This window comes from Silene latifolia, chromosome 6 (genome assembly GCF_048544455.1).
Source record: "Silene latifolia isolate original U9 population chromosome 6, ASM4854445v1, whole genome shotgun sequence".
Classification (NCBI taxonomy): Eukaryota; Viridiplantae; Streptophyta; class Magnoliopsida; order Caryophyllales; family Caryophyllaceae; genus Silene; species Silene latifolia.
In genome coordinates, this window is record NC_133531.1 from 60,419,356 (window position 1) to 60,491,444 (window position 72,089).

Consider the following 72,089-nt stretch of genomic DNA (forward strand, 5'->3'; position numbering starts at 1 on the left):
ATCTTCGCCAAGTAGATGTGAGTTTCAGGCCATTGGATGAAACTTCCAAGCGCATCTCCCAGAATGGTAATGTCGTCACGATGAACTGGGACAGCGGTTGAAAGTTTTCATGGCCTGGAAAAGGCGTAGTTATCTCTACTATTCTATGATTCGGCAAAAGTTTTTCGCCATGAACTACGTTTCGGCTCTGCAGATTTGGTTTCTACGAGACCCGGCCAACACGCACATGTGGCTTTTCGGTTTAGGGTCAGCAAGAATAAGCGGCCTCTTGTTTACGGCTTTGAAGAATATACACATACATTATTATATCTTTGCAAAAACGATTCAGCAATCAAAAGATTTTGCAAAAACGCTTTTGTCTCGGGACGATTTTTGCAAAAACTTCAGCATTCATATAAATTTAACTAATTAAACACTTCATGCATACCTTCGAAAACAGGAACCTGACTTGAAGGGGATGTATCTTTGTTTTCCATCGATCGTCTTCTCAAGTTGCATCTCCTTTTCGGACCCATTATTTACCTAATAAAATTAACCAATTCAATGACACCATGTCAGAAGTTATAGCATTAGAGCTGGCAGTGAACACACCCCCTGATCTTACCCAAAAAAAAACAAAAGAAAAATAAGGAAGTATTAGGTACCTGATCGGCTTTAGTTGTTACAACCAGGAAGCATTATTAGGTACCTGATCTTTCGAATCTCGTTGACCGATACTTCCTTCTCATGTATTGCCAAGGTAGTAGCGGCCTCTTGACCAATCTGTTGTACCTTATTATTACCCCCTTTAGAAATGACATCCTCCATCATCTTCACTTCTTCTTCGGAAAGCTTACCTCCAGCATTCAGCTTTAGTAGTACGGATGCCATTAATCAAGTGCTTGCCAAGAATGTAATGTGTCGGCAATTTTTATCCCAACAATAACATGTGAATTGAACTTAAATGAAAATAATAGAATAAATGTTACCATGTCAGCCTTCTCAGACTTAGTCTTCCTTTTCTTCTTTATCTGGGCAGTTTTCCAATAATATTTCGTTACTCCAACCTGTAACGGGACGCCCCTCAAACGACCTGGATGTTCGGGTCGGCCGATCGCTCTAGCAAGAACGTCATTACGACCACTGGGAGTGAATTTCCCTTCTTCTACCTCTTTCAATACGTTGTCCTATAATATATTAAATAAACTTCAAATTATATTTGTGACTAAAATAATAAAGTTAGTAATAAACTTGTCTTAATAAAATAATGCTTACTATGTTGGCCAAAACTTCCTCATCATATTTGTCACGCGCCAAGGGATCCTTTAGGCGTGTGCCCTTGTTTATAAGTTACATGCCGATCCACCTCTTTCACTCCCTTTGCCACCTACACATTAACATGGTAACATTTATACACGTAAATGTGTATCAATGCAAGTCCAAGTGTGATTAAAAAAATAAAGTCTCACAGGGGAATAATGCATGCTACTTACGAGGTCATCTTCTATCTTTCTGTAACCGCCTCGAGAACCATAGAATTTCTCCTTCTTGCATGAAATGTTAGCACGATTTCTTCTGCTAACGGCCTTCAAATAATTATATAAAAGCGCAAGTAGATGAGATAATAAAAAGATTATATAAAGGACTCATTAATTAAAAAAATGATAGGTAAATCGTTAAAAGGCGAGGATATTTAACTGAAACTTCTCGTAGTTCTCATCTTTTTGAAAAGATCCCATTCTTCCTGCTTGATGGTGGGACACTTGTTTTCCGGTGGGCTCTTACGCATCTCCCTCGTTGCCTTGTCCACATACAACCAATCCCTAGCAACGCCACACCTCCACTGCCTGTGGACATCCGCTGCCTTATGCATTAAATACTCATCATGGCTTTTATCGGGTATAATAAAGCCTTCCTTTACACGAGCCAAGTATAACTCCGCCAATTTTGGATTCAAAGTTCTAACATCATCTAAATGGATAGGCACAAACTGTCTTGTGCAAGCACCAATCCAACTGGAGAAAAGACCCGCATTTGGACCAGTAGGGAAACCCATCTCACTCCATGTTATTTGGGCGGCTGTTTAGCGGCTATAGTGCAAGGACTTTCTTGCACTTCGTAGCACCCCTCTCACCAGGCTTATTATCACCAGGCTCATTATTCTTTTGACTTCTTTTACGTTTTTCACCCATGTTAATCCTAAAACCCAAATATGAATGATATAGTTGGAAATGAACAACTTAACAACGTACATGCAGAGTATTATCTAAAACCCTAAACCCTAATAGGAATGAAAATTTAAAACAACAGATTGAGCTTCTAAAATCCTAAACCCTGATAAGAGGAGTAAAGTAGATGATGCGGGATGATAAGGATAACAAAGAAGACGAAAAACAAACAGATGCATGAAAAAGAAACAAGATGATCGTCTTAAAACCCTAATGACGAAACACAAAATTAAAGTGAACATACCTGTTGATGATGATGATAAAGAGAACGAGCAGGATGATAAGGGAAGGCAACGGAATCGGTCTCGGAAAGCGGGCGACGCCGGCGACGAGAATGTAAAAAGCGAGGAAGAGAGAAGAATTAACTCAGGATACCAACGGTTGAACTAATAATGTTGTGTGTGTTTGTGTATGGCATCTTTGTATGGGTTTCTATATTAGTTTTTTATTAAGACAAACTATTGACAACGGGTGCTCAAAGAAGAACCGTTGTTATATGTTAATAACAACGGGTCAATAAAAGTAAACCGTTGTCAAAAGTTTATTACAACGGTTAAAATATACCCGTTGTAATATATTTTCACCAAATTTGCGCCAAAATGAAATATGTCAAAAAAATAATTGACAACGGGTAGAGGTACTACACCCGTTGTTGAAAGTATTAACAACGGGTAATTTCAATATAACCGTTGTTATTGTTGAACCTCTTTTTTTAAAAATTCGTAATTCTATTACGGTCAAACTGTAACAATAATACATACTGTAACAGCAGAAGCACCATATCTTTGCAACATTATTCAGCAATTTCAACACCAAAGACATCCACATCTAATAATAAGATCAAGAAAATAAGACAACACCAAAGATGCATGCATACATCGTGTCTTGATGAACTATCTCGGGATCGGGGACGTTTCTTGGATGTCGTAGTTTCTTCGTTAACCCAAATACCTTCACCATGGTCATCACGCATATAGATGCTTTCGGTGTCCTCATGATCAGTGTCAACATCGTCGAAATAAGATACAGTGGTAGACTGATCCATTCCCTCAAAAACGACATCCTGATCATCATCACCATTATCGGATGGACTACTCCTTATTTTCCTTATAGACAGTACAACAGACCACTTCTTATCCATAGGATCGGTGACATAGAACACTTGTTTAGCTTGGGATGCCATTATGAAAGGATCATCCTTATTATTGCCAACCTTACCCAGATTGACCAACGTAAATCCCATCTTATCCTTTCGGACACAATGGATGTTGTTATCAACCCGGTTACATCGAAACAAAGGCAGTGTGAAATCAATGTAATCTAGTACCAATATTTCTTGAATAACACCATAATAAAGGCATTTTCCCCAAATAGGCTTATTATCTTTTGAAGTAGCAAAGTGCATTGCCTCAAATTCAGAACTCACACCACTATTTTGCATTGTGCTCACCTCATCTTGCTCGCGGGTGTAAAAAGTATATCCATTAATGGCAAAACTGTTGTAAAAGGTGACCCGGGCATTTGGACCTAAACCAAGACGTAGTAACCTAGGAGAGATGTCATCACCAGTTTGATCAAGTACTGCTTTGTAAGACAATATTCCTAAACCACTCGGAAACGTCTTCGTATGCTCGTTCGCAATCCACTTCTCGGTCTTGTTTTGGTGATCGTATTTGAGCTCATCTTTGTGTTGTTGAATATAAGGTTGCACCTCATCTTCGTTGTTTAGCACATACATGTGTGCTAAATGCAACATTTCACGTGTCATAATTTTTTCAACCCGGCCCCTAATACCTTTTCCGGTCATCCAGTCACTATGACGATTCTTAGGAACGCCAATCAACTCCTCAGGGGAGAGATGAGCGTAACAATATGAAAGAGCTTCGTCTAAAATAGCGCGTTCGATAATACAACCTTCGGACGATACCGATTAGATGTATAGTCCTTGTAGACTTTCATCAATCTTTCGAAAGGATCCTGGTATCTCAAGTACACGGGCCCAAGGTACAAAATCTCCCTAACCAAGTGAATGGTCAGATGAATCATGATAGTGAAGAAAGAGGGTGGAAAATACATTTCCAACTGACAAAGAGAGGTTACAACGAGGTCCTGCAATGAATCCGCGTCATCGGGATCGATGACTTTCTCGCATATGGACTGGAAGAAGAGACAGAATCTAGTTATAGCATATCTTACCTTTTCGGGTAAAATGGAACGAATAGCCACAGGTAGTAATTGTTGCATCAAAGTGTGACAATCATGTGACTTTAACCGGGTGAGTTTTAGGTCTTGCATCGACACTAGGCTTTTGATGTTCGACGAATAACCATGTGGCACTTTAATTCCATTCAAGCATGCACGAGAACTCTTTTCTCTCATTCCGTGAAAGGGTAAAAGCTGTTGGCGGTAAAAATGTACGATTACCTCTCTTCTGTGGTGCCAACTCTAGCCTAATACCCATCATTTTCATATCTTCCCTAGCTGCGGCGTTATCCTTTGTTTTACCAGAAACATTCAGAAGGGTATTGATAATATTATCACAGACATTTTTCTCAATGTGCATGAAATCGAGGCAATGCGACCTCCGGTCGGCCAATATGGAAGTTTATCAAAAAATATGGATCTTTTCTTATACCCACGAGTAGACAATTTAGAGCCGCTCTTCTTCCCATAATCTATCTCAATATGCTTTACTTTCTGATAAACTTCATGCCCACTCAAAATTCTAGGAGGTTGACGAAGTTCTTGTCTTCCATTGAATGCTTTCTGCATCTTGCGATAACAATGGTCATGAGACAAGAACCTCCTATTTCCCATACACACATACTTACGAGAAGACTTCAAGTATTCGGACTCGATATCCTCCCCACACAATGGACAAGCCTCTTTCCCATGAACTGTGTGCCCAGAAAGGTCGCCATAAGCCGGATAGTCGGATATTGTACACAATAACATCGCTCTCAAATTGAAAGTTTCGTTCTTATATGCATCAAATACTTCTATCCCACTATCCCACAACAATCGCAAATCAGCTAGAAGAGGTTCCAAATATACATCTATATCATTTCCAGGTTGTTTAGGGCAGGAAATTAACAACGACAACATCAAATACTTTCTTTTCATGCACACATATGGAGGTAAGTTATAAATAGTCAACACTACTGGCCAAGTACTATGTTGGCTACTCATGTTTCCGTGTGGGTTCATTCCATCGGTGGACAGCGCTAGACGTAAGTTTCTAGGTTCATTGACGAACTCGGGATACTTAGCGTCGAACGATTTCCATTGCTTACCATCTGCCGGGTGTCTTAGCTTTCCATCATTTATTCTTCTGGTTTCATGCCAAGTTAACATTTTTGCATCATCGGGATTCGCATAAATCCTTATGACTCTTGGTATCAATGGAAAATACCACAACACCTTAGCCGGGATCCCTTCCTTATCCTTATAACGCCACTCCAAACATTTAGGGCAATTGGTTAAGTTTTGATATAATTTCCGATACAATATGCAATCATTTGGACATGCATGTATTTTCTCATATTTCATACCCACTCCTCTTATTAGTTTTTTCGCCTCATATGTCTTAACAGGTAGAACATTACCATCAGGAAGCAACTCCTTTATCAAGGCTAAAAAACTAGTGAAACACGTGTCACTCACCCCATTTGCCCCCTTGATATTATACAACTTCACCACAGCCGACATTTTTGTGAACTTACAACCAGGATACAGAGGTGCTTCAGACTCACACAACTTCTCATACATGTTGTTAAGGTCATCCCAATTACTAGTGTCATCACCTACATCTTCAAAAGCAATGGACTCATCATCATTCTCTTCATTATCTATAGACCCAACATTCAACTTCTCTACTTCCAACTCTTCCAACTCAAAAAACTCGGCAAACTCAGGATCATCAGTTAGCCTTTCGTGTACCTCAACATCATCTTCTTCAGAGTTATTCTCTTCCTCTAATGATTCCCCATGAAAAATCCAAAGTGTATAGGATCGACTAAATCTCCACTTTTCTAGGTGTATTTTAACGTCCGGAAAAGCCATATAGCTAATATTACCACATCTTTCACAAGGACATGCAATACTAGAAGAACCTTTCAAATTGTTCGAAACGAATTCATAAAATTCAGCTAAATCATCCTTGTAGGTGCGGTCACTCATATTTGCATCAATCATCCAAGTTCGAGTCATTATTCTACATTCATAATAATAGGCAACTAATTCAGAAAATACAATAATAGGTAAAACAAATAAACGAAATTCAGGAAAGCAATTAAGCTAAATTATCAACAAATTAGATAATAACCCAAAAAATCCTATATCTAGTTATAAGCGTTGCTAAGAAACATATATATACCTGATTGATAAACACGATGATGAGGGAGAGAAGACGTGACAACAGTGACGGAGATGAAGACAGAGAGACGATCAGGGAGGAATGGAGGATGATATAGTAGCAGTATTAGCTTGTGTTTGTGTTTGTAGCGTATAGCAGAATAAAGCAATATGTTGTTCTTAAGATTTTCATAATATTAATAACAACGGTTATTGAGTCTACAACCGTTGTTAAAAAGTATTAAAAACGGGTTCTAATATAACCGTTGTGATTACTTTTCACTAATTTGGCGCCAAACCATTAACAACGGTTAAAATTTAACCGTTGTTATTAGTTTTTTCATTAACAACGGTTGTTTAAGTATGACCCGTTGTTAAAACCAATAACAACGGCTAACAACACATAACCGTTGTAATTAAGTTTGGTAAAATTCGCGGAATAAATTCTACAACGTGTTTTGATGATTTTCGTGAATAAGCGTTGTTAAAGGGCCGTTGTGGTTGCCTGTATTTGTAGTAGTGCTATACACCATGATTTGATGTATGGCTAGCCCATTATCAAGGTGATTATATTCTAAAACAAACTAGAATAATATATCATATAGATGATGCAAGACTCAAATTGGTGACCCAAGATTAAACCTTAAATTCTGGAATGATGAACGCAAAGAGTTTTCGAGTACTCTTGAAATCATTAGATTGTTAATCTTATGGTATATGCGTATCTTGTATTCAAGGTAAGATGTCTCGAGCCTTTTGGTTTAAAAGGAGATCGAGGTTGTAAACCATTGACCCAAAATAGGTTGATCATTTTCTTTTACCAACGATTTAAGTTGACGCTAATATGCTCACTTAATAAGGTAAATAGAGAATTTTTTGAAGAAGTTCAAAGAGTTCCAGGAATCACGATTTAGTCGTGATGGGATTATCTAAGTGAAGACTTTGATATAAGCCAAAGGAAATGTGATATAGTATCACAAGTTAATCTCTCTAAGCACACATTATGGGATAATGTGTGGTTGGATAAAGAAATCAAACGCTATTCGATATGGTTTGGACTTCAATCAAGTTACTTTGAGTTACTTGATCCTTTTTGGGGAATTTATTATTTTGTCTAAATTATTTTTCCACTAAATCTAAAACGATTCATATGAGATATGAAATGGTAGGGTACCATGTTTATAAGCTTACACAAGAAACAAATGCTCATTTTTCTCTTTAAATTATCACGAGTACAACAGGTTTGTGGCTCGTGAAGTTGTCTTCCTAAAATACAAGTTTATTTCTAGAAGACAGAGTGGGAGAAAATATTCAAGAGCCACAAATTAGTCTTTCTTGGCTACATGAGACGTTTTGTGTAAAACGTTGTTTCTTCAAAACCTAGGAGGTTAATGTCATCACTTGTTGAAGATGATGAATTAGTGTTACTTTTAGAAAGTAGAGCTTACAACTTACAAAGAAATTGTTTGATTCAAGTTAATTATTTCTGGAAAGTAATTAACATATGACTTACATGAGAGTGTTTAAGTCACAACTCAATACAAGGCTTAGAGTCATGATAATCCAAAATAAATTCCGAGTGGAATTGTTGGATATCTAAGAGAGATATCAAAGCTTGATTAGTTGCAAAGTGTTTTGCACTATTCGGATCTTCTTAGGGATTGTATTTCATTATGATGATATACATATAACGAATGAATCTAAAACCCACTTCTTCAATTAGAAGGGATGTATTCAATACATGTCTTGAGTTTTGTAGATTCTTGCAATCCTAAGATAATGTGAAACTTAAGAGAGAGTCTTGAGTAGGACATCAATGAGTTGGAATCAATGGTTTGATCATGTTATAAAACTTTTTTCAATAGGTTGAGAAGTTGTGTTTATACATGGAGTTTAGTGGGAGTTACGGAAATTTTAATTGGTCTTATATGTGGATGACATATTGATCATTGGGAATGATTTAAGACTTGGAGATATATAGTACATCTTTAATATCCAGATTTATGGAGATAAATCCACATGATATTAGCATCAAATAAAAAGTCTTATGTTGATAAGATTCATGACTAGTTCAATCAAGTTGAACATATTTGATTTATTCCATTTGCTTCCACTGCCGAATCAATTAAATAGGAAATGATTGAAGGAAAAGTAGATCTATATACTTACATATTCATATATGTTATAATTTAATTTGTCATAAAATTAACAAATGATCTTATGCATGCAAACTATTTAACAAAATAAAGAAGAATTCATCCTTACATTAGAATTTCGGTTCATATGGGCACAAAAGAGATCTCCTTCTCTTTTGTTCTTGAGCTTTCCTTTTGGATGAACAAAGACCCAAGTGTAGGATCTCTCCCAAGGAATTATACCCAAAGCACACTCTTAAATAAAATCAATATTATAAATACTAGTACAATATTAATTTTGTAAAGAAAAATGACCCAAAATAATTTGGTCTTAGCTCCTAAAACCGGGTAGGAGAAAGAGGAAGGAAGGAAAAATATTTTTATCTCTCTAAAATATTTTTGATGAGATGAATGAATAAAAATTATCACACACACATGCATATGGTGAATAATAAAATTTAAGCAAAAGAACCCTTGTTCTTTTCTAGGTGAAACCGGGTAGGAGGGTGGAGGAAGGCCAATGCATGGCCTTGGTGCTCTTCCACAAGAGACACTAGGTATGCATGCCTAGTTGTAGAAAAATGATTACATCTTCCACTAATTTTAATTAACATTATAAGAATATGTTAATTACACCCAATATTTCGGTCCATATGGATAACATGGAATCCATTTTATTTTTGTCAATTGTCAATATGTCACATGTCATATGTTGCATAAATTTGTTGTGCATTTTTAACATATTAAAAATCAACGTATTATTAAAAATACGTCACATACAAAAATCGACTTAGTAATTCATAATTACTTGTACCAAAATATTTTACCAATTTATAAATCACAACAATTTGTATTTATAATAATTCATTCAAATTTAATTGTTTCCTTAAACAATAATTTCATCTGAGTAATGATACAATTCGATTACTCAGACCGTATCTCATTTTAATCAATTTCAATGTGATACGTAAATTTTACTTCCAAAATCGTCCGTCAATTTTCAAGTAATTTAATTCAGTCGTAACATTATACGATTAATTAAATGATCAATTAAGAGTGTTGCTCTATAGGTATGACCTAGGGGATCAACTGATCACCACCGTCGCACGACAGTAATGTCAAACTCTAGTAAGCCAATCATTACCGATATATGTTGATCAGTTGACAGTAAAAATATAACTTCCCAATTGTATTCTTTATAATGAGATTTAAACATGTGATCATCATGATCAACAGTCGTGATCGCATTATTGTCGAAGGACACATATTCCAACAATCTCCCACTTGACCTCGACAAGTGTGCGTCACCAATTCTCTTGTCCTATTACTATCTCCTACTCAATGCAAGGTGTCTTTCAGGTCGTACTTGCAAGTGATCATATCGAGAGTGGTTTCCTCGATCTGGAGAATAACTGATTGACCGGACTTATCTATCATAGATACTTTCCGAGCGTGGCCACGCATTTCTACTTCATTACTCCTCGAGTGGCCCTGAGATATTGTTATAACCCTGACTAGGATTGGACAATTCCTATCGCACTCATTCCCTTCGACTAGCCACAGCCATCATAACCCAAAATATGCCCATTTGACCCCATTTACGAAGGTCGTAGTAACACAAATCAAAGTTAATCAAATCGTGCCATCTTAGGCGAATAGTCTTTAGTCAAAAGAATCGACTCATTTGAATACTATAGTAGCTCTCGCCACGACCAGGCTATATAAATTGCCAGAACTCTATAAGCGGTCATAAGGCCCGACAAAATGTTCCTAACAGTATGCCTATGTGATCGACTAGTCATCTCACATGACTCTATGGCACTTGAACTTGCCATCAATCGCATCACACTCTAGTCACTTCGAGACGTCACCTCATACAAGTGACTATGGGCAAATACTATGTTAATCCGTGTTCACTTTAACGGGGTTCAATTGTCACTACAACCCGTTTGGATGTAACAATGTATAAATTAAAGATAAAAGACAAATGTGATTATGAACATGAACAAAAACAACACTTTTATTTCATTTCAAAATCTAACATAGACTTGGTACACGTTTAAGTCCCATGGACGCCATATGTCCATCATGTTTAGCCTGCGATAAAGGCTTGGTGAGCGGATCGGCTATGTTGTCATCCGTCCCAACCTTACAAATCGCAATTTCCTTTATTTCAATGAAATCTCTTATTACATGATATTTTCTAAGTACATGTCTAGATCTATTACTAGACTTCGGCTCCTTAGCTTGGAAGATCGTCCCACTATTATCACAATAGAGAGTGATGGGATCATTGGCGGTAGGTACTACTTTTAGACCTTCCGTGAATTGCCCGATCCAAAAGACTTCCTTAGCGACTTTCGATCTTTGCAATGTACTCACCTCCGTTGTAGAATCCATGATTCTGACTTCCTTGAAGCTTCTCCACTACGGCACCACCATTGAGCATGAAAACGAAAACCGACTTGTGATTTCAAGTCATCTCTATCTGTTTGAAAACTTGAGTCCGTGTATCCATTAACACGCAACTCAGTGTCTCCTCCAAACACTAGGATAGAATCCTTAGTTCTTCTCAAGTACTTAAGGATGTTCTTGACAGCAATCCAGTGACTCTCACCTGAATTTCCTTGATATCTACTCGTCATGCTCAAGGTATACGAGACATCAGGACGTGTGCATATCATGGCGTACATGATTGATCTGACAGCGGAAGCATAAGGGATCGTCTTCATGCGTTCAACATCATGAGGTTCGAAGGGAGATTGAGTCTTGCTCAATATTGTCCCAGTTACCATAGGTACCAAACCTCTTTTGGATTTGTCCATGCTGAACCGTCGAAGAATCTTATCAACATAAGACTCTTGACTTAGTGCCAATATCCTCTTGGATCTATCTCTATGGATCCGGATACCTAATATGCGTTGTGCCTCTCCTAAATCCTTCATTTGGAAGTGGTTACCTAACCACTTCTTAACAGAAGACAACATTGGAATATCATTTCCAATGAGTAGTATGTCATCGACATACAAGATTAGGAACACAACATTGCTCCCACTAAATTTCATGTATAAACATGGTTCCTCAACACTTCGAGTGAAACCATTTTCCTTTATAACATGATTGAATCGATGATTCCAACTTCTAGATGCTTGCTTAAGACCATAAATGGATTTCTTAAGCTTGCACACTTTGTTAGGATTTTTAGAATCAACAAAACCTTCGGGTTGTATCATGTACACCTCCTCTTCTAAATGCCCATTTAGAAAAGCGGTTTTGACATCCATTTGCCATATTTCATAATCTTGAAATACGGCAATCGCTAATAAAATCCGTATGGATCTTAGCATGGCTACGGGGACGAAGGTCTCATCATAATGGAGACCTTGGACTTGGGTAAATCCTTTTGCCACTAGCCTAGCTTTGTTGACATCAGCATGTCCTTCTATGCCATTCTTGATTTTGAATATCCATTTGCATTGAAGGGGTCTTGCCCCTTTAGGCAAATCTACCAAGTCCCAAACTTGGTTTTCATGCATAGAATCCATTTCGGATTTCATGGCTTCAAGCCATAAGGAGGAATTAGGACTAGAGATTGCGGTCTTGTAGGTGGCGGGCTCGTCACTTTCTATAAGCAACACATCAAGTGTTCCATCTTCTTCGATAAGTCCCACATATCGATCGGGATGGCGAATAACACGACCCGTTCTTCTAAGAGGAGGAAGAATAACCGTATTAGACGACGAAGGAACTTCTTCTTGCGTCTCTATCTCGGTTTGTGGCTCTTGAACTTCATCAAGTTCAAAATTTCTCCCACTCTGTCTCTTAGAAATAAATTCTCTTTCTAAGAAGACAGCCTCGCAAGACACAAACACTTTGTTTTCTTGAGGTTTATAGAAGTAGTAACCTCGTGAGGTTAAGGGATAACCTACAAAGATGCACTTTTCGGATCTTGGGGCAAGCTTGTTGTCGTTCTTAGACTTGACGTAAGCATCACATCCCCAAATCTTCATATAGGATATATTGGGAACTCTTCCCGTCCACATCTCACATGGAGTCTTTTCAGTGGACTTTGTGGGACTATTGTTTAAAGATCTAATTGCGGTTTGAATCGCAAATCCCCAAAACGAGTTTGGTAACTCGGTTTGACTCATCATGGATCGAACCATATCAAGTAGGGTTCGATTTCTCCTTTCGGCAACACCATTAAGTTGTGGTGTTCCGGGTGGAGTAAGTTGTGATATAATACCACAACCTTTCAAGTGTGAATCAAATTCAAGGCTAAGGTATTCTCCACCACGATCGGATCGTAGTGCCTTAATCATTTTGTTCAATTGGTTCTCTACTTCGTTTTGAAATTCCTTGAATTTCTCAAACGCTTCACTCTTATGCTTCATCAAATAGATATACCCATATCTACTCAAGTCATCGGTGAAGGTTATAAAGTAGTCATAATTACCACGAGCGGTGATACTCATTGGTCCACATACATCGGTGTGTATGAGTCCCAATAGTTCACTAGCTCGTGTCCCTTTACCACTAAAAGGATTACGAGTCATTTTGCCAAGTAGGCAATATTCGCATGTACCATATGATTGATAATAAAATGGTGTAATCACATTAGTCGAAATTAATCTTTTGATGCGATTCTCGTTTATGTGACCTAATCGACAATGCCAAATGAACGCTTCACTTGGGTCACTTGATTTGAGTTTCTTTGATTGTATGTTATAGATATCATTAGTCGGATTTGAGGTCTCTAAAATGTAAATGCCATTGATAGAGGAAGCTTGGCCTATAACCAAGTCGTTCCTAGAAATAGAACAACGATTGTTCTTAATGACAAAACAAAAACCGTCCACGTCTAGCATGACGATTGAAATAATGTTTTTAGAGAGTGTAGGCACATAAAAACAATTATGTAAATACAACTCAAATCCATTAGGCAAAGCTAAAACATAAGTTCCTTTGGATTCGGCCGCTACTCGAGCTCCATTTCCAAGGCGTAGATCCACATCTCCCTTGCTAAGCCTCTCCACATCTCTTAAACCCTGTAAATGATTACAAAGGTGAGAACCACAACCGGTATCTAGTACCCATGTCGTAGTGGAAGTATAATTTATATCAATAACATAAATTTCTTTAGGAATTTTACCTTTTGGAATGATGATTCCTTCCCTTATATTTCGCAAATATACGGGACAATTCCTAAGCCAATGTCCTATGCCATAGCAATAATGGCACTCATCATTAACTTGCTTGAAGTTTTTGATTTTCTTTCCCTTCTTCTTGAACTTTTTGCCCTTTGAAGCAAGAACTTGATTGCTTGAGCTCCCACTAGTTTTGGCATCTTTATCTTCCAGAGGACAAAGACCCTATAGATTGTATGAGGTAGTCTTCCTGAGACGGGCTCACACGAGGTCTAGTAGTAGTAGGTGGTTTAGAAGAAGTGATGAAGTTAAGGTTTCCATCCGAACCTATCCCAAAATGAATTTATCTAGTAGTGTCGAAATTATTGTTGGAGCAAACGTCGTCAAAAACATTGTGGTAAGACTCAATAGTTATCGGTGCGGTAGCATTTGATGGATTCATTGTAATGAACTACAAATATGGAGGAAAAGGAAATATTAACATTTGTCTTTTAATATCATACTTGTAAATAATTAACAAGATATGAACATTTATATAGTGACCTCTACCCAACTATTATAAATGATTCCAAGACCCAAATTCATATCGACTTAGGCACGGTGGGGCCGATTCATCCTTTATCAATATAACTTGGTGGATTAACGTTTAATCGATTCTACTTTTAGAACTCTTGGTCGATAATATTACATTAACAATTATCTTTAGCCCAAAACACATCCGACAAGGGCACGGTGTGGCCGATACATCCCTTATCAAAAACTTTTGTTGAGTTCAATCCAAATTTCGAATAAATGTGTCCATGATCCAAACCCACATTAACTTGGGCACGGTGTGGCCGATACATCCCTTATCAACATGAATTCGGTGGATAGACATTTATCACCCATTTCCCCTACGTAACAAGGTTTGTACCCCGGTGTGGCCGAGTGCACTCCCTCACGAAATAGGTTTTCATGGTTTCTACTCTTTGGTAAGGCTATGTCTCAATTAATTGTTTTAGCGAGAGGTCATGTCAATTTATTATCTATCACGTTTTAAGTGAACTAAAGCGGTGAACTACGATAATTTTAATTGACACGGTCGATAAACTCGATGAAAGAAGATGCATGTTTTAGTTATGGCGATTTAGCGATGCATGCGACATATAAATAAAATGCAAACATAAAATAAATCCTAGTATGACCTTCCTAAAATAGAAAAACTATTTAACTATTACATATTCGGAAACCAACTCCATTGGTCCCTTGAACTTCGGTTGTGACACGCATCTCGAGGTAACACCGTCTTTATGTATCGCCATCTTGAAGAAATCCGTCTTTGGGAACTCCGGAATAAATAAAATTACATAGAAAATTACATAATTTCCTATTATACATTTGTAACTAAAATAAAATAAATCTATTAAATTACAAAACGGTGATACGAGATCACAATAAAATTACAACCGAATCGATATTCCCATACATTTCGGGAAATACCAATTAAAACTAAGGCCATACTAAGTAAAATTACATAATTCAAAAATTACATAAATTAAATTATGACAATCATAAAGAAAATGCAGCATTATAATATGTATGAACATGCCCAATTTTCTGCTAAATCGCCTTTAATTAGCCAATATCGTATATTACTCGGTTTTTACGGATTTGCGTGATTTCAACATTTTACAATCACAAAAATTACATAAAATCATATTTATGCATAAGTTAATTACCCTAACCTCTTAGGACTCAAAATTTAGTCTTCACTAATTATTTGACAATAATTAACTCATATTTCTAAAATTGTTCATTAATGGACCAAAAATTACAAAAATAAGCTATAAACTTCAAATAAATCATAAAATTTCAAATAAATTTGAAATTTGAAATTTAAACTCATGAACATTCTGGAAAAATACCATGACACTCATAATGTTCAAAAACTTAGGTTAAAAATTTCGAAAGTTTTCCGGAAAAACAATGTTGCGGTTTATCGGTTTTTAACAAAATAATCATAAAAACATGTGAAAAATTATATTCATAAACTTTTCAATTTTAGATCTGAAAAAGATAATAAAATGCAACATATAATATTTTTCTTTAGTCATAGAGTATGTTTTATTAATTTTTCACTAATTAAGTCACTATTCATGTCCTTTTTCTTCAAAAATCCATAAATCATGCAAAAAGACTTCACTATAGCCCATTATTTTACACACATCTTGTATAATTTCATGTGACAACATACTAAATTTCTATGACCAGATTCGAAATTTATCTCATATTAACCTATTTTACACCTAAAATCGATTTTAATAATGAAAAATCCATTTTTCGAGCATAACATGTCCAAAAATTATGAAACTTTACAGGTTATCTCAAAATAATATATGTGACAACATATCCAAAAATCACTGGAAAATTAGAAGTATAGCTAATTTTAGTCCGAAAATGACATTTTATTCACAAAATCATATTTTAATGTCATTATTATGTAATATGAACAATTAAAAATCCATAAAATAACCAAAATATCCTAAAAACATTTTAGGACCATAAATTTAACATGCATAAATTAATTTCGTGATATATCATAATAACACAAATTATTCAAGTTTTATATGTTATTCTTATAACTCGGAAAAACTTTTAACCGATTTGCATGCAAACAACCATGGCTCTTGATACCGATTGCAGGAAAAGTAGATCTATATACTTACATATTCATATATGTTATAATTTAATTTGTCATAAAATTAACAAATGATCTTATGCATGCAAACTATTTAACAAAATAAAGAAGAATTCATCCTTACATTGGAATTTCGGTTCATATGGGCACAAAAGAGATCTCCTTCTCTTTTGTTCTGAGCTTTCCTTTTGGATGAACAAAGACCCAAGTGTAGGATTTCTCTCAAGGAATTATACCCAAAGCACACTCTTAAATAAAATCAATATTATAAATACTAGTACAATATTAATTTTGTAAAGAAAAATGACCCAAAATAATTTGGTCTTAGCTCCTAAAACCGGGTAGGAGAAAGAGGAAGGAAGGAAAAATATTTTTATCTCTCTAAAATATTTTTGATGAGATGAATGAATAAAAATTATCACACACACATGCATATGGTGAATAATAAAATTTAAGCAAAAGAACCCTTGTTCTTTTCTAGGTGAAACCGGGTAGGAGGGTGGAGGAAGGCCAATGCATGGGCTTGGTGCTCTTCCACAAGAGACACTAGGTATGCATGCCTAGTTGTAGAAAAATGATTACATCTTCCACTAATTTTAATTAACATTATAAGAATATGTTAATTACACCCAATATTTCGGTCCATATGGATAACATGGAATCCATTTTATTTTTGTCAATTGTCAATATGTCACATGTCATATGTTGCATAAATTTGTTGTGCATTTTTAACATATTAAAAATCAACGTATTATTAAAAATACGTCACATACAAAAATCGACTTAGTAATTCATAATTACTTGTACCAAAATATTTTACCAATTTATAAATCACAACAATTTGTATTTATATTAATTCATTCAAAATTTAATTGTTTCCTTAAACAATAATTTCATCTGAGTAATGATACAATTCGATTACTCAGACCGTATCTCATTTTAATCAATTTCAATGTGATACGTAAATTTTACTTCCAAAATCGTCCGTCAATTTTCAAGTAATTTAATTCACTCGTAACATTATACGATTAATTAAATGATCAATTAAGAGTGTTGCCCTATAGGTATGACCTAGGGGATCAACTGATCACCACCGTCGCACGACAGTAATGTCAAACTCTAGTCACCAATCATTACCGATATATGTTGATCAGTTGACAGTAAAAATATTACTTCCCAATTGTATTCTTTATAATGAGATTTAAACATGTGATCATCATGATCAACAGTCGTGATCGCATTATTGTCGGAGGACACATATTCCAACAATGATGTATAACACTTCATATACTTTGAGTATGATGAATTGTTTCAAATCGAATTTAAGTAATAGTTACCAAGTAAGCCATAAAGATTACCCTTAATTGCTTGCAGAAGCATTAAGGATGTAATGCAAAGTGTTTTTGATACAATTTTGTGTAAGGGTGTTACACAAATGACAATTGACAATTGAGATTGCGCATGGTTTCCGACAAAACCATAATCAAAACACATTAGGATGGTTAAGATACCATTGTGGCTATGTTATTTAAGAAATAGATTTTCTAGAATCGTTCTAGGCAATAAAGAACAATGAGAATTATTTACAACAGAAATTGAGTACACTTGCAATCATGAGATGTGCAAGAAGGATGGATCCCGCACACTGTGAAAACAGTGGGAGCTATTCTAAGGCTAGAGAGCTTATGTCTAGATTGGATCTACACACGTACTCAGAAAGTTTTGTAATGCAAAATGTATACATTACAAAGGAAAACAAGTATGTAGTAAGGTTGAGTAAGGTACAAGAAGTTGATAAAACTTACTAACCAAAGCCTTCTCATAGGCTTAACATGATGAGTCATGTCATTTCAATTGAATTGAGATGAACAACTACATTCAGGATCAAACTGGATTATAGAATATGATGTAGTAATCAAGTATTGACTACTCATATGATAATCACATTTGTCGTTCGAGTTTTTAAATCTAAAAACTCCTTTTATACTTTGTTACATCCAAACGGGTTGTGGAGACAATATTGAACCTCGTTAAAGTGAACCCGGATTAACATGGTATTCGCCCATAGTCACTTATATGAGGTGACGTCTCGAAGTGACTAGAGTGTGATGCGATTGATGGCAAGTTCAGTGCCATACAGTCATGTGAGATGACTAGTCGATCACATAGGCAGACTGTTAGGAACACTTTGTCGGGCCTTATGACCACTTATAGAGTTCTGGCAAATTTATATAGCCTGGTCTTGGCGAGAGCTACTATAGTATTCTAATGAGTCGATTCTTTTGACTAAAGACTGTTCGCCTAAGATGGCATAGTTTCAGATTAACTTTGATTTGTGTTACTACGACCTTCGTAAATGGGGTCAAATGGGCATATTTTGGGTTATGATGGCTGTGGCTAGTCGAAGGGAATAAGTGCGATAGGAATTGTCCACCCCTTTGTCAGGGTTAAAACAATATCTCAGGGCCACTCGAGGAGTAATGAACTGGAAATGCGTGGCCACACTCGGAAGGTATCTATGGTAGATAATTCCGGTCAATCAGTTATTCTCAAGATCGAGGAAACCACTCTCGATATGATCACTTGCAAATACAACCTGAAAGACACTTTGCATTGAGTGGGAGATAGTAATAGGACAAGAGAATTGGTGACGCACACTTGTCGAGGACAAGTGGGAGATTGTTGGAATATGTGTCCTCCGACAATAATGCGATCACAACTGTTGATCATAATGATCACATGTTTAAATCTCATTTTAAGAATACACGTGGGATGTAATGTTTTACAGTCAACTGGTCCACACATATCGGTAATGATTGACTGACTAGAGTTTGACATTACTGTCGTGCGACGGTGGTGATCAGTTGATCCCCTTAGGTCATACCTATAGGGAAATACTCTTAATTGATTATTTAATTAATCGTATGCCGATACGAGTTAATTAAATTGCTTAAAATTGATGGGTGATTTGTGAGTTAAGTTTACGTGTCTTATTGTAATTTGATTAAATGAGATACGGTCTAAGTAATCGAATTGTTTTATTACTTGGATAAAATTATTGTTTACGAAACAATTGATATTGAATTAATATTGAATGAATGATTTATTATAAATACAAGATGTTGTGATTTATAATTGATAAACCATTTTGGTACAAGTAATTACGAATTACTAGTCGATTTTGTATATGACATATTTTATGAGTATGTTGATTTTTAATATGTTAAAAATACGTTACAATTTCATATGTCAAGTAACATGTCACATATGTTACAATTGACAAATGACAAAATAAAATGGACCATCCATTTTATGTTGAATGTGCCGAAATAATGGAGGGAGTGTAAGATATATATTGTGTTTTTATCTTAAGTGGAAAACACAATGATTATATCTAACTAGTAGCCATGCAAACCTAGCTTTTGAGAAGAGCAAAAATAAAAGGCATTGGGCATGCTACCCAAGGCCATCTTTTTCGGCCACCCATAAGAAAAGGAGAGAGTTTTTCTCTTCTTTAATCTATTATTCATTCTAGTCTAAAATAGTTGTTCTCTCTAGTTTTTGAAAAGATGCTTAAGAGCAAAAATAAACTCTCACATTACTCCCTCTTGATTTGAAATTTCAAGAGCAAAAATAACATTTTTGTGTCAAATTTAAGTATGATTAATATTATTACTAGATCATAATAATATTGGTTTTAAGGGTGTTCCTTGGGTATATGCTTTTGGGAGAGATTCTAAACTTGAATCTTGTTCATCCATTATTGGAAAGCTCAAGAACTAACAAGAAGGAGATCTTGTTGGTGCCCATAAAACCGAAATCACATAGTAAGGAAAATGATTTCTTCTTTACTTCTATTTATGTTTGCATGCGTAAGATTTGTATTTAATTTTATGACTAAATTAATCGTAACATATATGAATATGTCGATATAATGAGATTAATCACATATATGAATATGTAAAGTAATGAGATATAGATTTCTAACACCTTCTTCTTGTCTAGGCAAGAGGGGGAATTCCGCTATCCTTCAGTGTTTCTAACACCATAGGGAGTCTAGTCTTGACGAAAGCATTTAACGATTGAGGACAAAGGTACCCTAGCTTGACACAACTTGGAGGTGATTTATTGGTATCCTCTTAGGCTTAGTAGTTTGGAGAAACCGTATCTATTATGGAGTGTGTACCCTTAGATCGTTTCCCTTATAGATAATTTCCGCCACTTAGATGAGGAAAGTGGCTATTCATTTTTGTAGATGCATCCATTACATGTTTTGTGTGCTTAATGCTTGGATGTATCGCCATTTTGGCAAGCCCCACCTTGCCTTTCAAGAAGGCATCCTACCTCATGGTTGTCTTGTTATGAGTTGAAGGGGTGGAGTGAGACCCGCTAATTGTCTCATATCGGCTATATTAGTAGGTTAGTTTAAATAAAGGTCCTAGTTTTAGTCAACTCTTTACTCGGGACGAGCAAATGTTCGGTTTGGGGATGTTTGATATGACTCATATTTGAGCACATTTAGTCCCCGAATTAACCTCGTTCCTATGCTTTATAGCACATATTTGGGTCATTTAATATCTTTAGTTTCCCATTTTGCATATTCTTTGAGGTTTTGTCTCCTTGGTAGGAAAGGATTGCTAACCTTGCATTTATGAGGCGAAATGGAGCTAAATGGATTGCATCTAATGACCAAGCATCAAAGAGAAGACCAACACTCTCTTAATTTAGTTGTAATACATTTCTCAATATTAATCACATCTTAATCTTTCCTTAATTTCTCTATTGTTCTTCCTTTTATTTGGGTAATTAGAAGATTATTTGGGTTTATTTGGAGGATTGACAACCTTCCATCAATCATCAAGTACTTCTATTATTCTTTGCTTTATTATTTGGAATCATCTTCATAGGTATAATTTCTCTTTACCCTTGTTTAATTATTGTTAATCACTTTCATTTATTCATCATGTTTTGCTTTGTTAGTATGATTGACAACCTTATTAGCATGCTAAACTTGATCATGAGTGAGTAGTTCCTTAGCTAGGGTTAATAGGGAATTAGGGGAAACAAACACGGAGATTGTTCTATGCTTAATCTAATATGTTTTCATAATTTTTTTTTTTGGTGAAAGGTTAGCTTCTCATTAAAACCAATGAACAAACAATTTGCAAACTACCAACTAATGGTACAATTCCAAGGCAATGGAAAATTATAATTAGGAGCTAATCATAACTATCCATTCCTTATCCTTAATAGACATTACATTTTGAAGCCAAAAAGTACAACGAATTTTCATCATGCTAACTATATCATGGACGACCCTATTTGGATGAGCTAGGGTGCCATCAACAAAAACTTTGTTACGCTGAATCTAAACCATATAGTATGCCGCCTGAATCCAAGCAATAAGGACCTTCTTTTTAATCTTCGACCAAGGCTTGCTGTGAACCCAAGCCAAGGTACCAGTGAAGGGAAGACGAATATTAAGCTTGACACTAAGCATCCCAAGAATTCTCCTGATGAAATGGCACTGATGAAAAAGATGCATATGAGTCTCATCAGCCATACCACACACCAAACACATAGCATCCTGACTAATGCCCAACTGAAACAATTTATCCTTCAAACGCAGGGCTTCTCTGACAATTAACCAATTAATAAAGGTGTGCTTAGGCACACTCCAGACATTCCAGGTATACTTGTACCAAGGGACCCGTGGGTAGTGAGTCCTGATCAGCTCATACCCACTGGAGACAGAATACCCAGGAGGGCTGGTACTCCATACACCAGTAGAGAAAACCAATGGGAATTTAGTTTTTAGTTTACAAATAGACCTCCAACTCCAAGCCACATCTGGTTTAGGGGAGTAAGAAGCCCAAGGAGTACCTTTCATATAAATGTGGTTGACCCATCTAACCCAAAGAGCATCAGGCTTGGAATGGATCCACCAAACAAGCTTACCCACAGCAGCTGCATTCCAGTAGTAGCTATTTCTAACACCCAAACCTCGTTCATTTTTTGGTACACTCAGTTTCTCCCAGCTTACTGGAGGTGACCTCAAAAATTCAGTGGAACTATCCCAAAGATAGTTCCTACACAAGGTATCAATCCTTCTGAGGACACCCTTTGGAATCATAAAAATATTGGCCCAGTAGCTATATAAAGAAGTCAAAACTGCATTCACCAAAGTTAACCTGCCACAATAGGAAAGCTTCCTTGAACCAAACCCCCTAATTCTGGCTGTAACTTTATCAATCAAAACAGCACAGTGGTTATGTGAGAGCCTGCCAGAAACAATAGGTCCACCTAGATATTTGAAAGGCAAGGTAACTTCCACAAACCCAGACACCTCAATGATATCAGCCTTCACAGAAGGATGCACCCCATTAAAATATATATTAGATTTCATAGAATTCATTTGCAGGCCAGTAGCAATGGAGAAGGTGGCAAAAGCTCTTAGTAAAATCATAATTGATTGAGTATCACCCTTAGAAAAGAGGAGCAAATCATCAGCAAATAAAAGGTGGGATAATTGAAGCCTACCACATAAAGGATGAAATTTGAAAGACATGGTAGTGGTCACATGATCCAAAATCCTGCTCAAATACTCCATAGTGATGGTGAACAGAAGAGGGGATAGAGGGTCCCCCTGCCTCAAACCTTTAGCCCCCTTAAAATATCCAAAATTCATGCCATTCAACACTAAAGAATAAGAGGCAGTCCTGACACAAGTCATTAGTAAATGAGTAAAAGGAGGAGGAAACTGCAAGGCCTCAAGCATTTGTTCCAAGAAACCCCAATTGACAGAATCATAGGCCTTCTTGAGGTCAACCTTCATCAAGCATCTAGGTGACACAGATTTCCTATTATAAAGCCTCACAAGGTCTTGACAAATTAAAATATTCTCAATGATTGTCCTACCCTTTACAAACCCACCTTGATTAAGGCTAATAATATCAGGGAGAATCTGAGACAATCTAGAAGCAAGTATCTTTGATATGGCCTTATAAAGTACATTACAACAAGCAATAGGCCTATATTGAGTGACATTTTGGGGAAGATCAACTTTAGGAAGGAGAGTAATAAAAGTATGGTTCACCTGTTGAAGCATTTTGCCAGAGGTAAAAAAATCAAGAACAACATTGCATACCTCATCCCCAATAACAGACCAATAATCTTTGAAGAATGCACTTGAAAAACCATCAGGGCCCGGGGCCTTGTGATTTGGAATGGAAAAAATAGCATTCTTAACTTCTTTTTTACTGACAGGGTGCAACAGAATATCCCAATGTTCAGAAGTACATACCTTCCCCAGCTGAACCACAGGGTCACTAACAGGGGTAGTAGTAGAAGTAGTTCCAAGCAGCTAGTGATAATAATTAAGAAAGGCTTGCTGAATTTTATCCCCATCAGTATGACTATGCCCTTCAGTATCAGTTATCTTGAAAATTTTGGATTGGACATGTCTATTTTTCAGAACACTATGAAAATATTTAGTGTTATTGTCTCCTTGATTAACCCAGATGGCCTTAGTCTTCTGAATAAGGAAACTATCACAGGCAGACTGAAGCTCTCCATAAGTTTTAAGAGCTTCTCTTTCCTGATCAATAAGAGCAGAATCAGTAGAATTGTTATGCACAGCAGTTTGAATGGCATCTAGGACCTTTCAGGCATGAGCTATACTGTTTTCAATATCAGCAAACAACAGCTTGTTCAAATTTTTCAAAGGTTGTTTCAAACTCTTCATTTTCATTACTACTTGAAACATTTGGTACCCTGCCAATTTGTATTCCAAGCTTGTTGAACACAGGGTAAAAATTCAGGCACTGTACTCCACATGTTAAAAAATTTGAAACTCTTTCTCCCAGTAAAAGAAGTGGCACAATCATGAATGATACATGGAGAATGATCAAAATAGCCTTCATTAAAAAAATTAGCATAGGCATCAGGTTTGGCAAGTAGCCATTCTTGATTCACCAACACTCTATCCAAACGTGAATAAACCCTAGTAGATGGCTCCTGCTTATTGTTCCAGGTGTAAAAGGAACCAGTGGCAGGACCGTCTAGGAGGGAACAATGATCCACACAAGCCTGAAAATCTTCCATTTCCTCAATAGTAGTTTGACCCCCAAGCCTTTCAGTAGGGGTAAGCACACAATTAAAATCTCCACATAAAAGCCAAGGACCAGTAATATTAGCAGAATTAGTAGCCACATCAGACCAAAAAACCTTCCTATCTATGGTGTCATTGAAAGCATAGACCATAGTGCAATGAAATTGAAAGTCAATGCTAATCTCAGTAATCCTCATATGTATTGCCTGAGCACTATAGTGAAGGAAATTAACTTGATATATGTTAGGTTTCCAAAGCACCCAAATTCTACCTCCAGGATGGCAAGAAGTGTTTGTAGAAATAGACCATCCATCACACATATTATATCTTATGGCATTTAGAGACAAAGGCTTTACCTTTATCTCAAGGAGACCAAACAAACTTACCTGATGAGTATGTAAAAACCACTTGATATGCTTTTGCTTAGATAGTTTGTTTAGCCCCCTAACATTCCAAAATCCAAAACTAGGCATTACGCCCGGGGGGGGGGGGGGGTAATGCACTACCATTCGTACCTATGCCAACTTTAGGGGTAGCATTGTTCAGAGCATCAATGAATGTATACTCCCTGAAATTGGATGAAGATTTCCCAGCAGTTATGATATCCCTCCTACTAATAGCAAGAGGTTTGGCAGGAGTTTTTGCTGGGGCTGGGGTACTAACTTGCTGGTAAGTTCCACTTTTGTTCCATGTCACCTGAAGCTTATGCTGAACCTCCTGAGGAGTTGTAGCAGCACCAGAGGAGCCAGCAAGCTCAACAACAGGGGACACAGGTTTAGGTGTAGACATTGGAACATGCTGAGTGATAGAGTCAGACCTAATAGGATTAACAGGTTGAACAGGGTCAATCCTAATAGGAACAACAGGTTGAGGCACAACCTTAGGGACTACCGGTTTCTTTTGGACCCATTGTTGTTGTGGTTGAGTAGAAGGTTTCTGATTTTTGGACTTTGGTTTCCTGCATTGTTCAGTAGCATGACCAGTCCCTGCACAAACACCACACAAAATGGGTTGCCATTCACATTCAACATTCAGCTTAACAACATGACCATCCTCATCCAAAAATTTAACAAAATTAGGTAAGCTTTCACCAAAGGGAACCTCCAGCAAAACCCTAGCAAAACCTAATCGTGTTTTCCCCTCAGTGGACTGGTCACATCGTAGAAATTTACCTATCAAGCCTGCAATTCGAGGTAAACATTTACCCCAATATTTCAGAGGTAGGTCCATGATTCTCACCCATACAGGCACCTTCTTAACATCATCCTTATTAAGCTGAACATGAGAATCCCAACTCCTAACTATAAGCGGCTTATTATCAAACAAAAAATGCCCTTGCTTAAGAACAGCCAACATACTAGTCTCAGAAGAGAAACGAACCAAAAAAATACCATTTGGCAAGAAAGATACCTTGTCAATTGGATAATTTGCCCAGATTCGTCGAACAAAACCCTCAATAATTTCCCAGGGAGGATTAGCCCCCAGGATGAAACAATAGACCGAAGATTTCCAGTAGTTAAGTTCTTCCTGTACATCTTCAGTGGTAAATTGCATCAAACCCTCAGGCTCCTCATCAATTCGTTCCAGGACAGCTTTCTTTTTGCCTTGAACATACCATCCTTCCCCAGATTCATCAATTTCAATAGAATCCAAATTAAAAGGAGCAACACCAGTAATCTCATTCACACTTTTCGTCTTCCCAGTATCCATATCAGAAGGTTTATTAATTTGAGTAGTAGAAGAGGACGAAGCAACATTTTTTTTGAGAATTTGAGGTGATTTGGTGACAGTACGATGAATAGTCGATGAAGATCGAGCAGCAATCACCATGACTGCGCACACAAATCTAGGGTTTATTATTCTCTTTTTTCCGCTTTTTTGTTTGTTTTTCAGATCTTTTCTCTCTCTAGATTCTCTCTCATGATTTTCACTTCTTTCTCTTAAGGTATGTTTTCATAATTAGTTTGCTTGTTTGTTGTGATTTCAATTTATGCACATGTTATGTTTGATGAAATACGAGCCTATGAATCCTTGCATTTTTTTACCCATCTCTTATCCCTTCAATGAGGCTTGTAATATATAAACCAACTCGAGCCTCATTAGACCATGCATAAAATTGAATAGGAAGGATTAAGTCGACTTGTAGGTGTTGTACAATCTAATCGATTTGGCTCCGGGACCCAAACCTTCTTGGGGATTGTAAGATATACACTAACTCGATCCCATCACAACAATAAGTGCTTGCATCTAATTGAGAACATGTTTGTATGATCAACTCCCATGAATCCCCTATGAACCCATGACACCCCAGTGCCTTTAATCATTTGTTTACAAACCCCTTTTTAATTGCTTTGCTTTGCTTTCATTACTTTACTCTCATTTTGTTGATTAGTTTAGATTACACATCATCTCAACCCAAATTGTGACACCCTAAGACATAGCTATTTACAATTGAGAATCCTACATCAATACCCGTCCCTTGGGATTCGACCTTTACTTACCTCTTTACTAAGAGTAGTTTGTGAAGTTATAAATATTGTTTTGGTTGGTAGCTTTTGACGACGAGTTTTAAACCGGACCACAACTGAACTCCATTTCCCCCTTAATTGTGCAATGTGTCATGTAACAACACATCACCACGCATAAAGTCGGTCGACACTCCCTCTCCCTCGCTAAACCAAGCCTCTACACACCCTATCTAGCTCATGAAACGATATCCCAAGACTCATACACACAAACCATAGTATATATACTTATGAATTACTCATAAATTACGCAATTATATGTATAAAATATCGGGGTATTACAGTCTTCCCCCCCTAAAATAAACTTCGTCCCGAAGTTCGAGCACCCAACTAACACAACCCATACCAATACACGATAAAAGTTAACTAAAACCCATATGAAACTAATGTATATACTCGATAATTCACATAAAACCCGGTTTGTCACATACTATCCCCCTAAAAAGAAGGTTACGTCCCCGTAACCTAACTCATACCTGATCAGATAGATGTGGATAGTTCTCTTTCATCTTATCTTCTACCTCCCATGTGGCTTCCTCGACATTATGGTTAGACCATAAGACTTTCACTAGCAAAGTTTCTCTATTCCTCGTTTTGCGCACCTTTTTGTCGAGGATTTCTTTAGCAACTTCCACATAACTCAATGATTCATCCACCCCCACTACTTCTGGCTTGAGTATGTGAGAGGAATCACTCAGACACTTCCTCAGCTGTGACATATGAAACATGTTATGAACTCTATCTAGAGCTGGAGGTAACGTCATACGGTAAGCTACTTCTCCAACCCTATCTAGAATCTCATACAGTCCTATATACTTCTGACTCAACTTGTCTCTCTTCCCAAATCGCATGACACCTTTCATAGGTGACACCTTTAGCAAAATCTTGTCCCCAACTGAGAATTCTATGTCACTACTTTTCAAATAAGCTTAACTCTTTTGACGGTCTTGTGCAGCTCTCATTTTCTGGCGAATAATATGCACTTGTTCCACCATCTCCCGTATCATCTGAGGTCCCAAAACCATTGAGTCAGTCACATCATCCAAACACATAGGACTTATGCATTTCCTCCCATACAAAGACTCAAACGGTGCCATCCCGATACTAGCATGATAGCTGTTATTATATGAAAACTCTATCAAGTCCAATCTCTCCTCCCAAGATCCACCAAATTCTAGTACACAAGCCCTTAACATATCTTCTAAAGTCTAGATAGTTCGTTCAGTTTGCCTATTTGTAGCTCGATGAAAAGCAGTATTCATCTTCAATTTAGTACCCATAGCACTCTGTAACTCTTGCCAAAATCACGAAATAAATCTCGAGTCTCTATCAGATATAATATCCTTAGGCACCCCATGTAGTTTCACCACATTCATGCAATAAGCCTTGGCTAACTCTGCTTTGCTCCAAATATCCTTCATTGGTATAAAGTGAGCAAACTTAGTAAGAAGTTTACTATTACCTATATCATGTTATTCCCCTTCTGAGTACGAGGCAAACCAACAATAAAGTCCTTGGAAATGCTTTCCCACTTCCACTCTGGCACATCTAAGGATTGCACCTTACCTTGCGGTCTTTTATGCTCCCCTTTTGACTCGTTGACAGGTCAAGCATCAAGCTATGAACTCTGCCACCTCTTTCTTCATACCCGGCTACCAGAAGGTTTTCTTAAGGTCTTTACATAGCCTATCTCCTCTCGATGCACAAAATAAGGAGTATTATATGCCTGAGTCAAAATATTCCGTTTTAGCTCTTCATCATCTGGTACACACCATCTGCCTTTGAACCTTAAGCTTCCATCTACATGAATTTGGAACCTTGATGGTTCCCCTTTCTCAACACTAGCATGCCAACTAGCCAGTCTGGAATCAACACCCTGCTTGTCACGAATCTCCGCATACAGTTCTGGTTCAATTGTCAGATCACTTACCACATCCCCCTTTCTGATCATGGAAATACCAATCTTTTCAACTTCATCTCGTAGCTTGACTTGTGACATAGCCATACATAAAGTATGTACTGATTTCCTGCTTAATGCATCCACTACCACATGCTTTACCCTCATGATACATAATCTCCATGTCGTAGTCACCAATCAGCTCAATCCACCACCTCTCTCTCATGTTAAGTTCTTTCTGTGTATAAATGTATTTCAAGCTCTTATGGTTAGAAAATAACTTGAAGGTAGCGCCATACAATTAGTTTCTCTACGGCTTTAATGCAAAAACCACAGCTCCCAATTCTAGATCATGAGTTGGATAGTTTTCTTCATAAGGCTTCAGTTGTGGCAAGGCATACGCGATAACTTTACCATTCTGCATCAGTATACACCTCAAAATTTTCACTTCCTTCAGAGAAAGTTAAAATAGGCGTCGTAGTCAGACGATCTTTCAGTTTCAGGAATGTTGTTGCAGAAGCCTCATCCCAAGAAGTAAACTTGTTTTCTTTCCTCATTAAAGCAGTCAACGGTTTAATTATCTTTGAAAAATATTTCACAAACCTCCTATAGTAACCATCTAGACCCAGAAAGCTTCTCACTTCCGCAACATTCTTTGGTGCTTCCCATATAGACACGGCTTCAATCTTACTAGGATCAACAAAAACCCCTTCTTTGGATACAACATGCCCCAAAAAGGCAACCTTCTCTAACCAGAATTCACACTTTCTCAACTTAGCATATAGCTGATTATCCCTTAGAGTTTGCAGTACAACTCTCAGGTGCTCCGCATGCTCTTCCTTGTTTTTAGAGTATACCAAAGTGTCATCAATAAAGATAATGACGAATTGGTCAAGATAGGACTAAATACCCGGTTTATAAGGTCAATAAACACTGCCAGTGCATTAACCTAAAAGGCATGACCACAAACTCGTAGTGTCCATATCGACTCAACTTTCTGAAAAATGTGACTTGTTGCTAGATTCTTTCAACACTATAATGGCTAACATTCCAACACCAACAATAGATGGGAGACCACCTCGTGGCAGAGGTAGAGGCCGTGGCCTCATGGGGAAAGGAAGTGGTCAAGGTGTCCTTGATGAAGAGCCATTTTCAAATTCGGAGGATTCCATGGCCGAGGCATTTCAAGAAGAGCACAACAAGGATTTAAAGATAGAAATTCCTGATGTTTATGGTATCTTAAAACCCGAGAATTTGTTAGATTGGTTTAGGACCATAGAAAGAGTCTTTAAGTTTAAAGATTATTCGGATGACAAAGCTTTTAAAGTTGCAATCTTGAAACTCAAAGGCTATGCCCCCCTTTGGTATGAGAACTTACAAAAATCAAAGGAGGAGGGATGGGAAAGAACCTATTAAATCTTGGTTAAAATTGAAAAAGAAGCTTAATGAGAAGTTTATACCTAAAGACTACACACAAGACATGTTCATTAGGCTCACCCAACTTAAACAAGACCATCAACCAATTGAGTCCTATATTAGGGATTTTGAGCAACTTACTTTGCAATGTGAGCTTAATGAGAAACCCGAACAAAAGATTTATAGATTTGGTGACAAAGGTAAAGCACCCGAAACCTCACAAAGAAAAACCATACCCCTCAATAAATGTTACCAATGCCAAAGTTATGGTCATTTTGCTAAAGAATGTCCAACCAAGAGAGCCCTTAGTAGCTTTGAAGTGGTTCATTGGAGTGATGATGAGATCCTTGTGTGTGATGAGGATAAGGAAGGCTCGGGTCAAGAGGAGACTGATTTGGTGATGCCGGATGCAGGCCTTAGCTTGGTTACTTGGAGAGTGATGCATACCCAACCCCAACCCTTGGAAATGGAACAAAGACAACAAATCTTTAGGTCTAGGTTCACCATTAAGGAAAGGGTTTGCAATCTTATCATTGATGGAGGGAGTTGCACCAATGTAGCCTCTAGTACTCTTGTTAAGAAGCTATCCTTGCCTACACAAGACCAACCTAATCCTTATAAATTGAGGTGGCTCAACAAAGGGGCTGAGTTAGGGTGGATAAGCAATGCCTAGTGTCCTTCTCCATTGGCAAGAACTATTCGAATGAAGCTCTTTGTGATGTCCTCCCCATGGACGCTTGCCGCCTCCTTCTTGGCAGGCCATGGGAGTTTGATAGGGACTCGGTTCACCATGGGAAAGACAACACCTATACCTTTAAATTTGGTACAAGAAAGATCATCTTAGCCCATGTTCCACCAGCCCTTAAATCCACCACACCACCGTCCATGACTGAGCCATCAAGAGAGGTGTTATTGATCAATGAGGTCGAGATGCTACAAGAGTTGAAGGGTGAAGAGGATATCTATGTTCTTATTACAAAAGATGTGTTTAGAGGGCATGAATTATCCCTTCCTAATGAGGTCCAAGAGCTTCTTAAGTCCTATAGGGATGTGTTCCCAAATAAGCTTCCAAGTGGCTTTCCTCCCCTTAGAGGCATTGAGCATCAAATTGACTTTATTCCGGGTGCCACCTTGCCTAACAAGGCTGCCTATAGGAGTGATCCTAAGGCTACTCAAGAACTTCAACAACAAATTGGGGAGCTTATGAACAAAGGCTTCGTGAGAGAGTCCCTTAGCCCTTGTGCGATTCCGGCTCTTTTAGTGCACAAAAAGGATGGATCTTGGAGGATGTGTACAGATAGTAGAGCCATCAACAACATTACCATCAAGTATAATTCCCTATACCTAGGTTTGATGACATCTTCGATGAGCTTAGTGGAGCTCAATTATTTTCAAATATTGATCTAAGGCAAGGCTACCACCAAGTGAGAATCAAGGAAGGTGACATTAAGGGCAATATCCAGTCACTGTTAGTGATAAATTGGATGATGATCAGCTGACCGCTTTGTTAGCTGTTCTTAAGAAAAACAGGAAAGCAATGGGTTATTCATTGGATGACATTAAGGGCATCAATCCTGATATTTGAATGCACAAAATTGAGCTAGAGGAAGATCACAAGCCTTGCAGACAGGGTCAGCGCAGACTGAACCAGAAGATGCAGGATGTTGTGATGGCTGAGGTAATGAAGCTACTTGATGCATTTATTATCTACTATGTTGGTCATTCTAAGTAGGTGAGTCCAGTTCAGGTGGTTCCTAAGAAAGGAGGGACTACTGTGGTCAAGAATGATAAAAATTAATTGATACCTACTAGAGTAGTAACTAGTTGGCGGATGTGCATAGATTACAGACAGCTAAATGCCGCCACAAAGAAGGATCACTTTCCCCTTCCTTTCATTGATCAGATGGTAGAAAGGTTAGCTTTTCATAAGTTTTTCTGTTATTTAGATGGATACTAAGGGTTCTTTCAGATCCCTATTCATCCAGATGATCAGGAAAAGACTACTTTTACTTGTCCTCAGGGTGTTTTTGCTTATCGCAGGATGCCATTTGGTTTGTGTATTGCCCATGCTGCCACCTTTCAAAGGTGCATGATGGGGATATTTTCTGAGTAAATAGAGTCTATTATGGAGGTCTTTATGGACGATTTTAGTGTCTATGGAAGTGATTTTGCTAATTGTCTGTCTAACCTTGATAAAGTGTTGCAGCGCTACATTGAGGTTAACCTTGTGCTTAACTGGGAGAAGTGCCACTTTATGGTCAACGAGGGAGTTGTCTTAGGGCACTTGGTTTCTGATAGGGGCATTGAGGTTGATAAAGCAAAGGTGAAAGTGATTCAGCAATTACCTCCTCCTGTTAATGTTAAAAGAGTGAGGAGTTTCCTTGGTCATGCCGGCTTTTATCGCCGGTTCATTAAGGATTTTTCAAAAATTGCTAAACCACTTACACAGTTGTTGCTTAAGGATGACCCCTTTGTATTTACTAACGAGTGTCTTTCTGCTTTTAATAGGTTAAAGCAGGCCTTGATTTCAGCACCGATTATTCAGCCTCCTAACTGGGATCTGCCATTCGAGATCATGTGCGATGCTAGCGATTATGCACTATGAGCGGTGTTAGGCCAGCGGAAAGACAAGGCTTTAATTGCAATCTATTATGCGAGCAGAACCCTGGATGAGGCTCAAGTGAAGTACACCACTACTGAGAAGGAGCTGTTAGTTGTGGTTTATGCGCTGGAGAAATTTCGTTCTTATTAAATAGGGTCAGAAGTTACTGTTTTTACTGACCATGCAGCGCTGAGACACCTTCTTGCTAAGAAGGAAGCTAAACCACGATTGCTGAGATGGATACTTCTTCTCCAGGAATTTGATCTGCAGATCAAAGATAAGAAGGGTGCAGAGAATATAGTAGCAGATCATCTGTCGCGATTATCGCAGCAGGAGGGAGAGGATTCTTTACCAATTGATGATTCTTTTCCCGATGATTCCTTATTTCCTATTTTGTCTAACACTAACCAAGATCCATGGTATGCAGATTTGGCTAACTACATTGTCAGTGGCGAGCTGCCACCCGACCTTTCTTATCAGCAAAAGAAGCGTTTTCTTTATAATTTTAAGCAGTACTTCTGGGATGATCCTTATTTATTTAAGGAGTGTGCAAACGGTCTCTACAGACAGTGTATTCCGCAGTGGGAGACCAAGGCAATCTTAGAAGGATGTCATTCGTCTTCTTACGGTGGTCACCACGGTCCGTCGCGTACCGTGGCTAAGGTACTTCAATCTGATTTTTACTGGCCCACTTTATTTGTCGATGCTAAATTGTTTGTTTCAGCTTGTGATGTGATACGTCTGTCGTGTACCTATCAAAAATAAACTAACTAAACTAACTATATAGCTAGGGAAGTCAGGTCGATCTCCTCAGAGAGGCAAGATATCTGTAGAAGTCCGTCTATTTGGTCACAAATGGGGGGGGGGGGGTTGTTTGAATTGTTTTCTAAACTAAAAGGTGTAAGGGAAGAGAAGTAAAGACAAGAGCAGTAAGGGCAGAGAAATAAGATTAAACTATCAGATAGAGAAGGGACATGTCAGGATTTCGGTTCACTATGGTAGTCCACTGACTCAACTGTAAACAGCTTAGACAGATTAATGCGAGACGGATATAGAAAGGTCCTTTCGGTCCACTTTCTATCCTAAAATACCACTAACTTAACTTTCTTTCTCCTCAGGGTAGTCTACTGTTCATAACAGGCCTATTTAGTCCAATATTTCGATCCAGGATTAATTTTAGCCAGATTAAAAGGGTGACTCAGAAGCGTGCACTCAACTAAGTCGGTAAAATATAATTAAATTGCTATGGTGACAGAGTCTCACAATTAACACATCTAAACTATTTACTACATCGTCACATTCCTACCGCAGATTCCCTAATCCCAACATGAAGGAAGTTTAGCTACTCATATTGCTATTTAAACTATCAAAACTAACAGCAGATAGATAACCAGCAATAAACATAATGAAACTATAATCAAATTGCATAAAAGTAAATTAGGGCAAAGGAATAAACGAAGTAAAACAAAGGATTAAAGCAAAGAAACGATTGATTATTATTAAGAGAAGAAGAAAAGATTACAATCGTACGAATCCGGCGTAAAGAACTCAAAATCCAAGCGAAATGATCCGAGAAACAAAGTTACAGAGAAAGGGAAAATGTAACGCAGTCTTCTACTGTGAAAGCTAAGAATAATAGATAAAAGTTTGATATATAATGACGTAGTAACGTAAAGCTTAAATAGAAATAACTAAGCCCAACAAATAAAACACACTCACGGGCTAATTAACGCCCACGCCCCAAGAAACCACTCGATCGAGTGGAATAAAACCACTCGATCGAACAGAACTCAGCATAATCTACTCGATCGAGTAGAATAGTTACTCGATCGAGTAACCTCTCTTTCAGCACTTCTGGATCGAGTAGAAAACTACTCGATCGACCAACTGGAACCATAAAAACCACTCGATCGAGTGGTAAAACTACTCGATCGAGTCTTTTGTCTTCAAATCAGCTCAATTCCACGCCGACTGCCTCGTAATCCGTGCCTTCACGCATTCCAATGCAGTATCTCACTCTGGAAAATCCCGTCTCCTCTAAATGAATGCAAAAAGGACGAAAAATGGTACGATTCCACTACTTTCGCGTTCATTTCTACAAAATGGACAAAACGAACCAAAGTAGCCAATTCGGGGCAAAATACTATATAAACAGTATAAAAATGCATGGAAATACGTGCTGAAATAGGCTAAAAAGACTATACAATAGGCACGTATCAAATCTCCCCAAACCGAACCTTTACTCGTCCTCGAGTAAGCTAAAATGCAACTAATGGAACGGAAATGAAAACTTAGAGCTAGCTTAACTTGTCTACTTGAACCATTTTAATGCAACAAAAACTAACAGTTATAGCTAAGCAGTCAATACGCAAACGAGTTATAAGCTGTTTAGAAATATAGCCAACCTATCGACCTTGCAAGACCAACAAAATCGGACTCTCACGTGGTCACTCCTCTCTCATGAAGCAAAGGGTGAATGTTATATGTAAAAGAGAGAAGGAAAGACAGTCACTCACCTAACTGCGACCTACATAGCATGCATGCAACAAAAATGAAATACAATTCAAGTACTAATGCACACACTCCAACCAATAATGTCCGTCACAGCCAAGGGCTTAAAAATAATATGGGAATAGTGAGGTTCAGGTGAGAAAAGGTAAACAAGTTACACTACTAGAAAAACTGAAACAGGCGACCGAAATTTGGCGACTGAAAGAAGTAGTCGCCAAATTGGCGACTGATTTTCAAATTGGCGACTGAAATCAGTCGCCAATCTGGCGACTGACTTTTTTAAAAAGGGAATCAAACGTGGCGACCGAAATTTTAAATTCGGCGACTGATTTATGGGTAGTCGCCAATTTGGCGACTGAAATTCAGTCGCCAAAATGAATTTCAGTCGCCAAATTTTTTTATACAAACCAGCGCTCATCTCTCCTACTTTACTCCTTACGAAACAAAAAAAAAAGGACGAGCGACGAAACAGCGGCGGCGACACCAACGAACAACACCACACAACCACCTTCCACCGCCATTTCCACCGCCACATCCACCCTCTTTAATTAGGTTAGTTTTTTTTGTTTAATTTCAGTTTAATTTGTTAGATTAATTTGTAGTTAGTTTGATTAATTTGTGGTTAGTTGGTTAGATTTAGTTGTAGTTAGTATGTTAGATTAATTTGTAGTTAGATTTAGTTTAATTTGTAGTTAGATTTAGTTTAATTTGTGTTTGAATGAAAAGGGAACGATTAAGGGGTTTTTGTCTCGGTTTAGGGTTATGGGTGAGGGTGGTTCGGTGGGTGGCGGTTCGGCTGTGGGTGGGCCGTGGTGGGCGTGGGTGGGGTAGGTCGTGGGGTGGTGTTTGGTGTTGGTAGCTAAGTGAAACCGTCTCATTATCATTAGTATTAAGCTAAGTGGAACCATCTTAATTAATAATATTATTATTATTACTAAGTTAAGTGAAACCGTCGTATTATTATTAATATTAAGCTAAGTGAAACCGTCTTTTGCATTAATGGAATTAGCTAAGTGGAACCATCTTTTGGATTAAGAGAAATTAGCTATTAGCTAAGTGGAACCTTCTTTAAGACTTGATTTTGATAAATTTAGTTTGATAATTCATGTTATTGATGAATTGAGGTTGAATAACCTTGTTTTTTTTGTTTTTCTTTTCTCTTTTCGGGGGTTGTCACCTTGTTTGCTAGGCACCACCGTACGCGGTAGCTGTTGCTTCTTGTTTTCTTTTCATTTTTGCTTTTACTTGATTAGGTAACCTCCTCTTACCAGTTACCTTTTAAATTTACTAATTTTAGTTCAAATTATGCTACGGACTTTAGGATAGAAACCTTTATTATGTGGTTGAATTGTGCTATTGATTGACTTAATTAATTTAGTACTTGATTGTGTTGTTGTTTTATTTGATGTTGACTTAGTACCCGTTCAAGAATTACTTATTAGGAGTAATTCTTGAATAGTCCCCATTTTGGGATTTGTCTTTATACGTTTCAAGTCATTTAGGTAGTAAACACGTACTTGTGATTTATTAATGAGGAATGAGTTTGGTGGCGATCCCTTTAATGTTCTCCGAATACATGTATATGTGGAGTAATTAGTTATTCTACATAGATGTGTATTTGGAGAATCAAGGGAATTTTGCCGAATTTTTCCTCATTAATAAATTACAAGTGTGTTTGCTAGTGACTTGAAACATACATTGACGGGTTTAGGTTGGAGTGATAAGGACCCCATTCGAAGATGGATTACTTATTGACAATATTTATATATTGTTTTCATATGTTTATTGTATAATGTGGAGTATAATGTTTAAATTTTGTATGTAATATTATTGTTATTTTTTAAAAATGTTTAAATTATTGTGGGGTCTTCTTTAGATTAAAATGAAGAGATTGGAACGTTCATGAATGTATGAAGGAAGATTAGACCATTCCAATAAGAAAAGACGTCTTACCGCTAGATTTATAAAGGGTGTTAGCGAGTTTATTGAATTTGCTAAACAACAAGATGAATATGACTTGGTAGACAAAAAACTTAGGTGTCCTTGTGCCAAATGCAAAAACCTGAAATACCAGCTTGACATTGTAGTAGAAGAACATCTCATTATAAACGGGTTTAAGCCAAATTATTACAATTGGATTTCACATGGAGAAGCATATTCTCCAATTCATGAACAAACTCACACCCAACAAATACAAAATGATGAGAACCCATATAGAGAGATGGTTGTTGATGCTATGGATTCCACTATTTTTAATAGTGATGACCATACAACCATTTCTGAAGAACAACCGCCACACCCACAAGCAAAAGCCTTTCTTGACATGTTAAAAGCCTCAGAAAAACCCTTGTATGAAGAAGCAAAATGACATTGTTACAAGCCGCTTCTAGGCTAGTTACCTTGAAATGTGAGTTTAATATGCCATTTGTTGCTGTTGATGGCATTGCCTCGTTCCTTGAGGAATCTTTCCCCGATGATAATATCATGACCCGAAGTTTCTATACTACCAAAAAAGTAGTTAAAGGTCTTCAGTTACCGCATGAAAAGATTGATGCATGTCCTGAAGGATGTATGCTATTTTGGAAAGATGATGCTTTGCTTGACAAATGTAAAGATTGTTGGGCGGATAGATATGAGACAAGTGAAGGAGATACAGTTTTGGTGTTGAAAAAAGGCAACGGTAGTAAGAGGGCCAAAAAGAGTAAGAAACCAATAGCATGTAACCAATTGTTTTACTTTCCTCTCGCACCAAGACTTCAAAGAATCTATGCCACCAAAAACATTGCCGAACAAATGAGATGGCACAAAGAAAACCCACGTGCTCCAGGGAAGATGAGTCATCCTAGTGATGGGGAAGAATGGAAACGATTTGATCAGATGTATCCTGATTTTGCAAAGGAACCCCGCAATGTACGACTTGGCTTGTGTACGGATGGATTTGATCCTTTTGGTAATTTTGGGAGGAAGTATTCTTGTTGGCCCGTTATGGTCACACCATATAACTTACCACCTTGGTTATGTATGAAAAGACCATTTATCTTCTTGTCACTTATTGTTCCCGGACCAAAAAGCCCGAAATGTAATTTGGATGTTTATTTACAACCATTGGTGGAGGAGTTGAAATATTTGTGGGAAGTTGGGGTGGAAACTTATGATGTGTCTAAAAAACAAAATTTTCAACTTAAAGCTTCCCTTTTGTGGACAATAAATGATTTTCCCGCCTATGGTATGCTATCTGGGTGGTCTACACAAGGATAAAAAGCATGTCCTTGTTGCATGGAGGAAAGTAAAGCATTTTGGCTTCTCAATAGCAAGAAAATAAGCTGGTTTGATTGTCATAGATGCTTCTTACGAGAGGGAAATCCACATAGGAGGAACAAGAAAGCTTTCACAAAAGGTAAAGAGGTGCTTGATGCCCCTCCGAAACGAGTGCCTGGGGATGAGATATGGAAGACGGTATGTGATTTACCATCCCCTATTGATGGTACCGAGGAAGAATTTAAAGAATTGAAAAAGCAGAAAAACGGTTGGTTTAAAAGAAGCATTCTTTGGGACCTTCCTTATTGGATGACAATGTTGATAAGACATAATTTGGATGTAATGCACATAGAAAAGAATTTCTTTGAGCAACTAATTGACATGATCATGGATGTAGAAGGTGAAAAATGTGATAGCATTGCTTCTAGAAAAGATTTGCAGAAATTTTGTCATCGTCCCAAATTACACATTCGCGGCGACGGGTCTAAGCCAACATCCATTTTCACTCTCGACAAAGCTAAGAGAAAGGTATTGTGTGAGTGGTTACAAAATTTGAAGTTTCCTAATGGGTATGCATCATATTTTAGTCGATGTGTTGATCTTAAGAAGCTGAAGTTGCAAGGCTTGAAAAGTCATGATTGTCATGTATTCATGGAGCGATTATTACCCGTTGCTTTGAAACACCTCGTGCCGACAAACGTTTGGAATGCAGTTGTTGAGATTAGTCAATTCTTCCGAGATTTATGTGCCTCTTCAATATGTGTTGATGACATGATTCGTCTGGAAGAGCAAATACCACAGATATTATGTAAGCTTGAAATGATCTTTCCTCCTGCATTTTTTAACTCCATGGAGCATCTACCGGTTCATTTGACATATGAAGCCAAAGTTGGGGGACCCGTCCAATATAGGTGGATGTATCCATTTGAAAGGTAATTAAGATAATCTAGCTACTTTTAAATTAAAATTAATAATAATAACTAATCTATTTATTATATGTTAACTTTATTATTAATAAAACTCATCATTAACTTTTATAGGTTTCTTAATCATTTGAAGAAAAAAATTGGTAATAAAGCTAGGGTGGAAGGTTCTATATGCAATGCTTATTTAACGGAAGAGATTGCAAACTTTTGTTCTCTTTACTTTGAAAAACATATAGAAACCAAAGCAAAAAACTTGAATGTTGAGAAACCGGATGAAATAGACAGAAGTTTACCCGAATTTTTTCAAACTCAAGATGATGAAGGGTGTTCATCAAAGGGGCAAACAAGATATTTGGATGATAAGGAGTATAATCGTGCCCACCTTTACGTGCTATCTAATTGTGACCTCTTGGAGTTATACGAAACATAGTTTGTTAATGATTTCATTCAGAGGAATCCTAATATAAGTAAGGATGATGTTTGGGACAAACATGAGGACCAATTTCCATCATGGTTTCAGAAACATGTAATTGAGTTGAATATTCAAGATGATTTGATAAGAAGTTTGGCTTTTGGTCCTTCAAAAATGGTAAGAACGTGGAATCGATACTTGGTTAATGGGTTTAATTTTCAAACATTCAACCACGGTAAAGGTAAGGCTAGGTGCAATTGGGGGGTTACTATTTCTTCTCTTGATAACAACGAATACTATGGTATAGTTGAAGATATCTTTGAAATTAGTTATAATGGACGTGACCGAGCTTATAAAACTGTCTTATTCAAGGTTGACTGGAAGGATAATTCTGTGGCTAGAATGAGAGTACATGAACAATACAAGCTTGTAGAAGTGAATTGTACTAGAACATACTCTAAGTATGATCCATTTATACTTGCACATCAGGCTCATCAAGTGTATTTTGCTACTTATCCAAGCACAACAAATGATAGAAATCAAAATGCATGGTGTGCAATCTTTAAGACAAAGTCACGGTCACAAGCTGATACAACTTTTTTCCAAGAAGAAAACGTTTCAAATGAAACACTTTTGTCTCCACCCAATGAAATCAACTATGAGCATGAGAATAAAGATGGTGAAGACATGGAAGAGGAAGAATATTATGATGTGGAAGAGAGACTGCCGGGGGAGGATGAGGCGGAGGAGGAGGAGAGAAGGGAAGAAGAGGAGGAGAGGAGGGGGGGAGAGGAGGAGAAGGGAGGAGGAGAAAAGGACGATGAAGGACGAGGGGTTTGGAGATGAAGATGATTATGATGATGATGATGATGACGATGATGAGGATGAGGATGAGGAGGAGGACGACGACGATGATGAGTATGATTAAATTGGTATAATTTTGTATTCCTCAAGAGTAAATAATTAAAATTTAGAAGTCCGTATAATTTTCATTTATCATTATTTGTGTTAATTTTTATTTGTATTACTGCAGATGGCTGGAGCAGGTCGAGGTAGGAAGCGTGGAGGCTTCTCAGGTTCTAGTTCTGGACAGAGTACGCGTGCGGAGGAGGAGGAGTTTGTGCGTGAGGATCCGATGCAGACAGACGGTGACGGTGACGGTGAGGAGACTGACGCTACCGACGAGCCATCACGGGTGCCGATACGGTACACTTCGGATCATCGGATGATTCTTGAGCCGACGGGATTATGGTAAGTCTTATTCTTTATTAGTCTACTATTATTATTATTATTATTATTATTATTATTATTATTATTATTATTATTATTATTATTATTATTATTATTATTATTATTATTATTATTATTATTATTTTTGTAAAATAATAATTGTTTCTAATTTTACATGTTCAAAATAAATGCAGGTTTATGGACGATTGCGTGGTACGAGGTGTCACGAAAAGCACGAAGACTAATTTCGTGGGTCCAATTCCTACATCGTGGACACAAGCTTCTAATGCACAAAAAGAGGCATGGTTCAATAACTTTCGGGTATATATTTTCCGTAGTTCTTTGTTTTAGAAACCAAATAATTAATTTTGATAAATTTTTTAAGAACCAAGGTTAGACTTTTATTTTATACTGATATGAAATTTTGTCGCCTTTTTTTTTTTGTAGCTATCATTTGCTTGGTCACCGTCTCAAGAACAGAATGTCCGTAACAGGTACAATGACGTCGGTACTCGACGATATCGGGACGTGACGGAAGACGATCGCGCGCCGAAGGAGCCAGAGCACATGAAAGGTATTTAATTAACTTGTTTTGTTATTTGTATTAATTAGCATATACTCTCTTATATTATAAATAATATCAGTAACTTATTAGTTATGATTTCATATGTGTAATTGTAGGTGAGAAGTATGAAGGCTTAATAAAGCATACCAAAAGTGAAGCTTTTCAGAAGAAGTCAAAGCAAGCATCCCTCAACAAAAAAGAAGGAAAGGAAGATGCCGTGAACGAGCCTACTCATTACGGGGGATCACGATTGTTCTGGGATCGTGTATTGGGTGTAAGTTTGTCTATTATTTCACACTTTTTTTGGTTTTCAATGCAACATGCTTATTTTATGTTAGATTTTTTGTTGATTTTCTAACATGTATGTTTTTTTTTTCATTTCAGAAAGGAAAGAAGAAGTCAAAGCCGATTGCGACGGTGACATCGAACCTGTTTCTCGGACACGCATTCCGGGTTGACCACAAAGGGGTTAGAAGTTGGACTAAGCCAAAAGACAAGCAATTATATGTAAGTTTTCCCTAACACTTAATTTTTGTTAATTTATTCTCTTTTAAAATGTCGTATATAAGGTGGTTACCATATTAACTTACAACCATTTGTTTAATATTGTAGGATGCATTTGAACAAGAAAAAGCCGCCAATCCAGAAAAACCGGATAATGACATATGGTATGAGTTGGTGAATGGCTTCAAGAAAGGGCACGTGCATGGTACCGGAAGTTCAACACCGGCTTTCTATGAGAAAACGCGTAGAAGATCGACTTCAACAATTCCCAGCACCACGTATCAACCGGGAATTATTAGTCAACTTCAAGCTCAAGTAAGAGAGCGTGATGAACGTGATGCCAAACGTGATGAAGAATTCCGCCAAATGAAGGAAAGAATGGCAATGTTTGAGAATTGGTGGAAAGGTTGTAACCCCGGACCTGGACCCAACTACGATCCAAATGATCCGCATGGTCCAAGAGGTGGGAGTGGAGCCGGTGTTGGCTTCCAAGTAAGATGATTTTAGCATGTAAGCTTGTAAAACTTGAACTTTAGACTTGAACTTTAGAATAGCTTAGCTTGTAAAACTTTCATTTTCAATATATGAAATGAAGTTTGAGAAAATGGGTGGTGTTGGGTTGTAATGTATGGTGTTGTGTGTGTTGAAATTTGGGATGTATGGCGTTGTGGAACATCGATTTGTATGCAGGTTGTAAATATTTGGCTAGCAATGAAAACAAAAAAAACCACCAAAACATACAGTGGCTTTGGCGACTGAAAAAGGGATTTGGCGACTGAAATTCAGTCGCCAAATTGGCGACTGATTTAGGGTAGTCGCCAACATGGCGACTGAATTTCAGTCGCCAAATCCCAAATTCAGTCGCCAAATTTGCTCAGTGATATTGGCTACGTCACCCAAATTTGGCGACTAAAAACAAATTTAGCGACTGAAATTCAGTCGCCAATTTGGCGACTACCTCTAATCAGTCGCCAATTTGGCGACTACCATTTCAGTCGCTATTTTTGTCATTTGGCGACCGACATTAGTCGCCAAAATTAGAAAAGGCGACTAAAGTGTGCGACTGACGTTTGGCGACTGAAATCAGTCGCCAAATTGATTTTAGCGACTGATTTCAGTCGCCAAAATCGGTCGCCTGTTTTAATTCTTTTTGTAGTGTTATGGAAATGTGGAGGTAAAAGCGTCAAGCTAGTTCCTATCAGGACCATAATAAACCATCCGAATCTCAACTGACTGAAAAAATAAGTACAAGTGCCCTTCATTTGGCACACAGCTCACTAAACTCAAACACAATCTCCTCAAAAATATGGAATAAGAATGGAGGAGTCAGACGGTCACAAAATTCCCTTTTTTAATACCGTCTAAATGAACCAAATCAAACAAATCAAATCTCTTTTTTTCAACTTTTTTTTTCTTTTCCTTTTCTATTTCACGTTTTCAGCTTCTTTTTTTTTCATTTTTTTTTCCTTTCACGTTTTCTTCCTTTTTTTCTTTTTCAATCTTTTTTTTTCTTTCTTTTCCTTTCCTCGTTCCATTATTTTCACCAACTCCATACAAAAGATACGGGCCAAACTACGACCAGAAAATCATACCACAAAAGACATACTAACTAGCTTGACTAGGCAGGCTCAGTTTGGGATGTAGCTAATGGGTCAAAAGGGTTAGTTTTGGCTAAAGTGGAGCTAAATGGGTGAAAAATATAAGAAAAGGGGAAAATTTTCAAGCACCTCCCTGCATGTGACACCAACCACAAACCCGAATATGTGCATTTGACAAGAAATTGAATGTCATAAAAGTGCAAAAATGATAAACATGCTATGCAAGGAGTACTACTCTCAATTCCTAATGAATCGGTCATGAATGTCACCAGTTATGGGCTCTAAAACTCATAATTTATTGAGTAATTTGCCAATTTACAGGTCAAGTCTAAACAGTCAGCTATATTTGAACAGAAACTCTAGACTATGCATATGACAAAGCTAATAACTATCAAAAGAAGTGCAAGGCTCAAGTAAAATGACAAGTTATAGTGCAGTATCATCACGGAAATCTACCGTTCCGACTCAACCTATATACAAAAATAAACGTGAATATTTTTGGATTTTTGAAATTTTCTAATTTTTTTGGTTTTTTTGAATTTTTTCAATGAAATAAACAACAATGCAAGCTGAAATAAATAAACGTGAATGCAAAACAAATGCAAATGCAGACTCAAAAGGATGCAATACCCTCCCCAAACCAAAACGGACAATGCCCTCGTTGTCCTCCAGCATACACCAGCAGATATATACAGGGGAACGGGAATATACAACCAATAAAGAATAAAAACAATAAAATAAAATAAAAAGGAGACAAAAATAAAAGAGTAAGAGATACATACAAAACGCGAACTTCCCCAAACCAACCAGAAAACTGGGGAAGTGAGTAGACCAGTAGCTACTCATCAGCCTCCTCGTCGCCGTCGTCCACCACCGTGAACTCCGGATCCTCCTCCTCCTCTGCTCAGCTCGAGCTCTCTCTGCAGCCACCGCTGGGTCCTCGTCCTCGTCCTCCTCCTTAGACTCCGGATACCCCCCAGCTGGGTACCGGTAAAAGGAAAGGTGTGGCGAACCCTCTGGAATCGGACGGTGTCGCCTCAAATGGTACTCGTACAGAGGGTGCAAGGCAAGAGCTATGTCCCTCTCCATACGAGCCTGTCGCTCTGCAATGGCAATCAACAAACCGTCACGGTGCCCTTGGTCCATGACCGCGGACGCCACAAAGGGTAGAGGTGGCACGAAAGTATCCGGTAGAATCGGCAGTGCCTGTGTCTGGTCGGTGGGTGGTGCAGGAGTAGGAGTGGGAGTAGGGGTCGGGATGGGAGTAGCCGTGGAAGGCTGGGTACTCCCTGAAGGTGTGGACCCCTCTCCAGTCTCATGTCTACGCCGCTTCTTGGCGGCGGGTACAGTAGGAGGTGGTTGGAGTGGAAGGTGGTAGTCCGGTAGAGGTGGTAGTCGGTCGCCCCTAGCCACATTAGGCAAGGGGTCTAGACGGGGGAGAGTGTCACAAGGTAGGTCCACAGACAAGGAACCGTCTATCTTCAATGTCTGGTAGTCTGGGGTCAGCCAATGCTGAGAAAGCATGGCATCCAGACTCATTAACCTCTCTCCCTCGAGGTAGTGCAAGTCACGAGGCCAAACGGGGTAAAGGGAACGGGCAAGAATGGTGGCTATGCCACCGCAGGCAATAGATCCCGTCACTTTCAACCCCTGGGCCTGAAAGTACTGGGCGGTCAAATAGGCAATGTTGAGGGTAAAAGGACCCTCACAGTCGATGTTCAGGTAACCGCCCAGGATGGAGAGCTCGGTGTTGGTGATGTTGTTCGGCTCCTTTCGGCCGAAAATGGTGCTCCCCATCAATCTAAGAAAGCAACGGGCAGGGGGAAGGTGGACCTGTGCGAGCTTTCGCTCGGCAAAGGTGGTCTGGGCCAAGGTCCGCCAAAGCTGACGAATGACCCTCCTAGGGGCGGCAGTCTCGCCCGTAGAAGAGAGGCCAAGTCTCCTACCAAACTCCTCCAAAGTCATCGGAAAGGTCCGGTTGAACAACCGGAATGACACAGAAGAACTAGAAGGGACAGCATCGTGTGCCCCGGAGGCGAAGGTGAAGGAGCTGAGGAACTCAAGACTCAGCTCCAGGAAGGTACGGCCACTCATAGTAATGAGTCCGGCCATCCCCGTGCCCCGTAGAAGCTCACAAACTGACTCGTAGATACCGAGTCTCTCAAGTGCCGATTTATCTAAAAACCGGGAAGGTATAAACTCACAGCCTAGGATGTTATAAAACTTCGTACGATGCATGGCGTTAACGAAGATTACCTGCGGGTAGTTTGGGTGAGAGTCGAGGGAACTATCCCCTCGGACAGTGACAGTGCCAGAAGTAGAAGGCGCAGCTGAAGTAGAAGGAGCGACAGAAGTAGAGGTAGCAGGGGCTGGTGTAACACGAGCACGTCCACGACCTCGGCCCGGCCTCTAGAACTCGAAGTAGAAGCCCGTCCAGTGACGGTGCGAGGAACTAGGGCCGCTCTAAAGGCAGCTACAACAGCAGGTGAGTCCGCCACAGGTGTGAAAACAGCGGCTGGAGTAGAAGCTGTGTGACACGGCTATCGCAACCCTATCAAAGATAAAACCTAACGGTCTCAACTAAAATGTAGCAGAGGCAGTCGAGTATCGAATCCACAGGGAGGTAATGTAATTATCAGCTGTCTAATTCTAGTCCTAAAGTAACAATTGGGGGGTTTTGTTTGAATTGGTTTCTAAACTACGAGAATTAAAGAAAAGAGAAATAAAGTAAGAGCAATAAGGGCAGGAAAATCGGTTTAAACTATCAAGAAGAGAGGGACATGTCGGGATTTCGGTTCACTGCGGTAGTCCAGTGACTCAGCTGTAAATGATTCAGACGAACTAATGTGAGACGGATGTTGAAAGGTCCTTTCGGTCCACTTTCTATCCTAAATTACCATTAACTTAACTTTCATCCTCATTAGGGTAGTCTACTGTTTATAGCAGGCCTATTTAGTCCAATCTTTCGATCCAGGATTAATTTTAGCCAGATTAAAGGGTGACATAGAAGCGTGCACTCAACTAAGTCGAATAAATACAATTAAATTGCTATAGTGACAGAGTCTCGTAATTAATTCATCTAATTCATTCACTGCATCGTCACAATTCTACCGCAGATCCCCTAATCCCAACATGGAAGGGGCTTAGCTACTCATATCGCTAATTAAACTAACAGCAATTAAATTCCCAGCAGTAAACATTGTAAAATAAACAATAAATTGCAATAAGGAAAATTAGGGCAGAAACTAATTGTAACGAAAATGAAGAATTAAAGCAACAAAAGATCAATTATTATTAAAGGAAGAGAAAGGAATTACAATCCAAGCGATTCCGGCGTAAAGAACACAAAATCCGAGTAAAAGCAATCCCGAAATAAAGTTACAGTAGAGAGGAATAAAGCAACGTAACAAGTTTTGCAGTAGGAAGTTTGATAGATGAAAAGATAGATAAAAGATGGATAAAAGATGTTCTTAACCTAGTTAACATAGGTTTAAATAGAAAAGCAAACAAAGTTTAGCGAGATAATTAACACACGGGCTGATTAAGCCCATTAACCATCGAAACCACTCGATCGAGTGGATTAAAACCACTCGATCGATCAACTCTTCAGCAAAATCCACTCGATCGACCAACTAGTTACTCGATCGAGTGAATGGTCTTCCTGCAACTTAAGGATCGAGTAGTAAACTACTCGATCGACCATCTTGGGGTGTAGAAACCACTCGATCGAGTGGAAAAACTGCTCGATCGAGTGCTTCATCTTCAATTCAGCTCAAGTCCGCCACCAAATGCCTCGTAATGCGTGCCGCGACGCCTTCAAATGCAGTATCTCATTCTGGAACAATCCCGTCTCCTCTAAATGCATGCAAAAAGGACGAAAAAGAGTACGATTCCACTACTTTTGCGTTCATTTCTACAAAATGGACAAAACGAACCAAAGTAGCCAATTCGGGGCAAAATACCATAAAAGTAGTATGAAAATGCATAGAAATACGTGCTGAAATAGGCTAAAAAGACTATACATTAGGCACGTATCAAATCTCCCCAAACCGAACCTTTACTCGCCCTCGAGTAAACTCAAAACTAAGCTAATGGAATGGAAAAATAACTCAGAGCTAGCTTAACTTGTCTACTTGAACCAATTTAATGCAACAAAAATTAACAGTTAAAGCTAAGCAGTCAATACGCAAACGAGTTATAAGCTGTTCAGACATATAGCTGACCTATCGACCTTGCAAGACCAACAAAATCGGACTCTCTCCTGGTCACTCTTCTCTCATGAAGCAAAGGGTGAATGTTATATGTAAAAGAGAGAAGAAAAGACAGTCACTCACCTAACTGCGACCTACATAGCATGCATGCAACAAAAATGAAAGACAATTCAAGTACTAATGCACACACTCCAACCAATAATGTCCGTCACAGCCGAGGGCTTACAAATAGTTTGGGAATAGTGAGGTTCAGGTGAGAAAAGGCAAAACATGTTATGGAAATGTGGAGGTAAAAGCGTCAAGCTAATTCCTAACAGGAGCATAAAGAAACCATCCTAATCTCAACTGACTAAAAGACTAAGTAAAAGTGCCCTTCATTTGGCACAAAACTCACTAAACTCAAACACAATCTCCTCAAAAAATATGGGATAAAACGGAGGAGTCAGACGGTCACAAAATTCCCTTTTTTAAACACCGTCTGAAATAGCTAACTGAAACAACAACTTTTTTCAAACTTTTCTTTCTTTTTCTTCTTCTGATTCACGTTTTCTTCTTTTTCATTTTTTTTTTCTCTTTTTTTTTCTTCTTCACTTTCACGTTTTCTTCTTTTTTTTTTTTTTTTCTTTTTTTCAATTCTTTTTCTTTTTCATACTCCCTTCCTTTATTCTCCAACAACTCCATACAAAAGAGATACGGCCAAACTGCAGATGAAAACTCATACCACAAAAGAACATACTAACTAGCTTGACTAGGCAGGCTTAGTTTGGGATGTAGCTAATGGGTCAAAAAGGCAAGTTTTGGCTAATGTGGAGCTAAATGGGTGAAAAATATAAGGAAAGGGAAAATTGCAAGCACCTCCCTGCATGTGACACCAACCACAAACCCAAATATGTGCATTTGACTCGAAATTGAATGTCATAAATGTGCAAAAAAGACGAACATGCTATGCAAGGAGTACTACTCAAAATTCCTAATGAACTGGTCATGAATGTCACCAGTTATGGCTCTAAAGACTCAGAATTTTTAAGTAGTTTGCCAATTTATAGGTCAAGTCTAAACAGTCAGCTTATATTTGAACAGAAATTCGTAGATTATGCGTATGACAAAGCTAAAAACTATCAACAGAAGTGCAAGGCTCAAGTAAATTGACAAGTTATAGTGCATTGGCATCATGGAAATCTACCGTTCCGACTCAACCTATATGCAAAACTAAACGTGAAATTGTTTTGATTTTTTTTTGGAATTTTTCAAATTTTTTTGAATTATTGATTTTTAATGAAAATAAACAACAATGCAAGCTGAAAAATAAACGTGAATGCAGAAACAAATGCAAATGCAGACTCAAAAGGATGCAATACCCTCCCCAAACCAAAACGGACAACGCCCTCGTTGTCCTCCAGCATACACCAGCAGATATATACAGGGGAACGGGAATATACAACCAACAAAATAAAAACAATGAAATAAAGGAGACAAAATAAAAGAGTAAAAGATACATACAAAAGACGAACTTCCCCAAACCAGCCAGAAAACTGGGGAAGTGAGTAGACCAGTAGCTACTCGTCGTCGTCGTCGTCACTGCTCTCACGACCAACCTCCGCCCTGTACTCCGGGTCCTCCTCCTCCTCTCTCCTCCTCCGCTCCTCAGTGCGAGCTCTCTCCACTGCCACCTCTGGGTCCTCGTCCTCCTCCTCCTCCTCTGACGCCGGATACCCCTCAGCTGGGTACCTGAAGAAGGAAGGGTGTGGCCAACCCTCCGGGATCGGTCTATGTCGCCGCAAGTGGTACTCGTACAGAGGGTGTAAGGTCAAAGCTAAGTCCCTCTCCATACGAGCCTGACGCTCTGCAATCTCATGCAACAAACCATAAACGGCACCCCCTTGGTCCAGGACCGCGGGCGCCACAAAAGGAGGAGGTAGTCTAAAAGTAGTCGGTAAGACCGGCTCAGTCTGGTCAGTGGGAGGTGGAGTAGTAGTAGGAGTGGTAGTAGTAGTAGCGGGAGTAGGGGTCGGATCGGGAATAGCCGTGGAAGGCTGGGTACTCCCGGAAGGTGTGGACCCCTCTTCAGTCTCAAGTCGCCGCTTCTTGGCGGCGGGTGCAGCAGGAGCAGGAGTAGGTCTGGGTGGAAGGTGAAGGAGAGGTAGTTGTGGCAGACGGTGGCCCTTTGCGATAGTAGGCAAGGGCTCAAGACGGGGGAGAGTCTGACAGGGTAAGTCAACAGACAAGGAGCCGTCTATCTTCTAAGTCTGGTAGTCTAGGGTGAGCCAATGCTGAGAGAGCATGGCGTCCAGACTCAGTAGCCTCTCTCCAGCGAGGTACTGCAAGTCACGAGGCCAAACGGGGAAAAGGCGACGGGCAAGAATGGTGGCTATGCCACCGCAGGCAATGGTCCCCGCCTCCTTCTTCCCCTGGCTCAGAAGGTACTGGGCGGTCAAGTAGGCTATGTTGAGGGTGAAGGGACCCTCGCAGTCGACGTTCAGGTAACCGCCCAGGATGGAGAGCTCGTTGTTGGTAATGTTGTTCGGCTCCTTTCGGCCGAAGATAGTGCTCCCCATCAGTCTAAGGAAAACACGGACAGGGGGTAGGTGGACCTGATGGAGCTTTCGCTCCCTAAAAGTGGTCTGGGCTAGACACCGCCAAAGCTGACGGTAGACCATCCTCGGGGCAGAAGTCAAGCCCGTAGAGGAAAGGTCAAGTAACCTACCAAACTCCGCTAATGGCATCGGAAAATTCCGGTTAAACAACCGGAAGGAGACTGAAAGGTTGTCGGGGTCAGTCTTGTGCGCATCAGGGGAGAAGGTGAAAGAGCTGAGAAACTCGAGACTCGGCTCTAAAAAGATACGGCCTCTCATAGTGATGAGGCCAGGCATCCCCGTGGCCCGTAGTAAGTCACAAACCGACTCGTAAATGCCGAGTCTCGTAAGCGCCGATTCCTCTAGGAATCGGGAAGGTACATGCACACACTTAAGCAGGTTATAAAACTTCGTACGGTGTAAAGCGTTGACGAATAATACCTGCGGATAATCTGGGTGAGGGTCGAGGGAGGTGTCCCCGCGGACCGTAAAAGTGCCAGAAGTAGAAGCAGAAGCAGAAGCAGCAGTTGTAGAAGTGCTAGGAGCGGAAGTAGAGGTAACAGGAGTTGGCGTAGCTCGAGACTGTCTACGACCCCGGCCTCTGGAACTCAAGGCAGAAGCCCGTAAAGTGACGGTGTGAGGAACTGTGGCTGCTCAAGGCAGACATTGCGATCGCTTTGGCGAGTCCGCCACGGTGTAAAAACAGGGGGTGGTGCGAGAGGTAGTGGCTACCGTGGTCACCATCGAAGAGGAACTAGCAAAGCGGTGCTATGTGGTAGTGACCGTAGAGGAAGAGGTAGCCTGAATCGGGCTAGCGGTGAGCTAGTGGAGTAAAAACCGTCCCCGCACTGAAACAAGGAAAAGCGGAGCTATAGTGGTGACTAAGGCGGTGGTAGTGGCAACAAAGAGGGCCACCGACTCACTCAAGGACGGCAATTTGGAGGACGAACTAGTAGATGGTAAAGAACTAGAATCCATCCTGCAACAGAGGGTAAGGGGTATGATAAGAAAATAGCTGCTAACCGTGGCTAAAACAGCACGTAAAACCAGCATGTGACAGCTTATGACCCCCTACCAGTCGAAAAACTCAACTTTACAGCAAATAAATCCCAACAAGCCTCAGAAATTTCGAATTACAAAATGTACGCAGCAGTAGGGGACGGGATAGCAGTTAACAACAGTAGCTAGCAAGCAATGACTGAGGTTAATTAAAGCATGAAGGCATATGAACCCGTCTGACACTCGAAAGTTTTCGACTGAGGAGCCCTAATCGCGAAATTTCGCACAAAACTCAAATTAAACAAGCTAAGCATTGACATGGGTGTGATAACAGTCTAAAACAGCAGCGAGTTAGCGATAATGAAGCTAATTTAGACGAATCACAGCAGCAATAGTTAAACTGACAGTCGAAAATTTCGACTGTTCTAACCCATCTCACAAAAAACATGAAAAATTCGAATTAACATGTAGCAAACAGTGAGGAAGGGGAATTATGATCATCAAGCAAGCTAATTAAGGGCAATAAACTCAATTAAAGTCGAAAAATCGACCAACAATGGATATTCAAACCCTAATTCGATTTTTACCTCATAGAATTCCAAATAATCGAAATCAAAATACAAAGAAGGTAAAAGAATTGCTTACTTGATGAGAATGATCCTACAAGTGCAATTAATCTTCAAATAAACAAGCAACAATAGCGATTTTTCAGTCGAAAACCCGCAAACCCGAAAACCCTCTTAAAAACGAGAAAATGAACACAATTTAAGGGGAAAGTAAGGGGCTTTTGAAGATTAATATGCAAACAATGGAATGTAGGAAGCGGATTTGGTGATTTGGGCAAGAAATTGGGGATTTGGGGGAGTTGAATCGCAATATAGGGTTTGTTAGACGAAAATTTAGGGGAAAATGAAAGTTAGAACAAAACGATAGAGTATAACGCAAAATACTCCCTGTATACTGTCCATTTCACTCGATCGAGTGGTTTTAATCCACTCGATCAAGCACTTTGATGGTCCAGCTGTTGATCGAATGAAAACGCACTCGATCGACCATTTCCCCTTATTGCTTACTCGATCGACTGGAAAAAAGCACTCGGTCGATCAACTTTTCACTCGATCGAGTACAAAAAGTACTCGATCGAGGACTTTTCTTGCGTATGCTCTTGAATTACGTCTTTTCTTCCTTGGAATGCGTAAAACTTCCCCAAACCTGCATAATAACACACGCAAAAATTTCCCAATATACCAAATACGCATAAGAACAGTCTATAGTCTTACGTCTACGCTAAAAACTGTCTAAAACTAATTGTCCTAATTAAAACGCAATAAAACAAATTCAAAAGAAATTCAAAAATTATCTATTACAAGGTGTTACACGGGGCATTTCCCCGTTTAATTCCCAACAAATTTCAGTAGCCCCTCGGTGGGCTCCTGACTGGAGGACGTCATCTCAGCAACATTGACAGTCCTCTTCATCTTCCATGAGCATGAATTATCACTTAAAACGGTAGGAGGGGAGTAGTTCACATCCACGTAAGCGCGAACTTTCCTCGTCCTTGCTCCTTTATCACCAGCCTTAGCGTCATCATCTTCAATTTGATTGATAATAATTACACCATGTCCTTTGACAGCTCCTTCGTTGCTTTCATATGTACCTGCAGCAAGGAAAACAGACGAACTTTCCTCCTTTTTGCTCTCGGTCTGAGGCGGAGGGTTAACAATAGCAGCACAATTATCCAAATTTTCATCTGGAGTGTCAATAATAGGATCAATAGAAGAGAGAGCATTGCAAGGCTGGGCTTGCATGGGAGCTCTCCGGAACTTAGACTGATGAAAAATCAGCTCCTCGTCCCCTACCTGGAAAGTCAAAGTCTTGCCCCCGACGTCTATTACTGCACGGGCAGTGGACAAAAATGGTCTCCCTAAAATAATAGGGGTGTGTGCATCTTCGGGGATATCTAAGACGACGAAATCTACGGGAATAAAGAACTTCCCGATCTGAACAGGTACGTCTTCTACTACACCTAGTGGCCATGATAAACTACGGTCGGCCATCTGGACAGTCATGTTGGTACAACTAAGCTTTGTCAAACCAAATCTCTTAGCCACAGATAACGGTAAGACACTCACGCTAGTGCCTAAATCGCATAACGCGTTATCAATCAAATGCATACCGATATGACACGGAATTGAAAAACTACCCGGGTCTGACTGCTTAGGAGGTAACTTATTTTGAAATAGGGCTGACCTCACCTCAGTCAAAGCTACGGTCTCACTATCATAATAGTCCTCTTACGCGATAAAATTTCTTTCATAAACTTTAAATAAGAGGGTACCTTTGTCAGCAATTCAGTGAACGACACAGTGACTTCCAAGCTCTTCAAAAGTTCGACAAATTTGCCAAACTGTTGATTAGCTTTTGTATTTTGCAGCCGCCTCGGGAAGGGAACCGTGATGGGTATCTCAAGTCCCTTGTTCCTCGCTTCCAATGTATCTTCCGGTGCAAGTTCTGTATCCTTTGGACACTTCTTACCTCTCGAACGAGGTCTTTCCGGTGATATCTCGCTTAAACGAGCACTAGCAGGCTCTCGAATAAGCTTCCCGTCGTCAATACTACTCGATCGACCAATTTCTTCAGTCGATCGAGCAGTTTCTCCTTCAGAATCAGTCGATCGAGTAAAATTCCCACTCGATCGACCAACTCCCTTTTCTGCTTCACTCGATCGAGTGGAAAAACCACTCGATCGAGTACTTTCATCTCCAGTTCTGCTCGATCGAACACCAGATTTCAGTCGATCGAGCAATTGCTTTGTCGTGAGCCCTTTTTTTCTCGACAGAACACTGTTCACCATCAGTTACAGCTATCTTCGAGTCTGATTTCGACACTTCTGGTCCCTCATAAGAAAGACCGCTTCTCAATTCTATCAGATTTACCGTCTCATGTGGATTCTTCTCATTTTGAGTCGGTAAATGACCCTGCTTTCTCGAGGATTGATTCGCGGCCAATTGGGCAACTTGAGTTTCAAGTGCCTTAATAGACGCGTCCTTCTGTTGATTTTGTTGATCACTCAGCTGCAACTGCTTTGTAATGGATTGCAACATAGACTTTATCTCGCCTATTTCACTCACCCCACCGGAAGATGATGCACCATGGTTAGGGGGATTGAAAGACGGAGGCTTCTGAAAGCCTTGTTGATTCTTGTGTGGAGGAATATACGGCTGCTGCTGGTTCGGAGGAGGAGTAGGATTGAGCACATTTTGGCTTGTCCACCTCAAATTGGGATGGACATTCGGCTCATAATAAGTATTTGTCACTGTAATGTTGAAAGGCAAAGCACATTGCTCAAAAGGACTAGGACAATTCTCCGAAACATGTCCCTCAGCTCCACATCTTCTGAGACGAAAGGACCGTCCGAAAACAAGACATTTACCGATACATCCCTCCTTTGGAAGCTCCTCCCAACTCATATTTGTCAAATCTCGCGGTAAGAGCTTCTAGTGCAGCTACAGAAGAAGATTCAAGATGACTCTTCTTTGATTGCCTCCGGAGTTCCCATATTGACCTTATGGGTGGCCAAATCATCAATGATCTTCCACCCCTTAGTCTCTCCCATGTTCTCAACAAATCGGCCATTGGCTCGCAGACATCCAAAATAGCTCTCGATCGTCGATGACAGCCCATTATAGAACTGATTGCAAAGACTCCATTTTTCGAACCCATGGTGCGGAATGGTTCGCACCAGCTTCTTGAAACGGACCCATGCTTCATGAAAGTTCTCATCAGGCCCCTGTTTAAAGCTCGTGATCTGAGCTCTAATAGCATTAATCTTCGAGGCAGAGAAGTACTTCTTGTAAAATGCTAAAGCCAACGAATTCCAGTCAGTTATCCCATGAGCAGCTCGGTCCAGATCCCTATACCACTCCCTTGCAGCATCGCGGAGTGAGAAAATAAACATGGTTTCTTTTATCTGATCCTGAGTCACACCAGTCGGCGGAGGTATAGAGCAACAATAATCGATAAAAATCTCCATATGCTTGGCTGCATCTTCATTTGCAGCTCCCCCGAATTGGTTTCTCTCAACCAAGTTAATATAGGAAGGCTTTGTCTCGAATTTCCTTGCCTCCCCTGGCAGTTCGAACCCTTTGTAGAGATTCGCAGCTGTCGGCTCAGAGTGACTGGCAATAGTTGCTTCTTCGGCCATTTCTGGAAAGTCCGGAGAAGTGACGGTCTCAGCTGATGAATTAGAAATAGGAGATGAAGATGGATCTTCCTCAAACAGAGCGTTCTCGTAATAACTAGACAGAGTACTCATCTCTTCCTCTGTCGGCAATACCCTAGTTGATCGCCTCAACTCGCGCAAAGATTTCTCAATCTCAGGATTGTAAGGCAATAATTCACCGCCCTGTGACCAGCGCATAAGAAGAAGCTACAAATAGAATATAAGAATAGTTTAAGGAACGGATGCCCCTTAAACTAAAAGAAAGACTAAAAATAAAACAACAAATAATTTAAACAATTGCCTCCCCGGAAACGGCGCCAAAATTTGACACGGCTATCGCAACCCTATCAAAGATAAAACCTAACGGTCTCAACTAAAATGTAGCAGAGGCAGTCGAGTATCGAATCCACAGGGAGGTAATGTAATTATCAGCTGTCTAATTCTAGTCCTAAAGTAACAATTGGGGGGTTTTGTTTGAATTGGTTTCTAAACTACGAGAATTAAAGAAAAGAGAAATAAAGTAAGAGCAATAAGGGCAGGAAAATCGGTTTAAACTATCAAGAAGAGAGGGACATGTCAGGATTTCGGTTCACTGCGGTAGTCCAGTGACTCAGCTGTAAATGATTCAGACGAACTAATGTGAGACGAATGTTGAAAGGTCCTTTCGGTCCACTTTCTATCCTAAATTACAACTAACTTAACTTTCATCCTCATTAGGGTAGTCTACTGTTTATAGCAGGCCTATTTAGTCCAATCTTTTGATCCAGGATTAATTTTAGCCAGATTAAAGGGTGACATAGAAGCGTGCACTCAACTAAGTCGAATAAATACAATTAAATTGCTATAGTGACAGAGTCTCGTAATTAATTCATCTAATTCATTCACTGCATCGTCACAATTCTACCGCAGATCCCCTAATCCCAACATGAAAGGGGTTTAGCTACTCATATCGCTAATTAAACTAACAGCAAGTAAATTCCCAGCAGTAAACATTGTAAAATAAACAATAAATTGCAATAAGGAAAATTAGGGCAGAAACTAATTGTAACGAAAATGAAGAATTAAAGCAACAAAAGATCAATTATTATTAAAGGAAGAGAAAGGAATTACAATCCAAGCGATTCCGGCGTAAAGAACACAAAATCCGAGTAAAAGCAATCCCGAAATAAAGTTACAGTAGAGAGGAATAAAGCAACGTAACAAGTTTTGCAGTAGGAAGTTTGATAGATGAAAAAATAGATAAAAGATGTTCTTAACCTAGTTAACATAGGTTTAAATAGAAAAGCAAACAAAGTTTAGCGAGATAATTAACACACGGGCTGATTAAGCCCATTAACCATCGAAACCACTCGATCGAGTGGATTAAAACCACTCGATCGATCAACTCTTCAGCAAAATCCACTCGATCGACCAACTAGTTACTCGATCGAGTGAATGGTCTTCCTGCAACTTAAGGATCGAGTAGTAAACTACTCGATCGACCATCTTGGGGTGTAGAAACCACTCGATCGAGTGGAAAAACTGCTCGATCGAGTGGAAAAACTGCTCGATCGAGTGCTTCATCTTCAATTCAGCTCAAGTCCGCCACCAAATGCCTCGTAATGCGTGCCGCGGCGCCTTCAAATGCAGTATCTCACTCTGGAACAATCCCGTCTCCTCTAAATGCATGCAAAAAGGACGAAAAAGAGTACGATTCCACTACTTTTGCATTCATTTCTACAAAATGGACAAAACGAACCAAAGTAGCCAATTCGGGGCAAAATACCATAAAAGTAGTATGAAAATGCATAGAAATACGTGCTGAAATAGGCTAAAAAGACTATACATTAGGCACGTATCACTGTGGCTGCTGTGGCCACCACTGACGAAGAAAGACTAGCAGCAGTGCTAGCAGTGGTGGTGGCCGTAACTGAAGTGGCAGCCGAAACAGAACTAGCAGCAGAGCTAGCTAGGGTAAAATGGTACCGGCAGCTGAAACTAAAAACACGGGTGCTGCGGTACTAACTGAAGTGGCGGCGGTGGTAATAGCAGGGACCACTGTCTCAGTCAAGGATGGACTAGAAGTCGAACTAGTGGAGGGCAGTGAGCTAGAGTCCATCCTGTAAACCAAGGGCAAGGGAATTTATAAGAAAAACAGCGGCTACAGCAAGAAAACCAGCATGGTAACAGCGTGACAAATCCCAACCAGTCGAAAAATTCGACTACAACCCTAAAAATTCCCAAATTTCCTCAAGATTTTCGAATACCAACATGTAAGCATCGATAGGTGCGGGATAGCAGTTAACAACAGCAGCATTTAAGCAACAAACGAAGTTAACTGAGCATTTGACAGAAGCAAAGACCAATTTTCAGTCGAAAATTTCGACTGTAAGAATCTTTAGATGCAAACTTCGTGTGAAATTCGAATTAAACATGCAACAAACAATGAGGAATGGGGATTGATCATCAAGTAAGGCAAAGAAAGGCAATCAATGACAGTATAAGTCGAAAAACTCGACTAAACCAACAATTTCGAAACCCTATCCTAATTTACCTCATAAAAATGCAAAATTAATTAAATTAAAATGCAATGAGGTGAAGGGATCACTTACTTGATGCTAGAAATCCTACAAATTGCAATTAATCTTCAAATAACAAGCAAAAATGGCGATTTTTTTGATCAAAAACCGCAAACCCTAAACCCGCTAATAAACCGTGTAAAAAGGCACAAATCAAGGGGAAAACAAAGGGCTTTGAACAATTAATTAGCAAGCAACAATATGTAGGTGACGGATTTGGTATGAGGGCAAGAAAAATGGGGATTTGGGGATTTTTTTATCGCAAAAAGGGAAGAGGAGTCGAAAATTAGGGAGAAAATGAAATAGAAATCAAAAAGTAAACAGTTAAAGGAGAAACTCCCTGTGACCCTTGCGTTTTCACTCGATCGAGTGGTTTATAACTGCTCGATCGAGGACTTTGATAATTCATCCACTCGATCGAGTAAAAATTTACTCGATCGAGAACTCCTCATTTGTGCTTTACTCGATCGATTAAAAGGAATCACTCGATCGACCACAATTCACTTGATCGAGTACAAAAAGTACTCGATCGAGCTCTTTTTCTCGCGTAAGCTCTTTAATTCGTCATTCTTCCTTTGAATTGCGTAAAAATTCCCCAAACCTGCATAAGAACACGTGCAAAAATATCCCAAAATACCAAATACGCTACGTAACAGTCTATAGTCTTAAATCTACCCTAAAAATTGTCTAAAATCTAATTGTCCTAATTAAAAGCAATAAAAGAAGTTCAACGGAAAATTCAAAAATTATTTTTACAAGGTGTTACACGGGGCATTTCCCCGCTCACTTCCCAAAGCAATCCAGTAGCCCCTCGGAGGGCTCCTGACTAGAGGACGTCATCTCAGCAACATTGATCGTCCTCTTTAGCTTCCATGAGTTTGAACTTGATTCATTCAGGGGAGAATAGTTCACATCCACATATGCGCGAACTTTTCTCACCCTTGATCCTTTCTCACCAGTTGTAGCGTCATCATTCCCAAGCTGACTGTGTTTAATTGCACAACACTCTTTGACAGCTCCTTCATTGCTCTCATCTGTACCTGCAGCAAGGAAAACAGACGAACTTTCCTCCTTTTTCCTCTCAATCTGAGGCGGAGGGGTAACAATAGCAGCACGATGCTCCAAATTTTCATTTGGAGTGTCAATAATAGGGTCAATAGAAGAGAGGGCATTGCAAGGCTGAGCTTGCATGGGAGCCCTCCGGAACTTAGACTGATGGAATATCAGCTCCTCGTCCCCTACCTGAAAAGTCAACGTCTTACCCCCGACGTCTATTACTGCACGGGCAATAGACAAAAATGGTCTCCCTAAAATAATAGGGGTATGTGCATCTTCGGGGATGTCTAAAACAACGAAGTCAACGGGAATAAAGAACCTCCCGATCTGAACAGGTATATCTTCTATGACACCTAGTGGCCGTGATATGCTACGGTCGGCCATCTGAACAGTCATATTTGTGCAACTCAACTTTGTCAAACCAAGTCTCTTAGCCAGAGACAGCGGTAAGACATTCACGCTAGCGCCAAGATCGCATAACGCGTTATCAATTACGTGGGTACCGATGTGACACGGAATTGAAAAACTACCCGGATCTGACTGTTTTGGAGGTAACTTATTTTGAAATAGGGCCGTCCCCACCTCAGTCAAAGCTACTGTCTCATTATCACTAATGTGCCTCTTACGTGTTAAAATTTCTTTCATAAATTTAAGGTAAGAGGGTACCTTTGTCAGCAATTCGGTGAATGGCACAGTGACTTCTAAGCTTCTCAGAAGTTCGACAAATTTGTCGAATTGTTGATTAGCTTTAGTACTCTGCAGACGCCTCGGGAAGGGAACCGTGATGGGTATCTCGAGTCCCTTGTTTCTCTCTTCCAATGTATCAGCCGGAGCAAGCTCTGTATCCTTTGGACGCTTCTTACCTCACGAACGAGGTCTTTCAGGTGATTTCTCACTTAATCGAGCACTAGCAGGCTCTCGATCAAGCTGTCCGTCATCCAAACTACTCGATCGACCAAAAATCCCATTCGATCGAGTAGTTTCTTCAATAGGATCACTCGATCGAGTAGAAAAATCACTCGATCGAACAGTTGTCTTTTCCTGTTCACTCGATCGAGTGGAATTTTCATTCGATCGACCATTTTCTTCAGCAAAAGTACTCGATCGACCTCCAGAAACTAGTCCATCGAGTATTTTCTTGGCCGTCAGCTCATTTTCTTCACCAGAACACTGTTCATCGACAGTTATAACCTTCCTCGGGTCTGATTTCAACACTTTCGGTCCCTCATATGAACGACCGCTTCTCAAATTGATTAAATTTACCGTCTCATGTGGATTTTTCTCATTTTTAGTCGGTAATTGACCTTGCTTTCTTGTGGATTGATTCGTGGCTAATTGGGCAACTTGAGTTTCAAGTGCCTTGATGGATGCATCTTTCTGTTGATCACTCAGCTGCCACTGCTTTGTAAAAGCCTGCAACATAGACTTAAGCTCACCTATTTTACTCACCCCACCGGAAGATGAAGCACCATGATTGGGAGGAGCGAAGGAAGGAGGCTTCTGAAAGCCTTGTTGATTCTTATGTGGAGGAACATACGGCTGCTGCTGGTGCAGAGGAGGAGTAGGATTGAGCACATTTTGACTAGTCCACCTCAAATTGGGATGGACTGCCCCTTGGTTGTTGTAATAGGAACCCCCTCCTTGCCTATATTGTTGAAAGGCAAGGACTTGTTCCTTCTCCGTAAGACAGCCAACAGCAGTGTGACCGTCATTGCTTCCACACCTCTCACATGTGACAGTCTCTCCTCTAGTAAGCACATGGACCGTCTGAGGCTCCCCAGCAGACTGTAACTCCAATTTGTCAAATCTAGCATTCATGGCTTCCAGCTGAGCCACAACCTGCTTATCTACTGCATGAACTGTTCTTATACTATCCCTCGGGTTTCCATACTCAGCACTATGATTTGCCATCTCTTCAATAAGGGCCCATCCCTTATCATCGTCGGTATTTTCCTGGAATCTCCGATTAAATGATGCATCAAGTATGGCTTTGTGGTTATCGTACAGCCCATTGTAGAATTGGTTAAATATAAACCATGGGTCAAAACCATGGTGAGGAATAGACCTCACCAACTTCTTGAATCGGGATCATGCCTCATATAAAGTCTCATCGGGAGCCTGCCTGAAACTGGTAATCTTGGCCCTCAGCAGATTGGTGAGCTGTGGAGGGAAATATCTCTTGTAATAGGCAAGAGCAAGAGACTCCCAATCTGTAACCCCTGCAGCTGTGCGATCCAAATCAGTCAGCCACTCCCTGGCTGAATCAGTCAAAGAGAAAGGAAACAGAACTTCCTTAATCTTGTCTTGAGTTACCCCCTTTGTGGCGGGGATAGTAGAACAATAGTCTGTAAAGACCTCCATATGCTTCCTCGGGTCTTCACCTGCCACACCTCTATAAAGATTTCTCTCTACCAGATTGATGTAGGAAGGACGGATGTCGAATGTATTTCCATCCTCAGTCTGGAGATTGAAACCTTTTGGAATCGAGGCTGCTTTAGGCACCGAATGACTAGAAAGTTTTGGCATCTTTACTTGTTGATCGGCAGAAATAGGAATGTCTTCTACTAAAGACTGGTCTTCTGCGAAAATAAAATGATGTAGCTCTGGTTCGAAAGTACTCAAGTCTTCCTTTCGTGATTCTCTTTGCAGACGGAGTCTATGCCTGAATGATCTCTCTGGCTCTGAATCAGCTTCAACTAACTCAAACTTGTCTGACCTGGGCATAAACAACACTAAAAGAAAATAAATAAGAACTGCCTCAAGGAAAAAAAATTCCCTGAGACGGATAAAATAAACGAAACAAAGACAGATAGGGCAATTGCCTCCCCGGCAACGGTGCCAAAATTTGATACGTCTGTCGTGTACCTATCAAAAATAAACTAACTAAACTAACTATATAGCTAGGGAAGTCAGGTCGATCTCCTCAGGGAGGCAAGATATCTGTAGAAGTCCGTCTATTTGGTCACAAATGGGGGGGGGGGGTTGTTTGAATTGTTTTCTAAACTAAAAGGTGTAAGGGAAGAGAAGTAAAGACAAGAGCAGTAAGGGCAGAGAAATAAGATTAAACTATCAGATAGAGAAGGGACATGTCAGGATTTCGGTTCACTACGGTAGTCCAGTGACTCAACTGTAAACAGCTTAGACAGATTAATGCGAGACGGATATAGAAAGGTCCTTTCGGTCCACTTTCTATCCTAAAATACCACTAACTTAACTTTCATTCTCCTCAGGGTAGTCTACTGTTCATAACAGGCCTATTTAGTCCAATCTTTCGATCAAGGATTAATTTTAGCCAGATTAAAAGGGTGACTCAGAAGCGTGCACTTAACTAAGTCGGTAAAATACAATTAAATTGCTATGGTGACAGAGTCTCACAATTAACACATCTAAACTATTTACTACATCGTCACATTCCTACCGCAGATTCCCTAATCCCAACATGAAGGAAGTTTAGCTACTCATATTGCTATTTAAACTATCAAAACTAACAGCCGATAAATAACCAGCAATAAACATAATGAAACTATAATCAAATTGCATAAAAGTAAATTAGGGCAAAGGAATAAACGAAGTAAAACAAAGGATTAAAGCAAAGAAACGATTGATTATTATTAAGAGAAGAAGAAAAGATTACAATCGTGCGAATCCGGCGTAAAGAACTCAAAATCCAAGCGAAATGATCTGAGAAACAAAGTTACAGAGAAAGGGAAAATGTAACGCAGTCTTCTACTGTGAAAGCTAAGAATAATAGATAAAAGTTTGATATCTAATGACCTAGTAACGTAAAGCTTAAATATAAATAACTAAGTCCAACAAATAAAACACACTCATAGGCTAATTAAAGCCCACGCCCCAAGAAACCACTCGATCGAGTGGAATAAAACCACTCGATCAAACAGAACTCAGCATAATCTACTCGATCGAGTAGAATAGTTACTCGATCGAGTAACCTCTCTTTCAGCACTTCTGGATCGAGTAGAAAACTACTCGATCGACCAACTGGAACCATAAAAACCACTCGATCGAGTCTTTTGTCTTCAAATCAGCTCAAGTCCACACCGACTGCCTCGTAATCCGTGCCTTCACGTATTCCAATGCAGTATCTCACTCTTGAAAATCCCGTCTCCTCTAAATGCATGCAAAAAGGACGAAAAATGGTACGATTCCACTACTTTCGCGTTCATTTCTACAAAATGGACAAAACGAACCAAAGTAGCCAATTCGGGGCAAAATACTATATAAACAGTATAAAAATGCATGGAACTACGTGCTGAAATAGGCTAAAAATACTATACAATAGGCACGTATCATCATGCTTGCCAACGCTCTGGGAATATATCTAAAAGACATGAGATTCTACAAAATGGCATTCTAGAGGTCGAGGTTTTTGATGTCTGGGGCATTGATTTCCAGGGACCATTCCCATCTAGTAAAGGTAACAGATATATTTTGGTAGCAGTAGATTATGTGTCTAAATGGGTGGAAGCCATTGCTTCACCTAACTGTGATGCCAAGACGGTGATTAAGATGTTCAAAAAGATTATTTTTCCCTGATTTGGTGTCCCTCGGGTCGTCATTAGTGATGGAGGAATGCACTTTAAAGATAAGAAACTTACTTCTATATTGTCTAAAGTCGGTGTCCAACATCGTCGTGGTTTGGGGTATCATCCCCAAACTAGTGGGCAAGTTGAGGCCTCTAATAGGGAACTAAAAGATATTTTGGCTAAGGTCGTTTCTAAATCACGGAAGGATTGGAGTCTTAAATTAGATGACACATTATGAGCTTATCGTATTGGCTTTAAAACACCGATTGGTGCATCACCATATCGGTTTGTTTATGGGAAGTCCTGTCATTTACCTGTTGAGTTAGAGTGTAAGGCTTGGTGGGCTATTCGTGAGTTAAACTATGATCCTAAGTTATGCGGTCAGAATCGTTTATTGCAGCTAGATGAGCTGGAAGCGTTTAGGCTACTATGATAGCTCGCGCATTTATAAAGAGAAAACGAAGAGATGGCACGACAAACGGATCATACCTCGAGAATTCCATGTCGGGCAGAAGGTGTTCTTTTTTAATTCAGCTGCGCTTATTTCTGGTAAGTGAAGTCCGGTGGAGTGGCCCTTATACAAAGGATCTTTGTGTTGGAATATGTGTCCTCCGACAATAATGCGATCACGATCGTTGATCATGATGATCACATGTTTAAGTCTCATTAAAATGAATACAATTGGGAAGTAATTTTATTCTTGTCAATTTGGTCAACATATATCGGTAATGATTGGTGACTAGAGTTTGACATTACTGTCGTGTGACGGTGGTGATCGAGTTGACCCCTAGGTCATACCTAAAGGGCAATACTCTTAATCGATTATTTAATTAATCGTATAATGTTACGAGTTAATTAAATTACTTGAAAATTGACGGATGATTTTGGAAGTAAAATTTACGTATCATATTGAAATGGGATTTAATAAGGTACAGTCGAGTAATTGAATTGTATCATTACTCGGATGAAATAAATTGTTTAATGTAACAATTAAATTGAATGAATTGTTATAAATACAATCTGTTGTGATTTATAAATGGTAAAATATTTTGGCACAAGTAATTATGAAATTACTAAGTCGATTTTGTATATGACGTATTTTTATTAATACGTTGATTTTTAATATGATGAAAATACATAAACAAATATATGTGACATGTGACATGTAACATATAGACAATTGACAAAAATAATATGGACACCATATTATGCAAAGGGCCGAAAATTAGAAGGTGTTTTAGCTAATTATAAGTTGTGTGTAATTAGTGGAAAACACAATGATTATATAGCATCCTAGCCATGCAAGCCTATTGTTCCTTGTGAAGAACAATTTCTCCATGCATTGGCTCACCCTAAAGCCCCTCTTACACGGTTTTTGGGAAGAGAAAATGATCATTGTTTTCTCTTATAATTTTACCTAATAATACTCTAAAATGTTTTAGATTATTCATTCATTCAACTCATCCAAAATATAAGTTCTAGAGAAATAAAATCCTCTCTTTATCTCTCATCAAAACCGAAAATACTTAAGTGTTTATAAATATTTTTGGTTCAATTTTCTACTATAATTAATATTATAACTAGTATTTATAATATTGATTTAATTAAGAGAAGCCTTGGGTATAAAGCATAGGGAGAGATCTTACACTTAGATCTTTGTTCTTCCATTGGAATAGCTCAAGAACAAGAAGAGATAGGTGATCTCTCTTGTGCCCTAATAGCCGAAATCCATTTTGTAAGGACATGATTTCTCCTCTATTTATATCATTGTTTGCATGCATAAGATCCGTTTTAATTTTATGACAAATTATTTAGACATATAAGAGTATGTTAACATGTATATGAATCTACATTTCCTACAATCGGTATCAAGAGCCACGGTTGTTTGCATGCAAATTGGTTAAAAGTTTTTCCGAGTTATATGAATAACAAAATAAAACTTGTAAAATTTGTGTTATTATGATATATCACGAAATTATTATATGCATGTTAATATTTCTGGTCCTAAAGTGTTTTAGGATTTTTGGTTAATTTTTCGGATTTTTTATTGTTCATATTTTACAATAATGGCATTTAAATGTGATTTTATGAGTAAAAATGTCATTTTTGGTCGAAAATTAGCTATACTTCGAATTTTAAGTTGATCTTTGGATATGTTATCACATATATTATTTTGAGATAACCTGTAATGTTTCATAATTTTTGCACTTGTTATGCTCGAAAAATGAATTTTTCATTATTAAATATGGATTTAAGAGAAAAATAGGTTAATATGAGTTAAATTTTGAATCTGGTCATAGAAAATTAATATGTTGTCACATGCAATTTTACAAAATGTGTGTAAAATAATTGGCTATAAAGAAGTCTTTTAGCATGATTTATGAATTTTTGAAGAAAAATTAGCATAAATAGTGACATTATTAGTGTAAAATTAATAAAACATAATCTATGACTTAGAAAAAACGTCTAATGTTGCATTTTATTGTATTTTTCAGATCTAAAATTGAAAAGTTAATGAAAATAATTTTTCCATGTTTTTATGATTATTTTATTAAATATCGATAAACCGCAACATTGTTTTTCCGGAAATTTTTCGAAATTTTTAACCTAAGATTTTGAACATTATGAGTGTCATGGATTTTTTCCAGAATGTTCATGAATTTAAATTTCAAATTTTGAATTTATTTGAAATTTTGTGATTTATTTGAAGTTTAATAGCTTATTTTTGTAATTTTGGTCCATTTATGAACAATTTTGTAAATAAAAGTTAATTATGGTCAAAATTATTAGTGAAGACTATATTTTGAGTCCTAAGAGGTTAGGGTAATTAACTTATGCATAAATATGAGTTTATGTATTTTTGTGATTATAAAATGTTGAAATCACGCAAATCGTGAAAAACCGAGGTAATATATGATATTGGCTAATTAAAGGCGATTTAGCATAAAAATTGAGCATGTTCATACATATTATAATGCTGCATTTTTCTTTATGATTGTCATAATTTTAATTTATGTAATTTTGAATTATGTAATTTTACTTAGTATGGCCTTAGATTTTAATTGGTATTTCCCGAAATGTATGGGAATATCGATTCGGTTGTAATTTTATTGTGATCTCGTATCACCGTTTTGTAATTTAATAGATTTATTTTATTTTAGTTACAAATGTATAATAGGAAATTATGTAATTTATTATGTAATTTTATTCATTAGGAGTTCCAAAAGACGGATTACTTCAAGAATGGCGATACATAAAGACGGTGTTACCTCGAGATGCGTGCCACAACCGAAGTTCAAGGGACCAATGGAGTTGGTTTCCGAATATGTAATAGATTAATAGTTTTTCTATTTTTAGGAAGGCCATACTAGGATTTATTTATTTTGTGCTTGCATTTTATTTTATGTCACATGCATCGCTAAATCGCCATAACTAAACATGCATTGTCTTCTTTTATCGAGTTTTTCGACCGTGTCAATTAAAATTATCGTAGTTCACCGCTTTAGTTCACTTAAAACGTGATAGATAATAAATTGACATGACCTCTCGCTAAAACTATCAATTGAGACATAGCCTTACCAAATAGTAGAAACCATGAAAACCTATTTCGCGAGGGAGTGCGCTCGGCCCCACCGGGGTACAAACCTTGTTACGTAGGGGAAGTGGGTGATGAATGTTAATCCACCGAATTCATGTTGATGAGGGATGTATCGGCCACACCGTGCCCAAGTTAATGTGGGTTTGGATCATGGACACATTTATTCGAAATTTGGATTGAACTCAACAAAAGTATTTGATAAGGGATGTATCGGCCCCACCGTGCCCTTGTCGATGTGTTTTGGGCTATAGATAATAGTTAATGTAATATTATCGACCAAGAGTTCTAAAAGTAGAATCGATTAAACGTTAATCCACCGAGTTATATTGATGAAGGATGTATCGGCCCCACCGTGCCTAAGTCGATATGAATTTGGGTCTTGGAATCATTTATCTAGTTGGGTAGAGGTCACTAGAAAAATGCGTAAAACTTGTTTAAATCATACATTTTACGAGTATAATTAAAACGACATTTGTTTTACTCCTTATATTTTGTTTTGTAGACCACTTCTTTTTCATAACAAATGGCAACATCAACACCCACTCCTAATGCTACACCACTCGCTACTTCGTCTTGGCTCCGATCCTTCATGGATCGATGTAAACTTGAAAAGAATGGGTCAAATTTCTCCGAATGGGATGCCCAACTCAAATTAGCGGCCGAAGGTGACGACAAGCTTCGTTACCTTACCGAGGCCTCTCCACCCGAACCCTCCACTAGGTCCACGCGGCCACGAGGGAAGCCTATGAGACTTACCAAAAGGAGTCCGCCGCAATGAAAAATGTCTTAATATTTGCGATGGAGGCGGACCTCCAAAGGAGAGCCTTCAAAATGGGCAATGCTAATGAGATTTACTCCAAACTTGTGACCATGTTTTCACAAACTCCGCGGATCATCCAATATGAGGCGGCCGCGGCATTCTTTGATCTCGACTTCAAAGAGGGCCAAAAGGTTAGCCCTCATGTGCTCAAACTCATGGAGCTTGTCGAGACCTTGAAAATTCAAAAGGTTGAAATCCCCAAAGAACTCATCGTAGATAGGATTCTACACTCCTTGTCCAAAGTCAAGGCATATGTACAATTCCGGGTGAATTTCAACATGCAAGACAAGGACGTGTCTCTTGAGGAGTTGCACAAGTTACTTGTGCAAGCCGAGAGGGACATGGGTTAAATGTGAACCCTCCCAAGGATGTGCTCAATATAAGCACAAAGAGTAAGGGGAAGTTCAAGAAGAATGGGAGAAAGGGCAAGAAGCAAGCTCCCACATTCACCAAAGCTAAGTCTTGTGAAGCTAGCACCTCCAAAGTCAAGAAGGGTCCTCTTGATAAGTGCCATTATTGTAATGGCATGGGACATTGGAAGAGGAATTGTTCCAAATACCTTGGTGATATCAAAGCTGGAAAGATCACTCCAGTAGGTAAATGACTAACCTTCTTTTTATGTTTCAAATTCAACTATGGTAATATGATGCAAAGTTGTGATAATGTATCTCCCTTTTTATTGTAAATAGGGCCTCCACCAAGCAAAGACAAGGGAAAAGAAAAACAAGCATGAGATACCATGGAGAAGCTAAGGATAGCTTTTATGGAGCTTTGTTTTTCATTGTCTTATTTTAAGTTATGTTTTGAATTTTAGAACTTTAAGTTTCCGTGTTCGACATGGAAAGGTATTTTGGATAATGGTTTGTATTTTGGATGATGGTGACTTGGTTTGCAACCCAAGTCACCCGTTTTATCATTTATCCTTATGTTCTAAAATTTCATCCTTAAATGCTTGCGTTTTGAAACATAAGATAATTCACTTAAAAGTGATCCAATAGACAATTATAATGACGGGTTTCATTATATGTCCACATGCTTAAGGCTTGTGTATGATCATTTATAAAGTGATTTTGAGTCTATGAACTCTCTTAAAGGTATGTCAATCACCAAGTACACATATGAAATCAATAACTATTAGTCTATCTATGAGATAGTTCTCCTTATACTTCAACATCATTAATTTGTGTCTCATATGCTATCTTTGAATGTTTAGTGTATTCATTCTAAAGATAGAGTGGGAGAAAAAAATGAGGACACAACACACAAGGCAAGATATAATTGTGTACTTGTGTAAATGAAGATCTACGCAAGAGAGAATGATTTGAATGAAGGTATATCTATTTACATAGTATACCAAATAGATGAGATCTATAGTCTCAAGTTAGTTCTAAATGACTTAAGAGACCAAGTGAAGTAATCATAAGAGTTTATTCTCAAGATAACTACACGAGGAGACCAAAAGAAGTTTTGGAAGAAAAATGACTAATGTAAAGTCTTAACAAGCTTTTGACTAAGGTTATGAATCATTTGACCAATAGTTTCAATCATGAGTTTTACTTAAGAGCCTAAATGAATCATAGTAACATACTAGTTATGATCAAGTTGCAAAGATTGATATTCCGATATCTTCAATAGCCAACGTTTTAACCACGCAAATGTCATTGTTTAACCTCGCTATGAAATGGTTAAACCTCCTTCCGAAAGGGTATTCCAAAGGACCTATTCTAAATATTATTTGTATTTGAATAATGACATTGCTACACATCATTATGACATGAGTGTGTTAGAGATTTAAAATCTCTTTCCGTAAGGTTGAGATGAGACCACTTCAAAATAGGCATTTTGAAAGGATATGATGGGAACATATATGGTTTTATCCTAGTAACTTGGCAAAGCGATTTATATTTATATTCTTGACAAATTTCGATTGAGAAGTCAATTTCGAAATATGTAGAATCGAGTGGGAGTTAGGAAATTCTCATGTGAAGACATGGGATTTAGTGGGAGCTATCATCCTTGAATGTTTAAAACTCATCACTCATTAAAGAATGACGAGCTAATACCTTCTTTCATAAAGAAGCTTTTGAGTTTTCAATTCTGGATGAAAATGGACAATGATGAATCCAATTACATCATGAGATGTTGGATTAGTATTAAAGAGATACACATCGTATCAACATTTACATAGGTTATTCATATGAATGAAAAATGGGATTACCATTAGCAGTCATGGTAGTTCATTGAACCTGAGAACGGTTGATCTCATGATTATTAGTAACTAATGTTTCCGCCATTAGAATAATCATGTACATGTCCAATTATGAATCATATGCATAAGAGCATGATGATTGACTTGGTGAGCCATAATAGAAGCGTCATGAATTCTCGAGTAGAATCCGATGAGCGACTTGATGATTGACGGATGTTCTATTGTGTGTCAAGAGTTTGCACATATTGTAGAAAATCCGAGCACATATGAGGATTTATGAGAATCCCAAATCTTTCAAGCCCAGAAAGAGAAATGAGAAGTTTTGGAAAGATACTTGGTTAAATAAGAGGTTATTCAAAACGATCTTTCCTAATAAAGCTAGGACTTGTGAGAAGTACTAAGCTAATAATCTTGTCAATTGTTACAAGATTCTACAAAACATATACCTGGTGCATTGTGTGTGGATGGAATACTTGATCGGTACAAGTTGTATTATTCATCGCAAATTCGTTCGTTATGAGATGATCGATAAGAAAGTTCTTTCAAGTTAAAGAACCAAAACCAAGGTCGAGAACCTTGATGTGTGCTTGGTAAAATTCATGGTATGAGAACATGAATGTGAAGGAAATTGCAAGTGTAAGAAGTTTGAACACGTGGACACATGGGATGTTAAACTTCTATTGCAATCAATAAGTGTTTACACTTATGATAAACATCACAAGGTTGTAATATGATATTGACTACCCGAGTGTGATGTCGACACTTGTCGTTTGAGTTATTATTAACTCACCTTGAACATTGTTATATCCAAACGGGTTGTAGAGACAATTGAACCCCGTTAAAGTGAACATGGATTAACATTGTTTTTGCCCATAGTTACTTATATGAGGTGACGTCTCGAAGTGACTAGAGTGTGATGCGATTGATGGCAAGTTCAAGTGCCATAGAGTCATGTGAGATGACTAGTCGATCACATAGGCAGATTGTTAGGAACTTTCCGTCGGGCCTTATGACCGCTTATAGAGTTCTGGCAAATTTATATAGCCTGGTCGTGGCGAGAGCTACTATAGTATTCGAATGAGTCGATTCTTTTGACTAAAGACTATTCTCCTAAGATGGCACGATTTGATTAACTTTGATTTGTGTTACTACGACCTTCGTAAATGGGGTCAAATGGGCATATTTTGGGTTATGATGGTTGTGGCTAGTCGAAGGGAATGAGTGCG

The 72,089-nt window shown here is 38.7% G+C and overlaps 3 protein-coding genes and 1 non-coding gene across 4 annotated transcripts; 1 reads left to right on the plus strand and 3 right to left on the minus strand.

Moving 5' to 3' along the window:
* Positions 1-27,624: 27,624 nt before the first annotated feature.
* On the minus strand, positions 27,625-28,017 carry LOC141588133 (uncharacterized). Its single transcript, XM_074409586.1, has one exon. It carries the CDS (start codon positions 28,015-28,017, stop codon positions 27,625-27,627), a length of 393 nt encoding a protein of 130 aa, XP_074265687.1.
* A 441-nt stretch (positions 28,018-28,458) lies between these two features.
* LOC141588134 (uncharacterized) lies at positions 28,459-29,219 on the minus strand. Its single transcript, XM_074409587.1, has 2 exons — positions 28,803-29,219; positions 28,459-28,569 (listed from the first exon to the last, which is right to left on the minus strand). Exons 1-2 carry the CDS (start codon positions 29,217-29,219, stop codon positions 28,459-28,461), a joined length of 528 nt encoding a protein of 175 aa, XP_074265688.1.
* A 242-nt stretch (positions 29,220-29,461) lies between these two features.
* LOC141588135 (putative mitochondrial protein AtMg00860) lies at positions 29,462-31,354 on the minus strand. Its single transcript, XM_074409588.1, has 2 exons — positions 31,280-31,354; positions 29,462-29,890 (listed from the first exon to the last, which is right to left on the minus strand). Exons 1-2 carry the CDS (start codon positions 31,352-31,354, stop codon positions 29,462-29,464), a joined length of 504 nt encoding a protein of 167 aa, XP_074265689.1.
* A 24,218-nt stretch (positions 31,355-55,572) lies between these two features.
* LOC141588999 (small nucleolar RNA R71) lies at positions 55,573-55,679 on the plus strand. Its single transcript, XR_012519960.1, has one exon. It is a non-coding gene; the product is annotated as a small nucleolar RNA R71 (small nucleolar RNA).
* Positions 55,680-72,089: the final 16,410 nt, after the last annotated feature.

Excerpts from the sequence above, each read along its gene's own strand:
- LOC141588133 (XM_074409586.1), bottom strand. The coding sequence starts at position 28,017 with ATGAAAGGTGTCATGCGATTTGGGAAGAGAGACAAGTTGAGTCAGAAG.
- LOC141588134 (XM_074409587.1), bottom strand. The coding sequence starts at position 29,219 with ATGAGGGTAAAGCATGTGGTAGTGGATGCATTAAGCAGGAAATCAGTA. Across the intron at positions 28,570-28,802 it reads GAAAACCTTCTGGTAGCCGG|GATATTTGGAGCAAAGCAGA; the intron begins GTATGAAGAAAG and ends ATACCAATGAAG.
- LOC141588135 (XM_074409588.1), bottom strand. The coding sequence starts at position 31,354 with ATGGACGGTGGTGTGGTGGATTTAAGGGCTGGTGGAACATGGGCTAAG. Across the intron at positions 29,891-31,279 it reads TTCTTGTACCAAATTTAAAG|GAAGAGCATGCGGAGCACCT; the intron begins GTATAGGTGTTG and ends TCTAAAAACAAG.